General features: G+C 32.5%; 6 protein-coding genes across 14 annotated transcripts in view; 4 read left to right on the forward strand and 2 right to left on the reverse strand.

Moving 5' to 3' along the window:
* The window catches only part of LOC109004098 (50S ribosomal protein L23, chloroplastic-like), a 2,613-nt gene extending 197 nt beyond the window's left edge, over positions 1–2,416 (reverse strand). The window contains 6 exon segments of the mRNA XM_035693841.1: positions 1–15; positions 17–204; positions 207–452; positions 581–678; positions 1,564–1,659; positions 2,340–2,416. The exon segment at positions 1–15 is cut by the window's left edge and continues 26 nt beyond it. Coding sequence (XP_035549734.1) covers positions 1–15; positions 17–204; positions 207–452; positions 581–678; positions 1,564–1,659; positions 2,340–2,416 — 720 coding nt within the window.
* LOC109004096 (CASP-like protein 4A3) overlaps positions 1–8,571 on the forward strand; it is an 8,715-nt gene extending 144 nt beyond the window's left edge. Inside the window, exons 1-10 of one of the 8 annotated variants that reach the window (XM_035694053.1) lie at positions 1–1,069; positions 1,160–1,241; positions 1,357–1,455; positions 1,566–2,371; positions 2,476–2,649; positions 2,745–3,210; positions 3,661–3,729; positions 5,973–6,729; positions 7,418–7,553; positions 8,250–8,571. The exon at positions 1–1,069 is cut by the window's left edge and continues 144 nt beyond it. In XM_035694053.1, coding sequence (XP_035549946.1) covers positions 6,011–6,729; positions 7,418–7,553; positions 8,250–8,444 — 1,050 coding nt within the window. In that variant the 5' untranslated portion in view covers positions 1–1,069; positions 1,160–1,241; positions 1,357–1,455; ... (3 more) ...; positions 3,661–3,729; positions 5,973–6,010 and the 3' untranslated portion in view covers positions 8,445–8,571. Of the gene's footprint in view, positions 1,070–1,159; positions 1,242–1,275; positions 1,456–1,477; positions 2,372–2,475; positions 2,650–2,744; positions 3,730–5,972; positions 6,730–7,417; positions 7,554–8,249 lie in introns of those variants that run through there. The other 7 variants (XM_035694052.1, XM_035694050.1, XM_035694054.1 and 4 more) reach the window with 7 other exon arrangements.
* Positions 8,572–21,627: 13,056 nt separating this feature from the next.
* Positions 21,628–27,198, forward strand: LOC109004095 (serine/threonine/tyrosine-protein kinase HT1-like). The gene is made up of 3 exons (XM_018982515.2): positions 21,628–22,877; positions 23,832–24,287; positions 26,702–27,198. The coding sequence occupies exons 1-3, from the start codon at positions 22,515–22,517 to the stop codon at positions 26,948–26,950; spliced, it is 1,068 nt and encodes a 355-aa protein (XP_018838060.1). The 5' UTR covers positions 21,628–22,514; the 3' UTR covers positions 26,951–27,198.
* Positions 27,199–32,938: 5,740 nt separating this feature from the next.
* LOC109019962 (protein KINESIN LIGHT CHAIN-RELATED 3-like) lies at positions 32,939–36,826 on the forward strand. Its single transcript, XM_019002347.2, has 3 exons — positions 32,939–33,252; positions 33,698–35,862; positions 36,368–36,826. Exons 2-3 carry the CDS (start codon positions 33,845–33,847, stop codon positions 36,576–36,578), a joined length of 2,229 nt encoding a protein of 742 aa, XP_018857892.1. The 5' UTR covers positions 32,939–33,252; positions 33,698–33,844; the 3' UTR covers positions 36,579–36,826.
* A 2,411-nt stretch (positions 36,827–39,237) lies between these two features.
* LOC109019961 (pentatricopeptide repeat-containing protein At2g03380, mitochondrial-like) lies at positions 39,238–42,132 on the reverse strand. Its single transcript, XM_019002346.2, has one exon. The coding sequence runs from the start codon at positions 41,909–41,911 to the stop codon at positions 39,476–39,478; it is 2,436 nt and encodes an 811-aa protein (XP_018857891.1). The 5' UTR covers positions 41,912–42,132; the 3' UTR covers positions 39,238–39,475.
* Positions 42,133–71,980: 29,848 nt separating this feature from the next.
* Positions 71,981–72,089, forward strand: part of LOC108998428 (transcription factor WER-like) — a 1,908-nt gene continuing 1,799 nt past the window's right edge. Inside the window, exon 1 of one of the 2 annotated variants that reach the window (XM_018974980.2) lies at positions 71,981–72,089. This exon is cut by the window's right edge and continues 86 nt beyond it. In XM_018974980.2, the coding sequence (XP_018830525.1) occupies positions 72,058–72,089 (32 nt within the window). In that variant the 5' untranslated portion in view covers positions 71,981–72,057. The other variant, XM_018974982.2, reaches the window with a different exon arrangement.

The raw sequence follows: 72,089 nt of genomic DNA on the forward strand, positions 1-72,089 counted from the left end.
CCTGATCAAAGTGTTTAACTTTCTTGGCCTTAATGTCATACATCTTCTTCACGGCATTTTTTATCTTCTTCTTGTTGGCACGAATGTCAACAATGAAAACCAGGGTATTATTGTCCTCAATCTTCTTCATTGCAGACTTTGTAGTCAATGGATACTTGAGAATCTGATAATGGTCCAACTTATTTCTCAGTGGAGCACTAATGCGGGATATTTGGGGTTCCTCTCCTTCTTCAATGTCTTTGGTCGATGAATTATGACAGTTGTCCTGATCTTCTTAGCTTTCTTCTTAGAAACAGGGCCTGATTTCACAGCCTTGGCAGCCTTAAAGGCTTGAGCCTTTGGATCAGCCTTTTTTGCAACATCAGAACACTGGGAGAGACAAGGATAGCTGCAGCGGCCATGGACTCGTAGAGAAGAATCGACATGAGATTTACGACACGGGCTAAAAAACACTCACACAAGAAAACCCAAAAACCAGAACTACCAAAAGAGGCCCCATGAAACCTGGCCTTGCTAAACCTCTGTGACCTCCATTTTCTGAAGAGTCAGAAACCCAATAATGAAAACTAAGAAAGGAAACCTTTAAAAGATGAAATTGATGATGAAGAAGTTGAGAAGATAGAAGAGGAAGATAGTGAGAATGCAAAATCTGGTACCCCGATAAAGAGATAAAGAGTCCTGTTACAGAAAATGGAACAAAGAGAAAGGGAGCAGCAAATATGCGCAACAGTGAGCATGAACGGCAAGGAGAACAGAGCATGAACGGGGAAGAAGAAGAAGGCGCAGGGGCTAGGGTTCGATGTGGAAGTGAAAGGGAAGGTTAAATAGCGGGTTCCAAATGACAGCCCGACCATTCATCGGGTCTGATAAAGTCGAAACCAACTTTTGATGTCACCCGACTTTTTCGGATTGGGTCTAATCAGGTCGCTCGGGTTGATCGGCCCATCGGGCATTTTGTACAGGCCTAGGGTGGGCCAATCAAAAGACTCAGATGATCCCTTCGGTAGATTAGTACGCATAACTCCTGGTGTGGGCAGATTTGTTGGCAGGAGTTACAGTCCAAGATAAGGTTTTTCTTTCCTTCTTTTTCTTCGTCTTCTTCTTCTCCTTTATTTATTTACATTATTTTTGTTAATATCTTGTCTATTATTTGTTGCAGGCTGTTGGTAAATGCAGCTCTAGGAACTCCATTATTTGAAATTTTTGTGGTCAAAAACACTGATGAGACATATGTCATGCAGGTTACTTATCGATGCTTCTTCTAGATTATTGCTTATTTATAGATGGCCTGAGATGACTAAATTATGTTTTATAGTTTGCTTTGACTTCAATGGTTCGAGTTTTGACCTGGACCAGGTAGTTCAAGTAACATTGCATTGTTTGAATACCGTTAAATGATGAATTATCATATGGAGGAACTATATGTAGCATCTGGACTTCATTCTACCCTTTTCTGTTAGTCTCTTGACGTGGCTTAAGTGGGGATCTTTTCCTTTGGAGAGTCAGGTTCCCCAAGTTTTATTGCAGTTTATATGAATTATTCATGGTATGCTGTCTATTTACAGGTTGTATACTTGCAAAGAGCCAAAAGGAAATTCAACAGATTCCAGTTCACCATCTAAGTTCACAAAAAAACCACCCTTCTTTTGTGCTGCATTCCTGTGAGAACAGAGAAGCTTAGATCATGATACTGGAGAAAGTAGCTTGTGTAGAGTCAAAGTGGCAGCTCTTGCAGCTCAAAGTGTCTCTGAGCTTATGCCTCCTGATATTGCCAAGGCCTTTGGAGTGCTGACAATGTTTCTTTAAAGGGGAAATTAGATTTAAACTATTGCATTTGAGATGTGGGCAGTATATATACTTTATCACTCTTCTTCTTTTTTTACTTATCAAAAAATAATTTCCTGTTTTGCTACTCATAAATATGGGATAGACTCATTTTGATGCTTTCTCATTTTACTTAAACTTCCCCCCATGGTCATAATTGAGGTTTTGAAATCCAAAGTAAATAGTGGAACTCCATTAATTTAATTGAAATTGCTACTCAAAACATTTAATTTAATACGAATTGCTGATTTTTCTTTTTAGAGTTTTGATATTATATGTCAGTTTTTAATATTTAGAGCTGAATAATTTTTTTCCAGTATTTAAATTTTGGATTGCATCACCCTTTCTTGTTTGTTTCTCTCCATTAATTTTAGTTGCAACAATATGCCTTTTTTTGACAAAGAAATATGTTCCAACTCAATTCTTAGGTTTCCAGAAACATGCGTGAAATTGTCGAGGTTGCTGCTAGTCCAGCACAGCAGATTATTTGAGTATACAACTTTTAGTCGGATTACCACTTCCAGAGGAGATTTAGATCCTTTTTCAGGTGAGCTTGCTTGTATATCCATTTCCTTTTGTTATTAGTACTCATCCCTTAAAATCCAATGTAAGCATGTTGTTTTGATGGTGTAACCTGCTGTTGAAACATAGGCCTGTATGTTGGCATATTTGGTCCTTAATTATGGCACTAAGGTGGTACAATTGCGGCATAAGTGTGGTGACTGGAATGCTGGGGATGGTGAGAAAAGTCTTCTTATATGGAGTTTTTTTAATATGTAGAGACAGTCAAGCTGATTGGGGGATCTAAACGTTCCTGCTGGCCAGGTTTTTTTTTTTTTTTGGGTTTTTAAATTTTTTTATGGTTATGCTGGTTTACACTACTTGCATCACTTAGGTTATTATAACACTAAATCGTGTAGTTTCGTGCTAAAATTGGGAGATGAAATCGCTTGTCCAGCCATGCAACGTACCCAAATGAATTAGGAGTGGTAATTGTGTTTGAAATTCCTCTCTCTCTCTCTCTCTCTCTCTCTCTCTGTCAAAGCCTCAACCATGTATTTGGTTATTTGGAACAAGTAGGTCGGAGTAAATCTGTTTCACAACTATTACCCATACCACTGTTAATCTGCTTGTAAGAAATCTGTGGCATGCATCATTGCTCATACCCTAATTATCGCTACCTCAAATTTGGTCAACTTGGAACTTTTCAGACATTATTTTCTCCATACCTTAACCATTCATTCTGGAATGTCTTCTCTCTACAAGCCTGTTTACTAATTACGTCTCAAATTATTAAGCCGTACTTTTCTTCATGGTTTTTTTGTGGGCAGGGAATCGGTCTGTATGTCAAAGGCACAGAAGATCTTGGTTTGAGCAAAGAAGACGGTTTTACCTTTTCTTGCATTCCTTTTTTTTGTTTTTGGAAAATTTTCTCATTAAGACTTCTTTTGTTTTTGGCTTCTCTTTTGAGCTGTATATTAATTTTGCTGACCAACCAATTGGTTCTAGTGGAAGATTTCTTCAGAATGCTAAAAGTTGTGTGAGCATTTGCCTATTGTTAGCTATGGAAATCCCTTTTCTTTCATTATAATTATCATTAAGTGGTCCAGCCAAAATAGTATAAATTGATCTTTTGTTGTGTAGCACATAATTACTTTAGTCACAAATTCACAGCTGTGGTTGCAAGTCTATATGGAAAAGTAGATTATGGGATATCATGTTAGTCCTTAAAAGTAAAGAGAAAAGTGTGTGTGGGGGGTTTTCTTTTTGGTAATTGAAACATAAAGGCATTTCAGAGTTTTGTAGAGGAAGTGATGCTTTACTTGTTCCTTTCAGGTATATCCTGGTGAGATCTATACTATAGCGAGCTAGCATTGTTGAAAGTAGTGTCTTTGTGGGCAAAAGGTAAAGTCCATTATTTTATTTTCTTTTTTTTCAAGGCTTCCTGTGATTGCTCTTCTAGAGTGGTAGGAGGACCTTTGTTTTTCTTTTTTCTTTCCACTATTCTCTTGGCCACTGACACAATTATTGGAAGGTTTCAGACTTTGAACCTATCCTATATGAATTGTTGATCAAAGCTCTGCTTGTCATTTGAACTCTCTCTTGAGATTTATCATGTTTGGTTTGGTATTTTTTTCAAAATTTTTTAAAAAAATTTCAACTTATACCCAAAAACATATTTTCATTAACAGAAAATTTATATTTCAAACTTTTGATCCAATCATTTGTCTAGAGCTCATTGAAAAGGGGAAAAAAAATAAAAAATAAAAAATAAATTATTCAAATTTTCCTATTTACTTTCACAAAACTCAATAAACAATATATCTTTAAAAAAGTTCAAAAAATCCTCACATTCTCAAAGCTTTTCACAACCAAGGATACCTTAGTGGGAGAATCTGTCAATTAGAAGAAGATAAAGGAGAAAGAGATTGGGAAGGAAATTGTACTCTTTAAGGTTTTATTTATTTATTTAGAACACAAAAGAATAGCCCACTCCTAAAGCAACCCAAAAGATGAAAACAACTTTAAATAACTTTTTTGGACATTGTGTCATAACTTCACTAAGAGCTTCAAGTCCAAACAATGCTAACTTTGATACCTCTTTTCTTTTTCTTTCTCCCTCTGTGCATATCTGTTTTTGTACAAATAGATCAATGTTTTGTCCAAAACCCTACTTTATTTTTAATTGTCCGTTGGTGAACTTTCATAATTTTCTTACTTTCATAGGATACTGCAATTCATGTGAGGATGTGGAACTATATAGTCTCATCTCTAGAAAATAAAAATAAAATCGAATAAAGAGTAAATATAAATAGGGAAATTATTACTATTATTTTTATTATTGATAAGTTTATTTGATTTTTAATCACTTTATAAAAATAATGAGAATTATTAAAGTGCATATACTGTGAATATCAAATATTATATATCATAAGATTGCGGATATAATACGTATATTATAAGGGTTTGTTATTAAATCATAATAAGTTTAAAATTTGACTAAAAGTTGAAATTTTTTACTAAAGCCAAAGTCATTGAAGAAACTAGTTTACATTGGACTGTCCATCACAAAGTCAAAATAATAATATAATATTATGTATTTTAATAATAATTTTTTTTAGTAATTTTTTTTATATTTTGAAAATACACTCCATATATGTATTCAAAATTTAATTTTTACTTATAATTATTGTTTCTCAACTATTTTTTTCCTCAACTTAATTATCTAACATAATATAACCTTATTTACAAAAAAACACTTCCTAGAGATAATCTGGACAATATCTGTTCATTGTCAATAATTTCAACTTGTGGATAAAATTTGTGAATAAGAAGGAAAAATATCATTGTTGATTATTTGTGAATAAAATATAAGTTTGATGAGTAAATAGTGATTTTCTAACTTTGAAAATTCCTTTAGAGTTACTATAACTCAAAATCTAAACTAAAGGTTTTAACTAGTCCAATGCAAATTATTTATATAAAATTTAGCTATATTTTAGATTTTACTGACATTTGGCTAGTCCTTATTTATACAAAATTTAACTATATTTTAGATTTTATTGACATTTGAATAGTCCAATACCAGTACTCGGGATCATGATTCTCTAAAATTCTTTGAGTCTTTTAAGTTAAGCAAACTTTAAGTAGTATTTCCAACTAAAATGATTAACCATCATCATTATTTATTGATGCATAAAAGTTTAATTTTTAAATTTGGGAAAAAATAATTAAAATTTGAAAAATAATATATTCTCGAGAATTTTGGAAGTAAGAAAAGAAAGTAAAGTATTTTTGGATTTGTTATATCAATTCCTTCTATCCATTTTTAATTTGAGCAAAAACTAGCACTCAACATTAAAAATTGCAACAAATAAGAGGAATCTTACTCATAATTTTAATTTTTATTATTATTTTATTTTTTATAATATAATATTATATAATTAGATATTATTTATTATATTTTATTTATATCCTAATCATGTAATGTTATATTATAAAAAGATGATAAAAATTGTGATCAATAACAGATTTTTTCTTGCCGAAAACTTTTACGCACAGCATTTAGATATTGTAAGAAAAAATCTATTTTTTATTATGTGGCGGTACTCCATTGGTTGACTGGGTTAGAAGTTTTGCATCTTTAGTTGACACGTGGACTGAGTTCCACACGGAAAACGAGAAAATGGTCCCTACGGCGGAGCATAAAAGTTTGTTACATCTTCCTTTTCCGAGTCACCAAACACAGCTCTTTTTCTGTGTCGTTGAAAACCCGGGAAAGCGAAAGAAAATAAAAATGGAAGCTCATACCCAGAGCCCGCAGCAGCAATACAAAGCAACCATGAAGAAGTCGTCTTCTAGGAACTCCGATTCGTCTTCGAGGAACATGGAGTCGCCCCACTCGCCACTCCGCTTCCACTCACCGCAACTATCCGAGCTCGGTGACCTGCCGGAGACCCCGCCTTACGTGTCACCGGAGAACTTCCCGGATAAACCGACGGAAAAGTCCAAGGCGATGGTTTCCTTTGACAGGTTCACGCAGTACTCGCCGCTACCGTCACCCTTGGGCGGCCAGAAACAGCAACAGCCGGAGAACGAGGGAAAGAACAGAAGTGTGCAGGCGGCGGATTCTCCGTCTCCAGTGATGGTGTTCAACCGAGCGATGAGGGAGGAGCCACCGCCGTCGGTTTCGAGGTTGGGACCGGGCAGTGGGGGGCATGGTAGGAGATCGGGGACGGTAGCGTCGATACCGCAGACGTCGAAGAGGGAGGAGATACAGGAGAGGGCTGCGCTAGTATTTCGGGTGAGCGAGATTGTGCTCTGCTTGATTTCCTTTTCGGTTATGGCGGCCGATAAAACCCAGGGTTGGAGCGGGGACTCCTTTGACCGCTACAAGGAATACAGGTCTCTTTCTCTCAACTTTCTCAACGTTTTTGTGTTATTTATATTTACATACAGTTCCTCTTTATGTTATTTTTTCTGTGAATTTGATGATAAATTATACTGAATAAGCACTGTTTATAGGTTTCTCTTAATGTTACTTCTTTAAATTTGAAGACTTTGATCTAATGAGTATAATTAGCAATCTCAGCATATATGATAGATTTCATCAAGTTACTTTTTTTTTCAATTTTCAGGGTTAGTTTACTCTCTCTCTCTCCTCTCTCTCTCTATTTGTGAAGGAGTCTCAAAAGCATCCTTAGAATCGGTTGGTCTGTTCATCGGCTTTAGCATCCTCCTTCACTTCCTCTGACCATGTGAAATCCTTTTCATTTGGTTTGTGTTGTAGTAAACATTCCCTTAGCTTAAGGAGTTAACTACATGATGTTCTTAACTTATCTTCAATCAGTTATGTGTGTATGCGCGCGCGCGCGCGCGCGTGCAGTTGACTGATTAGCGAGACATAACTCCTCTGTATTATTTTACTCTGCGTAGACATTGCTTGATTTTTTCTACTTTTTCTTTTCTTTTTTAATCTATATAGAAAATATTGACAATATTTGCAGTGTTTTTTTTCCTTTTCCGCCGATTCCTCTTCTTATTTTCTTCTTTTGAGGTATTTGATGTGATGCTAAAGTTCATTCATTGGCAGGTATTGTTTATCTGTGAATGTCATTGCATGTGTATATTCCGGGTTTCAAGCATCTGATTTAACCTACCATATGTTCACTGGGAAACATGCGATCCGCCACCACTTACGCCGCCACTTTGATTTCTTCATGGATCAGGTAAGTTGTGCAGCTTCCGAATCCATTCTTCATCTTACTTTTATCATACTGAAATTGCTGATGATTTTCATCTCAGTTCTGCATGTTTTATGCATAATGGAAACCCCTCAAGTATTTGGATTTAGTTTAAACTGTTCAATCCACTTCACTGGCATATATATTATTTAGATTTTCATCTCAGTTCTGCATGTTTTATACATACTTCACTTCACATCTTCCAGCTCAATCCACTTCACTGTGTAAAAGCATGTCACACTGGACTATAGGTTAGCATGTTATTCCATAAATCTACTTTATTTTATATGGGTTAGACAATATGATTGATTTGTTGGAGGTTGTTTGCTGTTAGCCATGCATGTAACGTTTTAGCTTGTCTAAGAAGGCATTTTCATGAGTTATAAGTTGGTGTAGATAGTTGGTGAGAGTGAATATTAAATCAACGTTTGAAACCATTAGGAAATACTACAGGTGTTCAAACAGATAATAGTGTGAATTTGGTGGATATATGGCTCTCTCTTTCTCAGAAATACAACTTAGCTAGGGGCCTCTCTTTGTTAATTTCCAAATGTTCCCATCTTTTGGGCATGCCAGTAATGATTAATCTTTAGGGCCTTAATCGATCAGTGTTATTATCTTGACAACCTTTTATGTTGTTGTGCACTAAAAGCTACCATTTGCTTTGTTAATAATAAGCAGATACTGGCATATCTTCTCATATCATCATCCTCGTCGGCAGCCACCCGGGTTGATGATTGGCAATCAAACTGGGGTAAAGATGAATTCACAGAGATGGCTAGCGCGTCTGTCGGGATGGCCTTCCTGGCTTTTGCTGCCTTTGCCTTTAGTTCCCTCATATCTGGTTACAGCCTTTGCACCCGTCAATTTACATGATCTTGGGAACCATTCTCATGTTTCTTAATTTCATCTCTATGTTGTGGATGATTGAAGAGTATATTTTCATGTTGTACAGAGAGATAATAGAGTCAATAAAAATAAATAAATAATTATAAAAAATTTATTGATTTTTGTAATAATTATGACTCAGCCAGCCACTTGACTCCAGCACCCTGTTTCTTTATGAGAAAAGAAAGGAAGGATTCACAAAGGGAAACCAAACACCGGAAATTTCAAGGCCCAGTCCTCTAATTTGCTTGTTAATTTTCAACTTGTGACTAACAGAATGGGCCTAGTCCAAGAGCTTTAGTGAAACATGGATGAGCTTACTGTTTATAAAATAACTCCTTAATTTTTATTTTTTGGTATGTTATTGCAAATGGTGTGGTAATTTGCATTACTCATTTGGGAGGGTTGTGTATTTTCTCTAAAAAAATACATGCTCAAAAATAGAAACATGAAAACTAAATAGAGGCCCACTTCAAGTCCATTTAATTACAAGTAACAACTATGATGTTCATCGGAACTAGATTTATGGTTGGTTTGATGCCACAACATGCTATCACAAACCTAATGAATAATCAATAGAAAAAATATCTTCCGTTTAAACCAAGACTCAAAAAATAGGTTAAATTCAGTCGATTCAAATTGGATCGGTAAGAAATCAAATCGATTTTAATCATCATTGAATCAGTCCTTATCCGATTTTGAACTCGATTTTGACTTTTCAAGCCTTCGTTTGGATATTAAGATGAGATGATATAAGAAATTTATGAATAAAGTGAAATAGTTTGTGAATAGTAGTGAAATTGTAAGTTAAGATGTTTTATAGAATTTTGAAAAAAAAAAAGTTGGTTAAAAATATTATAAAGTTAAAATATTGTTATAATATAATTTTTATTTTGGGATTTGAAAAAGTTAAATTACTTTTTATGTTTTGTTTGGAAGTTTGATAAAGTTGTAATGATTAAATAAAAAAATTAAATATTTGAAATTAAAAAGTATTTGTATTTTTTATATTTAGATGTTGAGATGAGATACAAGAAGATAAAACAATCTTACAACCCAAACGGGGCATTAATTATATTCTTTTCCTATGAACAGGCTATTATTCATTATCTATCATCTGCTTCACTTTCGTGTCTCTCTCTCTCATTTTAAGCTCTAAAATTCGGTCTAGAACTCTAAAAATTCAAATCCCTATACTTTAATTCAATGCTCGATATTTTAGTCTGTTAACTCTCCATCAATATTATCACTAGCTAACTTTAATATAATTACATATAGAAACACTCTTATTATTAAGATAATGAGATAAGATGAGATGATTTAAGATGAAAGTTAAAAATTAAATAAAATATTGTTAAATTATTATTTTTTAATATTATTATTATTTTAGAATTTGAAAAAGTTGAATTGTTTATTATATTTTGTGAAAAATTTTAAAAAAAAAAATTGTAATAATGAGTGAAATGAGATGAAAAACTTTCACTATTCAAATGGAGTCTAAGGCTGCGTTTGGATTATAAAATACTTTCAACTCATCTCAACTCATTATTATAATTTTTTCAAATTCCAACACAAAATATAATAAACAATTCAATTTTTTCAAATCTCAAAATAATAATAATATTAAAAAATAATATTCTAACAATATTTTATCATCTCAACTCAACTTAACTCAACTCACTTCAACGTCTAAACTCACCCTAAATCAGGTGGGTTTGGATACACAAAACATCTCATCTCATCTCATCTTATTATTATAATTTTTTTAAATTTTTATATAAAAATATAATAAATAATTAGACTTTTTCAAATTTTAAAATAAAAATTATATTTTAACGATATTTTATCTCATATAATTTGTAGCGTCTATCCAAATCCACACTTAAATTGGAGGATTGACAAGGACTGTGATCCATCTTGATGTACAATGTTTTTATTTTACAGAATCTCTTTTTGATTTGTTTTTTTGGTCCTACTTTCCACTAATTAATGTCAAGATTGAAATGATATAATTAAATATATGGGGGTGCATGATATGGATGTAGATTCCAGCTTTATTTCTTTTCAAAATATTATTTCATTATTTCTTCTTTTTCTTCTTCCATTTTCTTCATGGTTGTACCAAGAACTTAATCAAAATCATCTGAAAAAGACATCCATTTTTATACCAATAAACAAAAATAAAAAAAGGTTCACGTGGGCGTCCTCCATTACCCATGTTCATGTGTATAAACGTGGACTACCTGACAAATATTCTCAATCAGATCAGATCATATGCATCTTTTTATGGTTGGTTTAATTACACGAAATTATTATAATTTTTTTAAATTTTTATATAAAATATAAATTTAATAAATAATTAAATTTTTTAAAATATTAAAAATAAAAATAATATTAAAAATTTATATTTTATCTCATATAAACTGTGTAATCAAAGGAGACCGCCAACGAACATTAATTTTTAATCTTTTTGCTTTTACCTTTTTTTTCCTCCTCGCTTTCTATTACTAATTAGAGAAATGTTTTAGCCGTTTGATTTAAATAAAACATATTTTTCCAAACCGTTTGATCTACTTCATGATTATCCATCCCCCTAAAAAAGTTAACATATTAATATCTTACTTTTTTTCTCCTAATAAGAATATTGAAATTTTATTTTATTTTTATTTTTATTTTTTTACAAAAACCTAGGTATTTAGTAATATGAATAAACATAGAAATAATAAAAAATATTTATAAAGTGCAAATACTATTTGAAAGTGCTTATCAAGACACTTCACCATCTAAATAGTTGTTATTAGCACATTGCTTTGCAACTAAACAAAAGCTATTTTGTTTTAAGCATAAAGTATTCACCAACCAATATTATTAGGTACGGTTGAGTGATGATTTATGCTTCTCTACTAAAAGTTTAGGCTAAATTATTGAGCCTTAGATCACGACATAAAGACGTCGTACGTATTTTTTCATAAGATTACGTACACTTGCATATGTGCATGGCTCCCAAATATTTTTTGCTTTTCTTTTTTTTTTTCCTTTTTTGCTTTTTGGGATTTTATAAAAGGATAATGCTAGAACCACCGCTTGGGACTCCCGCTAGAGCAATATGTAGCATGTATTTTTTCATGTGTCTTTTTTTAAAGTATTTTTTACATAGATTTTTTTAACACTTTTAAATATTTTTAAAAAATAACATAAATTTAGAACATCATTAAAAAAAATACTTTCTTAATCAGAAAGTAAAAATATATATATTAAAAAATACTTCATTAATCACGAAGTAAAATAAAAAATATTTTTTTTATGATTTTTTTATACTTCGTGATTAAGAAAATATTTTTTAATGATGTGAATTTTTTATTTTTTAAAAATATTTAAAATTGTAAAAAAAATCTATATAAAAGAAGAATTAAAAAAACACATAAAAAAATACATACTAGACCCCAGCGGGAGCCCCCAACGGTGACTCTAGCATTATTCTTTATAAAATCAGAAGAATAACTTTATTCATTATTTCTACAAGTATTAGCTAGGTATATGGATGATGAGCACAATAATTCAATTAGTTTAATAAGAATAAAATAAAATAAATAATTAAAACAAGTGTTGTGTGTAGTGTAAGCGGCTGCAGTGGCAAACCTATTAAGGGGCAGGGGCCATGGCCCCCCCAAAGTTTGAAAAATATATATATATTAATTTTTTTTATTTAATAGGATTATATTAATTTCATATTGTGTTGGCTTTCTCTCTAAAAAATTATCTTGATCGGTTGATCCCTTCTACAAAATTATTTTGATCTTATAGATTATTTTGACTCAGAAATAAAATAAAAAATATTTTATTATAGTTTTAGTTTTGCTCGGCCCCCTACAACAAATTCTTGGTTCCACCACTGGGCGGCTGGGTAGCAGTCTTCGAATAAGAAGAACCGAAATTCATTTCGGCATTTTTTTTATTTTTTTTTTTTTGATAATTTCATTGCTTGACGTGTTAATTAGTGTTGATAATTTATAGCGTTACATAATTAAGATAATTTGAAAGTGCAAAATCATGTAAATTGTAAGATACTATATATGATGCAATGATATATGCCGTCGAGTGACCAACGACGGATTTAAGAATTTATTTTTGGAAGAGTGGATTAGTATTAAGGTGTCTCAAAAAAAATATATATATATTTTTAATAATATGTCTTGTGCCTAATATAATATAAAGGTGTTATAAAAAGGAATTGATATACAATTGTTTTTTTATTATACTTATCGATTATAGGATATTTAATTATAATAACCAAAGATAGATCATAAGAGTCTTCCTTCTTCAACAAATAAATTAGAGAATTGTTACAATTATAAAGAGATTCCACACAAAAAATAAATCTACAAACTGACATGACTTCTTCATATAATATATTAGATCTACTTAAGGGTGTAATTGATTCGGTCCAAGAGAGGTCACCGACTGAAAATTTCAGTCCATCATTTTAGCGGAACTGAACCATTAGCTATCGGTCCAATCAGTCCACTTGATTCGATTCGGTCTATGAACATTTTTTTCTTATTTTTTTTTTTTTTTTGACAAAGAAATTAATACAAGAAATTAATTAAATTAGGAAAATTAAAATTAAGATATATCTTTAATATTTTATACATGGTTAATGAATATTAAATAATTTTATTGTATATATGATCATTGGTGATCCTTTGGATGAAAATTATATAATTAATTTATACAATTACTATATAAAATAATATATTATATATAAAAAAATATTTAATATATATTCGGTCGGTCTCGGTCCTGTAAAAAAAAAAAACACACCCACCCCGACCAATAAAACTATTGGTCTGGCTTAGTCGGTTTTTCCGATCCGGACTGATAGTCTTACGCCCTAGATCTACTTTACCGTATAAGTAGATTTACAATCTAAGGTACCACATCAATTTATGAATTTATTCTTATAAAATATTTTTGTGACTAAAGTATTTCTCAAAAAAACTTATTTGGTCACATGTATACTTATACAAAGAAAGATGTTAAAAGAAGATTTAGAAAAAATTGAAAAAAAGTCATGCATAGAAAAGATAAAAACATAGAAACGAAAAATATATAGTAAAGAGGACTACGAGAAGAATACAACGAGATTACACTATGAGTTTTAAATTTTTAATAAAGATTCAATATTTTTGTTGCATTTGGGATTGGATTGTAACAAATACCTAAATGTATATACTATATATTTTTAACATTTTTCTCAAATATAAGTTATTTTAAATGGATAATAAGGGAGTTAGGCCTCGTTTGTTTTCGGAGATGAGATGAGATTAAAGTTAAAAAGTTGAATAAAATATTGTTAGAGTATATTTTTTAATATTATTTTTGTTTTGAGATTTGAAAAAGTTGAATTGTTTATTTTATTTTGTATTGGAAGTTGGGAAAGTTGTAATGATTAAATTAGATGAGATGAGATGAGATGTTTTTTCAAAACAAACGAGACCTTAAAGTTTATGATGGAAAATTTTTTTTTTTTTTCATTTTTTAAAAAATTCAAATAATTTTACAGTCCCACGATAGGGAGTTGTCACCGAATTAGATATTCTAATTTCTAAGTCATTTGTAAATGATTATTTTAGCAAACAATAGAAGAATTAAAATTACAACTCAAATACAACTTTCATTTAAAAAACTATTTTTTATTTTACAATTCTATTTTAATCGGTTTCGAGAAAATAAAACTCAAAATGTTATTTAGATAGATTTATTTTTTAAAATCTTTTTATGTATCTTATAATTAATTAATAAAATATAAAAAGACTAGATTTTCTATATATATATATATATATGAGCCATGCATATATGCTCTCAATTATTATTATATTTTTTCAAAATTGGTTGAATAAGGTTAAAATTGAGAAAACTACTTTACTTACATAGCAATACTACACAACCTCTCCAACCTCTACACACCACATTTTTTTTAATTTTTTTTTAATTTTTTAATATTTTTTTTGAATTAATTTTTTTTTAACTAATTCAATTCTTCTATTCATTATTCATATATTAAATATTTAATAAAATAAAAAAAATAAAATTAAAAAAAGTATAGTGTATGAAAATTATGTAAATAGTAAGAAGTTATGTATATTTCTTCTTACACAAATAGCACGTGGACCCTACGTCCACAGAAAATTCGATATCAAACACTTCAATTTTTTTTTTTTTTTTATTTTCATCATTTTTAAAAACTATTTACATACTTTTAAAAATAAATATATATATATTTAAAAATATTTACTTAATCACTAAATAAATAAATAAATAAATCAGTGGCCACCATCGGTGACCACTTTATATGAAAAAAGCATTTCCCTATAGCATGTAGTTAATTAATTATAACGTGAATGAGTGAGTAAGCAAGCATGTACGGAGGACATTAAGAAATGACAAAATGGTGTACCTTTCCTCAAAGTGGTTGGGGTACAAAGAGGGACACTATACCTTTTGGCACATCTGTTGTCTGTGTCATTCCAGCCTGTTTTTGGGTTAATAATTAATAATGTTTTTTTTTTTGTGCTCCCAGTCAAACTCAACAAGTTTGAAGTGACCACTTTTTAATTAGAAATTTATTAAGGATACACAATAATTTGGGATAATAGTTAAAATAATAAAAATATTTTAAATACAAAAAAAAAATACTTAAAAATTAATTTCATAAATTGAATATCTTTGATTATTTGTCAGATTATAAATTTATTTTTATTATAAAATATTTTTAATAAATTATATAAAATTACATCAATTTATAAAATTATTTTTATTTAATATTTTTATAATTGTAGCAGCTCAATTTTTATACCAGCCTATTCATTCATACATATTAACCTGTTAAAGAGTCATGAAAGGTTTGACATCAACATTTAAAGCTCTGATACCGGATGATGCCCATTAAGAAATTTATCAACAAATGGTATTATGAGTCTGTTATCAAATGTCATATCTTATTGAAGATAAGATATAAAGTATATAGAAAGCTAAGTGACAATTTTAATAATCTAAAGATTAAACAGACAGTTTAAGAGAATTATGTATAATGTTCTCTAATTTTCTTTTATAGTAACTTATCACATAATCTAATAAATTAAGAACATCTTCACCCCTTTCATACCACCTAGGCCTACTCCCGCCCTATACAAGCAGATAGCAGCCCTTCCCGTACCTTGCCCCCCGCATGGGCGGGGGGCCATATCATGTCTCTGCCTCCTTGTTTGGTCCGTTCGTCTTTGTTGATTGGGTGAGCGAATTATTTTATCCGTGTTATAATTCTGAGAATTAAAAATTTAATCAAATCAGTATCTAACAGTCGTAGAACTTTTGGATCAATGATTGAATTTTTTAATAATTGGTTTCAGAGTAGGATCATATCACGGGGTCCTTTCGAGATTCACAAGAGCTATTGCATAGCACATGACAATCCCCTCCGCCTGTAGATCTGGCCAAGATATCTCCTTCGCTTGTAAATCTGGCCAAATCAACACCAAAGCAAATATCTAACTAAATTCTACACACCCCTAATACCATCAAGAAATACTAGATGAATATACTAATTTCTTATATTAATTATTATGTATACTATAAATATATAGTCTATCAACAAACAATTCTTTCATATACCATCGCGGAGGAATCGGCTACCATGTCAGCTAATATATTATTAAAAAAAAAAAGATGAAAGGACATCAGAGAACATGATGAAGAAGACAGAAACCGTTGAAATCCTCAAGAGATCGCTTTGCAGATGGGAAAAAGTTCAGAAAATTTTCTTGCACTTTACCTCGCTTCAGTATAGAAATCAAATCATCAAGATAATTATCAATAAGATATTCCTTAAAAAAATCTGTAATAAATAAAAGAACTAGCCCTTGGCCACAAGGTTATCCTTAAGCAGTGGCTGGAACACAGTCTCTGGTGGAAGACTAGATAGCTTATGGAGAAAGCAAATGCAATGAAAATTGCCAGCTTCTTCGTCTTATTCTCCTTAAAAAACTCCAAGGACTGCAGGAATCATCGCTTGAAATTTTCAAGGATTTTTTTATGAGAAATGGCCTTCGCCTTAAAATTTTCTGTATATAGATTATAGAAGGTAAATAGCTTCATGTTTAGTATCACAGTTTATTTTAAGAAGATTTTCTCTTTTAGTTTTTTACTCTTTCTATCTGTCTGACAAAAATAAATCTCAACCGCAAAACTAGAAACTCGTTTCATGTTGTTGCCACTCAGCACAGCATGTTCCCCTTTCCCTTTCCCTCTCTCTCTCTGTTTTTTAATTTTGGATTTGCGAAATTCAAAATTGGAATCGAAGGCGCTCTTGCCGAGTCTTCGAAACTGCTTTCTTTTAGGATTTGAGATATTTCTCGATTTGATTCTTTGAAATTTGTATTTTTTTTAGAGCTTTGGAAGGTAGATTTTTTACGATACTTGGGGAAGATGACGGAACTTCTATACTTGGGGAGCATTTTTGTTTGAAAGTTAGAAATGAGAAGACTAAAGATGCTAGAAGAAGATGAAGGAGTGTTGAACCGTTTTGGAAAAAAAAATGAAACAGTACCGTTTTATTTAGTGCCACAAGGAACGCGGTTACCCAACGGTTTCGCCGGCCGGTTACATCCAACATTTTTCTAAAATTAATGTCCTAAGCTTAGGGTTGCAACTAATTTGGTATGGACTAGCAAAACCGACCGGACCGACCTTTTTGGTCCTGACCAGACAAGACCGAATTATGGACCGGTCGGTCTCGGTCCCAAAATATGTGGACTGATGACATTCGTTCCGGTCCAGTGGTCTACAAATTTTGGATCAAACTAGACTAAATTGGACCGAACCCCTTTATATATTTTTTAAAAATATTTTTAATAATTTAATATATTATTTTTATATAGTAATTATATAAGTTAGTGATGTAATTTTCATTTAATTTATTATCATTTACCATATAAAATATAAAATAATATATGCTATCAATTAATAATAAATAATAAATCATGTGATAATTTATGTCATTATATGTAAATAGTTAATACATTACACATTCATACATATTCTACTATTTACACTTAATTAAAATAATTAGATAATTTTTTTTAAATACTTAAGTTGCAAACAAACATGAATAATTTATATACAAAACAATTATTTGATAGTCATTAACATTGGCTCGAGCTGGGTGTCGAGCGTGACTCAAGTGAACACTGAGATTTGTGTCTCACTTGAGCCCACTGTCGCCCGAGACTCGAGCGAACTCATGGGTTGAGTTCTGCTAAAGCCCACTGTTGAGTGCACCTCAAGTGAACATTGAGCTTTGTGTCTTGCTCGAGCCCATTGTCTCGCGAGACTCGAGCGAGCTCACAGGTTGAGCATTACTCGCTCGAGCGCACCTCAAGTGAACTCACGGTTAAAGATTTTCTCGAGCGCTAGGTTGAACGACAGTCAAGCAAACTCACTGTTTCTCGATTTTTCAGCTCCAAAATTGTCTCCACACTAACAATTAATAATTATGCATACTAAAGAGTAAAATATAAGTTAGTAAATAGTAACTATCAACATTATAAATATGATTATAGTAAAATATTTTTTTAAAGAGTTAGTTACATAATTTTCATTAATAATTTACTTAATTTTAATTTAGTAATTTAAATATTTTTTTATTACTTTGTTTGAAAAAAATGAAAAAATAATAAAATAATTAAACCTGACCGACTAGATAGGATCGATAGCTACCAGTCCGGTCCGGTCTGAAAAAAAATGATGGATCAAAAATTTTGATCACTGGACCGATTTACAACTCTACCTAAGCTAATGTGGTTTGTTGTGATTAATTTAGGTTATCAAATTAATTTTATAGAAAAGAAATTTAATATACTATATTTAGCTGCATTGATTTATAAAAGATATTTTAAGCAACCTTTTTATAAAATTAAAATTTATATATAAAGAGAAACATATGAATAAGTTATTCGTTGAAGCCAAGAAGGTAAGTAGATTGACTTCATACTAAATAAATAATAGTTTTTAGAAGAATAATCTTAGATATAATTTTAAAATGTACACATCTCACTCATTTTCTTTAAAAAAGAATAAGATCTAGTTTGGTTACGCAGTTCAGATGAGATGAGATGAGATGAGATGTTTTGTTGAAAATTAAATAAAATATTATTATAATATAATTTTTAATATAATTTTGTTTCGAGATTTGAAAAAATTAAATTTTTTATTATATTTTATGTGAGAGTTTGTAAAACTTGTAATGATTATATGAGATGAGATAATCCAGGTTTACCGTTAACAAAAATGATATTATCATACGTATCTCAGATATTCTCATTTGTTTGAAAAAGAATGCACATTCGATGAGGTTTGGATAGTGAGTAGATATGAGATAAAATAAAATAAAAGTTAAAAGTTGAATAAAATATTATTTTTTAATATTATTTTTGTTTTGAGATTTGAAAAAGTTGAATTGTTTATTTTATTTTTTGTGTAGGTTTGAAAAATTTATAATGATTAGATGAGTTGAGTTGAAATTAATTGAAAGACTCTCTTAATCCAAACAACTACTCTAATACTTAGGGGTGTGAAAAAAACTGGAGAACCGGTAAACCAGACTGAATCGGTGGATTTGGTCCGGTACCGTATCGGTTTTATTTTTTTCAAACTGATCAAAATCGTTCTGATTTTTCTTTTTCTAAAACCTGATCGGACTGAACAAGAACGATTGATATATATATATTATAATTTTTTTATATATAAAATAGTTTTGTATTATATGATAAATTATTAATTAATATTTTAAAATCTTATATCACTATAGTCTATTATATTAATAGTTATATTAATATTATATTACTATATGTTATAATATGCTACAATATATTATCATTGTAGTATTATATATTATAATATACTATTATATATCTTATATAATATAGTATATAGTATATTAAAATAAAAAATAGAACCGAATTAGAACGGAATCAATAAAATAGAAAGTATCAGTTTAGGGGGTAACTGGTCTGAAATTGATTTTTAAAAATGTAAAATCAATACATATTGATTCGGTCCTAAATTTTATCTAAAATCGAATGAAACGGAATCAATTACACCTTTACAAATACTATAAATATTATTTTTCTTTTCGAAATTACTTTTTGTTTTCCGGAAACAAAGTGAAAATAAAAATAATAATAAAAAAATTTGGAAAGCAGCGTATGGGAAATATAAAATGAGTCTGAGCTCATCGGAAACAGTAAAAAAGAAAGATCGGAGAGAGAGAGAGAGAGGGGAATCAAAGTTGGAAGGGAGTGACCGTATACGGAAGAGGACCATGCCATACGGCTTGTCCGACATGGCCGTTTTACACTCCCCCTCTCACTCTCTGCTCGTGGGCCCCACCTGACGTCTGTTCTCTGACCGCCACGGTTACCAACCACAAAACAACGTTGCAACGATAAAATAGCCTTTGACCAAACTACCCCTCCCCCACTCACTTTATACTCTATAGTCTATACGACAATCGTTTGCGACGGGTCTTACCAAACTAGCAGCAGAAAGGAAAATAATAGACATATAATTATTTATATAATTATATTTTAAATAATAATATTTTATAATAATTTATAAAAATAACATCATTATATATATATTATTTTAAAACATATTTTTAAAACATATTACAAGGGGTGGGCAGCGAGGGCCCGCCCCATTTGCCCCGCATGCACCTCGCTCCGCATCTTCTCAAATTTATAATAAAAAATATTATTTTTTATATTTATATAAATAATTTATATAAATATATATAATTTGTTAAAAACTTGAATTCAATTTAATGGTTGTTAAGTCTTACATTGCTTAAAAATAACTATTATATTATCATGACCTTCTATATAAAAGTTGGCTTGAGAGATTAAGACAATTTAAAATATAATTCTAATAAGTTTATATTTTTTTGAAAAAAATTTATAATTATATTATATTATATTATAATTTGAGTCTAAAAAAAATTAAACTAAAAAAAAATTATAGACTCAATGAATCACTGGGTTGAGCGGGAGGCGGGACGAGGTTGAAACCCTCACCCCTCGCATGGTGCGGGGCGGGGAGCCCCTCCCCTGCACCATGCAGGTAGCACCTCTATATTTTACTTAAAATAATGATATCTTTACACTTTATTTATTATTGTTTTATTATTTAGTTATTTTTTTTATTATTTAAATCTAGATTAAAAATATCATAATATAATATTATTGTATAATTTAAAAGAAAATAAATTTAATCAACCAACGTAATCGTGTAAATTAATTAAAAATAAATTTAATTTAATTTTTAATTAATTTATAATATTACTTTAATGAATGATTCTTTTAAAAAAATTATATAAGAGATCATGTTAATATTTTTAATCTAAATTCAAAGAAAAAAAAGTTAAATAATAAGATAATAGTAAATAAAATATAAGAAAAGTATACATATATCATTAGTCTCGTAGAAATGACCTTTGCTTTTTTGAAATGAAAGGACTTGCCTGCTTGATTTGACCCTATTAACTATCTATATGTAGTCTTTTTTGCTTTGTTGTCACATGCAAACTTGACTCTTGATACTCATCTCACTTATGCATATATCATGTTTATTTTATTTAAATTCTTATTTATTATCTTTATCGTATAATAATTTAAATACTTTTTTTTATTTTTTTATGTAGTTAATTTATAAATTATTTAAAACATATTATGTTATGAAAGTATAACCAAAATTAATAAAAATTGTGATAAAAAATAAAAAAAAAATTATGTATATCTATCACTCTCCCACCTTCTTGGTGCGATGTAAAATACAATTCGAGAATCTCCTATTTTTTAAGCTTTGATTATTTTATTTTATTAAAAATGTTTTACACTATTTTTTCAATAATGATGAAGAATTTTATGCATAAATCAATATTTATTTTTACTTTCTATATTTATATTTTTTTTTGTGAATTTTTTTATAAAATATAAAGATGTTTTTTTATAAGATATAAAAAATCATAGTAGTTGATGAGAAAATTTTCAGTTTGGTAGTGATTTGCTTGCTGAGCAAAGCTCGTAGTTAAAAGTAGGCTGAGGAAGAGCAATTTTGGATAATGGCAATCAACAGAAAGGGCAAACCGGGAAAGAGAAAGGGTCATTATCAAAGGAAGCCCCGGATGTTTTCTCAGAAGAGGATCCTCGCACGTTACAAACGTAGAGTTTGTGTGATCGGTTTTATAGCAAAGCTGAGAGTGTAGAGACAGACAGACAGACAGACGCCTTCTGCTGCATATGCTTTCGCTGCACACCAGAACCCAGGAACGCCAACTTCTACATCTACATCATCCCAAACCTCGCTCTCCGGCCGTTTCTTTCTCTGTTCTTAGTTTTCGTTCCGATTAGCCCTAGCAAAAGCTTTAACCTTTTTGTGTATCTGTGTTTGGGTTTGTGTTCCAGTTATCATTTCATAGCTCTGGCTTCGGAAGATCAGAAACCGTACGTTTTGTTTTGAAGTGATGGTTTCTCCGTTCCATATGTCCTTTTTAGTTTGCTTTAGACTCATTGTCTGAACAGTGAACAAGATCACTTATCCTTTCGGTTAGAAACCAGTACTTGTCGTACTTCTAAATGAAAGTTAAATACTCCTACGTATTTTGACCGTAATTTTTCTTTTTTCGTTTCGTTCTTTCAATTTACGGAAAAGTGAGTGTTTTTTTTTTTCCATTTCTTGTACTTGTTTATTCGAAATAAATTAAGTTTATAGGTTTTCTTAGAGGATGTGATAACTCGAAATCCGTTTATCAGTAACGTTGCAATTTCCGAAATGTAGTGGGATAAGGACCCGTTAAGAATAAAGATAGCAAGTTCGATTTTTTTTCCCATTCTGGGTATTTTTCAAATCAAATATCTATAAGAGCTTTGCTGCGCTTCGGAATGTACATGTAGACGCTAAAGGGAGTGCTGATTTGATGGTTTTGATGAGTTTTGGCTCAGACCCATGAAGAATTTATACTGTTTTAAGCAGATTTCCACTACCAATGGGAAAACTGAGAGGAAGCTTTCCCTCGGAGAGTACAGGCGGGCGGTGTCTTGGTCGAAGTACTTGGTGTCGTCGGGGGCGGAGATAAAGGGGGAGGGAGAGGAGGAATGGAGCGCAGATATGTCACAGTTACTTATTGGGAATAAGTTTGCATCGGGGAGACATAGTAGGATCTATAGGGGAATATATAAGCAAAGGGATGTGGCTATTAAGCTGATTAGCCAGCCGGAGGAGGACGAGAACTTGGCTGCCATGCTTGAAGAGCAGTTCATTTCAGAGGTTGCTTTGCTATTTCGGTTGCGGCATCCGAATATCATCACTGTAAGCTCTGTTTCTGGAATGGGTTTGTATATATACATACTTAACCTGTATTCTAGATTGTATGGAATCAATGAGGCTGTGGTCCTGCACTAATCATGTAAATGTAATATGTGATAGGAACTTTTACTGTTTTTGCTATATATTATGCTTTGTTGCCATTCTGCTTGACCTTCGAATTGAATATTATGTTATAAGCCCGTGAAATATAATGCACGTATTTGTAGTATAGTTGTCATAGTTCCGTTGGACTTCACTTCTAGCTCGAACTAACACCATTGAATTTACACTCTTTTTTGGATTGCAAAAGAAAATATTGAATTTTCATCTAATGGCGTGAACACAAATTTCATTTTAGTGAGGATGTTGGACATGAAAGAGCTTTCTGAAAGAGCAGGTGGGAAGGAGAAGAACACAAATGCAAGCTTAATTCTATACCCACCTGTTTATGCATTCTTCTTTATATGCTCTATCGTTTATATTTTGTCAACTCTTTCCTCAGCAGCAGTGAACCATTTTCTCAAACCACTTCAAACTTATGCCTAAATGGGGAAGGAGGCATTACTATAGCTCATAACAGCAAGTGGCAGCATCATGTAATGTATACTTTTGTCTATATCAGTAACTAAGAGGAAAGTAAACAAGGTGGAATTGCTTGCAGTTGTCATAAGCGAGGGCAAGGATTTGAAATGCTGGTGTTTTGTGAAAGGGTTATTCATTATCTAATGAAATATAATAGTGGACCACGCATGTCTTATTGATTTCTTGGTTCATTTTATTATTGGTGTTGAACCTATTTTTGTCTTTCACCCAGATGGTATAATTGAATAAGACATTTAACTTTATTAGATTCTGCGTTTTTTGATGAGCTATGAGTTGGTCCTTAAATTTAAACAGCTGACATTAGTAGGACTTTATCCCTCTTTCTGACCACTTTGTATCTTTGCCTTCATGCAGTTTGTTGCAGCATGTAAGAAGCCTCCGGTGTTTTGTATCATCACCGAGTATTTGGCTGGGGGCTCCTTGAGGAAGTACCTCCATCACCAGGAACCACATTCTGTTCCACTCAACCTAGTTCTGAAATTAGCCCTTAACATTGCACATGGGATGCAATATCTTCATTCTCGGGGGATACTTCACAGGGATCTAAAATCTGAAAATCTTCTGCTAGGTGAAGATATGTGTGTGAAGGTAGCAGATTTTGGTATTTCATGCTTAGAGTCGCAGTGTGGCAGTGCAAAGGGTTTCACAGGCACCTACCGTTGGATGGCTCCTGAAATGATAAAAGAGAAACACCACACGAAGAAGGTTGATGTTTACAGTTTTGGTATTGTTCTGTGGGAGATTATAACTGCATTGACACCATTTGACAACATGACTCCTGAACAGGCTGCATTTGCAGTCTCCCATAAGGTATGTAAGTGATGAATTCATATAATTATACAAGCCTGATCTTAAATATATCAATGTGGCCTTTCATTTTCTCATATGGAAGACTTTCAAACATCTGTATGCTTGATAAAAACCAAGGTCCTGAAATTTCAGGAAACAACACACGGAGGTTTTTTTTTAATTGAAAAGTAAATGTGGATGCTGTATCTCACACATGCAGCAAAAGAAATTTGGAGAGAGAGGTGGGAGTAAATACCAGCAAGTGAATCCTTTAGCCTGCTCTGCAGTTGACGTCCTATATTGATACCAGTGAGTCAATCTGTGTTGCAGGTTGAGTAAATCACACAGGAATATGTTTTTTTTTACCCTTAGATCATTAATAGCTTGTCGTTTGTACAACTATATCCACTTCAATCAGCATAAGTTAGATGATGATACTTGATCTCTGAAATTGTGTGCTATTCCTGAGGTTACTAGATAAATACCTTATCAATAGATGGACACAGTATACTCTTGAGATTCCATCGTATAGTTTTTTTTTTTTTGTTTACAATATTGTTGGAGTTGATAAAACTAGAATGAATGGCTGGGGGCTGGGGGTTTATGTTACAAATTATTTTAGTGACAACAGAATTATGGCCTGTTGTGTAATTAGTTGAATACCTTAGAAAAAAGTTAGAAATTGACGTCGGGTATGAGAACGAGTGACTTATTGAGAGTTCGGTTGCACTTGGAGTTCTAGTTCTTGTTTACTCAAAGTGTCTGCAAAAAGGAACCATACTTTCAAGCTGAACATAATTAGGATGTTATACTTCCAAATCATTCTAATTATACAATTCTTTTACTCCCTAGAGGTTGGCTCAAGTGGTAAAGGCCTTGGGTTTGATGTATGCTCCCTCCAAATCAACCCTAAGGGGTTGGCCCAAGTGGTGACGGCCTTGGTCTTGGGGTATCACTCCCTTCAAGGTTCAAGGTTTAACACCTCATGGGTGCAAACAATCCTTTGGGGCTACACCTCCTGGTGAAAAGCCAGCAATTTAACCAGTTCTGGAGAAACTTCCGAGGGTGCGGTGCACTGGATCGGAGTTTACTCTGCAGGGGTGGGTCCGAAGGGCCCTGCCTTGGAGAGGTTCCTTGACATAAAAAAAAAAGAAAGAAAATGCTCCCTCCAAATCTAAGGTTTAAATCCTCTTGGGCGCAAACAATTTCTAGGGGCTATCGGACTAGGGGAACTTCCCCTTGAATTACCGAATGTGCACTTGCGGAAAACTCCTTGTCAAGGGCCTGTGCAACCCCGAGATAGTTGAGACTTTATTCTCGGACACCTGGTGCCAATAAAAAAAAAATTATACAATTTTTTTTACTGCACTTAAACAATAAAGGAAAGACCATACTCATGAAGTTCTACATAAAAAACCAGTATGTAAAACAACTTGTAGGTTCATTGTGATGGGTTACATCCTTTGTAAGTTTTTACCTTCAAGAAGCATCCGCAAACCGACATCTTCCTCACATGCATGGTGGGGTGTCATATTCTTTCCTTGAGTTTTGTCCAGTTCATGTGGGGCCGTCTGTTTTGTCCATTCTTATCCATGCAGGACATGTCATCTCCTACTTGTTCTAGGACTAGATAATATAATGGAAAAATATCCACATCCTAGAAGAATCACAAAGCATGATTCTTTCAATTTTAATTATGAAGGTCTGAAGGCATCTATTATCTACTTATTTCAAATTTGATATTGTAAATCTCTCTCTCTCTCTCTCTGTGTGTCACACACACACACACACATCTAGCAGATGGGAAAGATTAAAGTTTATCTTGATACTAACTTGCAATTGGAGGAAATTTCAGCATGTTCTAATTATCTTCTGAATCATAACAGAGACATGATTGTTGGGATTTTCTTACATAGTTAATATCGATTATGACCTCAACAAGCCATAGAAAGTAGAAAAATCTACATTTTGCAGCCAAACCAGCCATATAAATCTGTTGATGGACTATGATTACAACCAGTCTTTCAAAAGCAACGGAGTTTCTGGATCCGCAGCTGCTCCTTGTCTTGGACCATCGGCCTTGTGGTCCAGGGGTATCTGTGCTGTGTCCCATTAGAAAATGTGGTCATGTTTACCTGAGCCATGACTTTTTGGGGGCCATGTATAGCCAAGCCAATGCTGGCCTGGGAATAATTACTGATTACAGGAAAAATTTTCATTATTATCTGAAAAAATCTGGTTCTTTACTGGTTTATACTAAATTTCATAGTTGAGATGGAGATAAATAATTTGTCTAGCACCTTATGAAAGTCGAATATTGTATGCAGTTGGTAATTTTAAAGTTAAATTATAGATATTATGTTTTGACCATGACACTTGTTGGTGTTCAAACTTATTTTGTTTGTAATGCATTGAATATGCTTGGTGTTGTGCAGAATGCAAGACCACCATTGCCACCCTCATGTCCCACAGCATTTACTCATCTCATCAGCAGATGCTGGTCAAGCAATCCAGATAAACGCCCACATTTTGATGAGATAGTTTCAATCTTAGAAAGTTATGGGGAATCACTTGAGCAGGATCCCGAATTTTTCTCATCCTTCAAACCTTCCTCTGATCACACATTTTTCCGGTGCTTTCCAAAATGTATTCCTCGCCATAGATCTGCTTCTTTAAAAGCTTAGAGCATCTTCTTTACCTATGAGCTAAAAGTATACCATATAATTTTCTAGGCTTATATGTTCAGTTATGATGATGAACTTTTTAAAACACCTTTGTTTTCTTCTTTCTTACTTTGTGTTATATATTTTGGAACTTAGAGTTAGAGCGGTTCCTTCCATCAATATTATAGCCCTTTTGTATCCATGCATCACTTCTCACTTTACTCCAAAGATTATGTTGAAAATGTGTAACTTAAACCTAGTTTGTTTTCGCAACACTTCTCAACTTATCTCATCTAATCATTATAATTTTTTTAAATTTTCACAAAAAATAAAATAAATAATTTAATTTTTTCAAATTTTAAACAAAAATAATATTAAAAAAATATTTTATAATAATATTTTTTTTTCAAATTCACAGTAGACTATTATTTTTAATCTCAGTTCATTGATGTGACACATTTTAAATAATTTTATATATTAACCGCCAAAATAATAATACTTAAAACATGCCACTTAACATGTTCGATTAAAAATAATAAAATCTAAAATGAAAACAAGTGTTTGGCATAAAATATTTAAAGAAAAAGAAAAAGATAATATCTCTACATTAACCACGTGCTTATCAAACAAATTTAGAGTGGATTCCTTATCAAGTACCCCTTAGTACAATATCTCTATTAATAATTAATCACCTGATTATAAAACTCTACCAATGCCCTTTGTTGACTATGTATATGTATGTGTGGGTATTGATATTTTATAAGTAAAAAGCAAGTATCAAAGAGGATTTGTGTGACCCAATTGCAAGGATCCTTCTTTATATTTAATTAATTAGGGATAAGTATGCTTTTTGTAAGTATCAATATGATTGGATCCAATCAGTCCAACCTTCCATCTCATTATTCCAATAATTATTCAAAAAAGTTGGGCATCTTTCACTTTCCAAGTCGGCCCTCTACTTTATTTATAAGAGTGGTGCTATTCTGCTGCACGTACGTGCTCACTCTATGTGTCGTTTAGTATAAGTTATATTTTTCTTTTTCTTTTTTGTTTTTTATTTCAAATATTTTTTAAACATGTTTAAAAAATAAAAAAATATAAAGATACTAATAGTCACTTTCTTAACTATTAAAAATAAAGTTTAAAAAAGAAATTAAATACATGAACAATTAAAATAAGAGAACAAATTAAAGAGACATAGTATCATTATTATTCAGTAATTAGACCTTTTATAAGCCACTTTATTAAAGTTTTTGTCCGTATTTCAAAATTGAGAGTAAATTTTATGATATTTATTGAACAAGTAATATTTTACACAAATATAAATCTTATTCACAAATTTGTAATTATTTTTTTAAAAAAAAAATGGCAATTAAGATTGCTTTGCTTTCCCAAATCTCAATTATCATTTTCTTGGTTTATTATTATTTTTTAAAATTAATTTCTTCTTTAATTGTCTAATTGAATTGACAATTAGACATTAATTTATTAAAATGCAGGAAGAGATGATGTAACTTTCAATATCATGCATTTTAAGGCCAATCCCATTTCTTTTATAATATATATATATATATAGATATATCAAAGCAGGCAAAGGAACAAAGGCATGGAATTCCCATTTAATAGATTTGATGTAACATAAAGGAATGGCATATCTACATGTATATACTTAATTGCTTCATGTGCTTTTGTAGTGTACATTGAATGCCTTTTCCCACCGCTCTATATCATGAAAACCAACGGCAACGACTCGTCCATAACACAACTCGGTGATACTCTTGTGACCACAAAGCTTTCACCATTCTATTGGGGAGTACAAAATTCACTTTAAATATTCATTAGGCTTAGTTTGGATAGCAAAGTATTTTCGGGTCATCCCATCTCATCTCAAATCTTCAATTTTTTCATTTAATAATTATCTAATAATTACATAATCATTACAACTTTTTCAAACTTCTAAACTTTTAAACAAAATATAAAAAAAATAATTCAATAGTTTCAAATCTCAAAATAAAAATAATATTAAAAAATAATATTCTAACGATATTTTTATTTTATAATATTTTTATTCAATTTTTTTTTTTATCTTTCAAAATCTCATAAATTAATATTATTTATAAATTATTTTATTATTATTTATAAATTATTTCATTTTATCTCAGAGTCATTTGATTTTGAAAATTGAAATTAGTAGGGGTGTTCAACCGGGCCGGATTTTTTTCCGGTCCGGTCCGAAACCCGGAATCCGGGTGGATCCGGGTGGATCCGGGCGGTTATCCGCCCGAATTAAACCCGGGCGGGTAAAAACAATTTCGTACCCGCCCAGATCCGGTTACGGATCCGGTTGTTAACCCGGTTTCCGTAACCGGTTGCTTCTTTTTAAAAACAATGATTTTGATTTAAAACGGCGTCATTTTTGCTAATGGAAAACTACGCCGTTTAACCTTGAGATTAATCCTCATTTCTTCGCATCGACTTTCCTAAGTTTCATTCATTCTCCGTTCTCGTCTCATACTTCTTTCTAAGTTCGTCGCTGAAACGGTGAAACCCTAGCCCTCATCTCACTGGTTTGCACCCCTCGAGCACCTCTCTACCTCTCATTTTATCTCAACTGAGCTGAAAAGTGAAACCCTAGCTGCTAGCCGTCACTGCGAGCGCCGAGTCTACGAGCCCCATCTGTCTCTCTCAACTCCAAAACCTACGGTATGTTCATCTCTCTTGCTCGGTTTATATAGATATTTTTATGTTGTGTTTAAAGTTAGATGCACTTTAGATTTGAGTAAGTGGGTTTTGATTTGTGTGGGTTGTTGGTTCGTTTTTGGATTGTTGGGTTTGATTTTTGTTTGATCTATGTTTTGTTGTGTTTAAAGTTCTGATTAACATTGTTCTACGTACTTGCGAGAGGGGTTTTGAGTCTCTTCGATTAAGCCCAATATAAAGTAGGAAATGTGAAGGTGGGAGGGGGTTTTCGTTGTTTGAAAATATGGTAGTCCCTTCTTGCTTGGCGTGGGCTGTTTGGTTTGAAAGAAAATGGTCTCATGAAGTACTGAACATTTTTTCCCTTTATTTTAGTGTTATATTATCCCGTCAATGTGATTTTGTTGTCCAAATTTTTTGAGGTGTTTTTATTTTATTCTCTTTAGAAGTATCAAGTGTAATATCCCAAAATCAGAAATGTCTTTTGGTGCAGAAATATTAAAAGCACCACATGTAAGATATAGCAATTACAGTGCAGAAATATTTTACTACTACTGTTTGTATTTACAGCTTCTTTCCAAGTCCATAGATTCATAAATCTTTTTTACCTTTCTAAATTATATTTTTTTTCATACTTTCTGTCTTCAAATCCCTTTGTAGATTTGGCAAATTGAAGTAGGTTGGAGATTTTAGATATGAGTGGAAATCTTTTCATTGGGAGTATTTCTCCATATATTGGGGCACTATCTTCAGCGAAGGCTATATCGTCATCTGACAATGATTTCAATGGAGATTTCCCAACTCAAAGTGAGTGAAAAACAAATTAATCACCCATCTTCAATTAATTCATTAGGATTGAATGCGAGAACAAGTTAAAGATAGGCGCTAATGGTTGCATGATTTAGCTATTTTCATTGGTTTCCATTGGAAAATGTAGCAATTTACCGTTCACTTTTCTGATTTCAATAAGAAGCTTCTGAATTTCTGTGCATGGAACTCTAAGAAGATCCTAGTAATTCAATTCCCTCATTTGTTCTAATAATCCTAACAGTAACTCATATATGCACAGGTTTTTAACAAAGATATAGACAAAGACACAGTTGTCTTGCTTGCAGCCAGAGCAGCAAGGCAGGAAAATCAAGATGCTATTGATGCAGCCATCACTAACATGCTTGCTGATCCAAAGGGAATATGGGTTGCATTTGGTCTATTTTGTAAATTTATTTCTTTTGTTCTTTGTAAATTTATATTTTAGTTTAATTAGTTGTGATGTATTATTTTTTCTTTTGTTTTTTGTAAATTTATGTCTTGCATTGTGATGTAACAACAATATTATTTGTTTTACACTTTTATTTATTTTGCTTTTTTATTTATTTTGTTTGTTAATTTATTATCAGAATTAAAAAAAAAACTAAGTGCTATAAAAATATTTTTTTAAGTTTTAAAGTCTTTTAAAAAAAAAAAAAAAAACCCGGATTAAATCCGGTTATTATCCGGATCCGGATTAAATCCGGATATCCGGTTACAATCCGGATATCTAGATTGAATCCGGTTATCCGCCCGGATTAAATCCGGATTAATCCGGGCGGATAACCGCCCGGATTTTAACATCCAAATCCAGATCCGGTTATGGCCGGATATCCGGATCCGGATCCGGATCCGGATGAACACCCCTAGAAATTAGGAATTGGAAGTAATTTTGTTCCATACCCATAGTAAGTGAGCTTGCAATGTGTTTGAACAAGAGATGAAAAATAACTTAATAATAAAGGTTGTCAGAAGGTAGGTAAGTAACTTCATGAGTTGGACCTTTTGTCCATAAAACCTAACAAGGCCGCCCAAAGTCGGTGTAAAAGTAATCCAAAATTGACAAAGACACCTCAAACCAGATGTCCTTCCTCTAGTCTTATAGATCTTTTATACTAATATTAAATATCTCAAAATATTACTCATCCTTTTCTTTTTTTTGGCACTTTGAAATGTCAAATTACATAGAAATTTCATATATATATATATATAAATTACACCATATCTTATGAAAAATACTCACACACTTTATGAAAAAAAAAATTATAAATATGTGGTGTGAAAGTAAATAATAATTGATACATAGAATTCATCTATGTAAAAAGTAATGCAATAATCTATGACTTGGCTTGGGAACTAGACTAATAAAATATCAACAAGTTCTATCTATAATAAGTTAAAATGAGAGAAATGATATATACAAGTTTCAAATATACAAGTCTCGTTCAAATCTTTTATAAAAAAATATACTTCACTATAGAAAAGTATGAAAAACTTATTTTTTCAAGATGGAGCCCATGTTTTTACAAAACTTTTGTATATTCAAGACTTGTACCTAGTATTACTCTATATAAATAATACTCATGTGACATCACTTTTATAATATTACATATAAAATTTAAATTTTATTAAAAAATGATTTATAAATAGTTTTTTCTCTCTTATAACTTTTTCATAGAGTGTGAGAGTACTTTTTATAAGATGTAAGAAGTATTTTTTATAAGATGTAGAATGTAAGATGATAAATAATGACAATATAAAGAATTTTTTATTATTACAAATTTGTATTAGAAATATTTCGCAAATATTATACGGTTATTCCAACCATGCTTAGTATTTGATTCATACTAAGCATGTATCCCTTGAAAAAAGTGATCACAAAAAGTCAATTAGAGTAAGGTCTCGTTTGTTTTTATAGATAATAAGATAAAATGAAAAATAAAAAATAAAAAATAAAAAATAAATAAAATATTGTTAGAATATATTTTTTTAATATTATTTTTATTTTATAATTTAAAAAATTTATAAAATTTATAATAATTAGATGAGATGAAATGAATTGAAAAATTATGAGAAAACAAATGTGTTTAGATATTGAAATGAGTTGAATTGAGATGATAAAATATTATTAGAATATTATTTTTTAATATTATTATTATTTTGAGATTTTAAAAAGTTGAATTATTTATTATATTTTATATTAAAATTTAAAAAAATTATAATGATAAATTGAGATGAATTTGAAATCGAAACTCACCGTCAATCTAATTATAATATTATACAGTTATTCCACCCATGTTAGATTCATACTTAACATGTTCCCTTGAAAAAAGTGATCACGAAAGGTACAACTATAATGACGAGGGAATGATGAAAATTGGAACGTAGCACGTATTACAATTCCAGCCGGGCAAGTTACAGCGAAAGACGAGGGAAAACAACGGAAATTAAAAGGCAAATGGGGAAGTTGCAGGCTGCAGGCTGTAGGGCAGATAGGGTGGGGGCAGGGGGGGGGGGGAGAAGTGAGAAGTCGCCTTCTGACCTATCCCTTCCCTCTGACATTCCATCTCTGCAAACTTCCCAATTTTCTTTCTCCCCTTTTTTTTAATATTCAAGTCATTTGTTTATTCACAGAGTTACAAAATTTGTCCCTTTCCTTTTCTCAAATTCTCTCCATCCTGTCTCCTTCAACATCCAGGCTGATTATATATAGTCCAACACCAAAAGTGGGTTTTTTACTCACCGTATGTATCTTTGCTTCTGTCTTTACCCAGAAAACGCAGCCCCTCAGCTGTGAAATTTGGTGGTTGGTTTTTAAGGTATGACTTTCCCTTTCCTTTTCATGTGTTTCTTCATTTGTGGTTGAACCCATTTTTTTCCCTTCATATTTTTAGCGTGATCCTGTTTTATGCTTGGCGATTTCTTTTATGGCCTTTGTGTTATCATTTTATTTATTGGGTTTCTATAATTGACATGTTTTAATTATTTATGAGTTGACATTTGGGTATGGGTAACTTGCCGCTGGTTTTTTTTTTTTTTTTTGAGGATCTGATGAGAGAACTTTATTAGAACTCTATAGATGCAAGGAAAGATTGAGTTTTGTTCCACTTACTTGATTTTTGCTTCTTATATGTTACGGTAGACATAGAAGTTTTACAGAGAGTTTATTTAGGACTTGGAAATCTTCGGCGTTATTTTTGTCTTTGTGCCGAGTTCATTTCACTTTTCTAACGTATGCTAAGTGTTAGCTATTGATTTGTGCAGCGAGTACGTAATTGGAAAATTTTATAGCAGTGTTTGTATGAATATGGACAGTCTTATAAATGTATCTGCTTCCTTGGTTGGATCTGCTGGGACAGTTGTTTGATATTTATTGCATATCAGCGTTCTTGTTGATTTTGGCACATAAAGATGCCTGGCATTGTTACTGACGAAGTTAGTGAAGAAGGGGTTGTGAATGAACTGAATAGAAATTCTACCCCTATCAAGGAAAATTTAGTTGCAAATAAGTCGCCAAAGAGTTCTTTGAGTCCACAAAGCCCTCGGAATGCAGGTAATGATCTCCCTGTTAATGTGGTGGTTGAGACCTCGATCGAGCAACTTTATGAAAATATATGTGACATGCAAAGTTCTGATGAGTCACCCTCCAGGCGAAGCTTTGGATCTGATGGTGAAGAGTCGAGGATTGATTCAGAATTGCAATATCTGGTAGGAGCGGAAATGAGGGAGGTGGAGATAATGGAAGAAGAAGTAGTTGATAAGCCAGACTATGATTCGCGTAGCTATTCTTCCTCTAAGAAGGGAAATTTATCCAATGGTAAGAAGTCAGGGACGATGGAGGAGACCCAATCTGCAAGTGTGAATTCTGTTTCTCGAGGGCATTCGAAGCAACCTTCTCGCTTGCAGTGGGACTCTGAAACATCATTAAAATCTAGTCTCAATGGCAAAGGTCCCCCTGAGAAACCTCACACTGACAGGCGGAACAATAAGAGTTTGAAAAAACAAAACAAAGGTGTCACTCTCACGAAGAAGCAGAGAAATTCGCCTATGGGAGTGTCTAAATTGCCGAATGAATCCAAGGGTTCGACTGAATCAGAATTAGCCATTCCGGATCTGGGACCCTTTTTGCTCAAGCAAGCAAGGGATTTGATTTATTCAGGGGATAATCCCCAGAAAGTGCTTGAATTAGCTCTCCGAGCAGCAAAATCATTTGAAATATGTGCAAATGGGAAACCTAGTTTAGAATTGGTCATGTGCTTGCATGTTATAGCGGCAATATACTGCAGCTTAGGCCAGTACAGTGTGGCGATTCCCATTCTTGAGCGTTCCATTGAAATTCCAGCTATTGTGGAAGGTCAAGAGCATGCTCTTGGTAAATTTGCCGGTCACATGCAACTGGGTGATACTTATGCAATGCTTGGCCAGCTGGAGAATTCGATAATGTGTTACAAAACAGGGTTGGAAGTCCAGAGACAAGTTCTGGGAGAAACTGACCCAAGAGTGGGAGAGACTTGTAGGTATTTAGCTGAAGCTCATGTTCAAGCATTGCATTTTGACGAGGCTGAGAGGCTTTGTCAAATGGCACTTGACATTCATAGAGAGAATGGTTCACCTGTTTCTCTTGAAGAAGCAGCAGATAGGAGGCTGATGGGTCTTATATGTGAAACAAAAGGAGATCATGAGGCTGCACTTGAGCACCTGGTTTTAGCCAGCATGGCCATGGTGGCAAATGGCCAGGAGGCGGAAGTGGCTTCGGTTGATTGCAGCATTGGGGATAGCTACTTATCTATGTCTCGGTATGATGAAGCTGTTTTTGCTTATCAGAAAGCACTCACAGTTTTCAAGACCACCAAAGGAGAAAATCATCCTGCTGTTGGTTCAGTCTTTGTCCGTCTAGCTGACTTGTATAACAAGACGGGGAAAATAAAAGAATCAAAATCATACTGTGAAAATGCCCTCCAGATCTATGAAAAGCCCATTATTTTTGGGGTATCTCCAGAGGAGATTGCAAGTGGGCTCACTGATGTTTCTGCGATCTATGAATCGATGGATGAGCTTGAGCAGGCACTCAAATTGTTGCAGAAGGCATTAAACATATATAATGATGCCCCTGGTCAGCAAAGTACAATCGCCAGCATCGAAGCCCAGATGGGGGTCATGTACTACATGTTGGGGAATTATTCTGATTCTTACAACTCCTTCAAGAATGCTATCTCAAAGCTCCGCGCAAGTGGAGAGAAGAAATCTGCCTTCTTTGGAATTCTTCTCAATCAAATGGGCCTTGCTTGTGTGCAGCGTTATGCTATAAATGAGGCTACAAAATTATTTGAAGAAGCCAGGAGTGTTTTGGAACAAGAGTGTGGACTCTATCACCCTGATACACTTGGGGTGTATGGCAACCTTGCTGGCACGTATGATGCAGTTGGCAGGTATGCACTCCCTATCATTCTTGATTCTTCCATTCCATGTAGTCATTTTGCAAGACTTAGGAAGTTTTCTCCTTTTTGTTTCCCTTTTCACCAAGTGCTGATTTAAAATTGAGCTTTTAAGCCACAGTATTTGACTCGGCCATCTTTGGTAGTACCAAAACCAATGCTGGGGTTTGCTTCAATTTCATTATTCAATGCTAAAATTCATTGCAATAGATGTATCAAGGTTTTGAGGGCTTGAGATATGCATTTTTTTCTTTCCTTGATGTTAGAACACAAGTTTTGAGTGTGTTCAAGAGGTGATTATTAGATTTGAAATGTGAATTCTACTGGTCAGAAAAAGCTGAAATCAGGAGTTGAATTGTCTGAGCTAATCATTTTAGTTAAGAACCTCGTGTTTTGTTACAAGAATTATTTATTATGATCTTGACATGGTTTGTAGTCTTCAATGATGAACAGTAGATTATGCATGTTTACCAGTTGTACCTTTCGTTATATTACACAGGTTAGATGATGCAATTGGAACTTTGGAACATGTTGTTGGAACGAGGGAGGTAAAACTTGGGACTGCAAATCCTGATGTAAGTGATGAGAAGAGGAGGTTGGCTGAGTTATTAAAAGAAGCAGGCAGAGCTCGGAACAGAAAGGTCAGATCACTAGAGAACCTCCTTGATGCCAACTCTCATGGTATAAACAACAATGGCATCAAGGTATGATGAAGTTATTTAATGAATATGCATAAAGTATTAAAGGGGGCTTATTTATGTGTTTAAAGAAAATGAAAGAAAAAGGATATGAAAAGAGAAAGGAGGGGTGTCGCGGTTGAATGTAATAATTGATAATTGTACGGTGCTCGGTTGTATCATTGATTCACAGATTATATTGGTAAAACGTAATATTATTTTTGTAATAAACTATTGGAGTAATCATGGGAAATCTCTGTAACAATCAATTCGTTGTATTACTTCATAAATTCTTGATGTTCTTACACTTCTATAGCAAAAGCATTCTTTACAGCCTGTAGTCTGTACCCTTTTGTTTTGTTTTTGCCTTTTGGAAATCTGATTAAACAGCAATTACACAGTTTAAATTATCTCATCTCGAAATTATTATAATTTTTTTAAAGTCTCACATAAAATATAATAAATAATTTAATTTTTATAAATTTTAAAATAAAAATAATATTATATTTAATTTTTAACTTTTATATAACAGAACGACTACCTCGTTTCAGACATTTTATCACTTGTAAAGTTAAAAGGACGAGAGTTTTAATATCAGTGTAGTGTTTCCTTTAATGTTGGATGGTGACTTGTGAGTCGTTCATTATAGGCTTATAGCTACCAAGATTGATCTTTAGGAGGATTTCATGCAGCGTTCTGGCTATTTATAATGATGCAACAATATAATTGGCTCCATTATTGAGAGCCATAAAGGAGCAATCGTACAACAGTGATCCGAATGGTAGTTGGAGATGAATCAATACTAATAATTTCTCTACCCAGCCTTAATTAGATTCAAGCCAATTGATAATGTCTAGAGACTGAGGGCACCATAGATAAGATTAGTTGCATTCCAAGAAAGTTCATCTGAAAGAAGTTTTCTTTTTCGTTTGGATAGCCTCTCTAGATAAGATTCTTACTATAGACAATTTGAAGAAACGTCGTGTAATGGTGTTAGACTGGTGTTGTATGTGTAAGAATAAGGAACTAGTAGATCACGTGCTTTTACATTATGAGGTAGTTGGGACCATGTGAGTTTTTTTTTTCGGGAGTAGGATTATCATGGCCCATGTCTCGTAGATTATGGATTTTCTACCAAGCTGAAGAGAACTCCAAGACAATTCACAAGTGACAACAATATGGAAGGTGATCCCTATATATATGTATTGGTGCATTCAGCTGGAGAGATGATAGAAGTTTCGAAGATTGCAAGAGGATAATAAATGAGCTTAAAGTTCTTTTCTTTTAAACCTTGTTCTTATGGGCAGGAGTCATTGATTTTAATGGACCCATGATTTTTTGTTTTTGGGGATAAACTCTAGTTAGGTACTTCTTATGTGTACATTACATCTTGTATACTTGGGCTATGCATCCTTTTCTTACTATTAAAATTTCTTGATACCTATAAAAAATAATGTCCAGATATTTGAAAACTAAAACCCATTAGGAAAATCTCATCTCATGCCAAATCTAGCTTCCCCTTTTTTGAGGCAACTTTGGATGGTTTTTTAGAAGAGGAAGGAACCCCGTAATTTATTGAAAATCTATCACTTATAGTAGAGAAATACTATTTAGGAATGTGGATTGCGTTAAAATCTTCTGCTCACTATAGGTTTGACCTGATCCAATCTGCCATATACATAATGCAAAGTTAGACCCAAAATAATGAGAATTGTATGTGTATGACACCAATTCCGTAGCTTGTACTTTTATTATTCAATTCAGAACACAACTCAGCATGAGAAGGAAGCCACCAAATGCTTTGAGAAAGCATGCTCACGGCATATGCTTGTGCATTTTTTCCCCTTTATTGATGCTTCAGCTGCTGGGGAACGACCTTAATTCTCTGCATCATAGGCAGCCTTCGTTATATTCTTAACCAGAAACACCATAGCCTTCTCAATTTTCTTAAGCTATTGTAATTTGCACAGTGCTAACTGATGTAAATTAATGCATATCAACTACTGAAACACCAGTGACCAGACAGATAATCAACCAATTCTGGGGTCCATATTTTCCCTGTCACCTCAGTGAAAATGTTTACAAAGATAACTGACCAACGAAGGTGTTGTGACAAAGCATCACTGACCTTCTGAATTAAGAAAACATCATCAAACATCCCAGAGATGATTGGGAGATGACATGGCCATCACACAATAGCAGAAAATCTGAAAGACTTTCCTGATGTCTGTTCAGTAACTTCAGTTAATGCTTGCTGTTTTAGCCATCCCTAAACTGCATTAATAAGCTTAGTTTAAGCTTCTAGCTGAGAAAATCTTCTTCCACCCTACATCCTTGGCCGAATTCCCAACCCTAAATGTGTTCTGAAAACAATCTGGTTTTCTGACCAGACCCACTTCCAAGCCGGGAAAATGGTTCTATCTTTTCTTTTCATTTCTGTTTCAGATTGGAGTTAAAACTAATTACTATTTATATATTGTTAAAAAAGTATTTAACATAAGAGTTTAAATATTTTAATAATTGAGTTAAATATTTAATTCTTTTTTTGTTTTCAATTGGATAATCTATGATCGGTAAAGCCATACGTGATTCTGTTGATGCCTCATGAGTCATGCCCTATTCGCATCATGGTTTCCAAAGTGAAACCAAAGATTACTTGGGATCATGAAAACATGTAAGACAAGGTCATATTTATATATAAGATCCCTTGAAAAAAAGACATATGGTTGACACAGCTCGCATCCATATTGTGGACACAGTTTCTTCTCATTCTTAATTACTAAAGACATGGTCGCTATTCTGCCCTACAAGTAGCTGGAGTGAAGCCTTGCCATTGAGCATCAGTACGGGAAATGCTTGAATTCACCCCATAGTTTTTTGGTAAATACTTGAATTTACACCTTTAGCATTTGATTCATCAATCCAATAAGTTATTGGGTTTTAGGGTTATACCCTGACCTTTTCATCTCTACTGTTAAACTTTCTATTACAGCATATATTTCTTCCGACTGATGGTGTGAGTGATCACTTGCAATAAATGTATGAATCTTGTTTTCAAGTTCAATCCAACTACATCCAGGCTGCTTTTTGAGTCCCAACTCTTTAATATCCGATCTAACTCTAGCAGCTTCATTCTGTTTTCCAAAGCCTTCATATATGTTTGAAAGGAGGACACGGTAGCCAATGCATGCAGAATCAAATTTGAAGATATGGTTAGCCACAAGTTCTGCCAGCTTTTCATTGCCGTGAGTTTTGCATGACCCAAGTAATGAACCCCATATACGATCATCTGGGACACAAGGCATGGACATAATCAGATCATAAGCTTGCTTTAGATGACCAGCTCGACCCAGAAGATCAACCATGCAAGTATAGTGTTCAACTTGAGGCTCAAGTTTGTGATCTTCAACCATGCCTTTGAAATAGCTCCATCCCATGTCAACCCTCCCAGCATGGCTGCATGCAGAAAGAAGTGCAGTAAAAGTTGCATGGTCAGGCATCATGCCTGTTTCTTTCATCTTTTCAAATAAAAGAAACATTTCGTCGGTCCAGCCATGCATTCCATACCCTAAAATAATTGAATTCCATGATACTATATTTCTTTCTAGCATACTCTCAAATACAGCCCTTGAACTAAATATGTCCCCACACTTTGCATAGGTTGCAATTAGAGAATTGCTCACAAGACTATTAGACTCATACCCTCGGCGTACTAGGTAACTGTGTAACTCCTTACACAGGATCGCTACAGACAAATAAGCACATACAGAGAGAATACATGCAGCTGTTACACTATTGGGTGCAATTTGTTCAGATTGCATAACATGAAAAGCCTTCAAAGCTTCATCTGCACACTCATTCTGGGCATAACCAGCTATTAAGGAATTCCATATGACTAAATCCCTTATTGGTAATCGATGGAAAACCTTTTCGGCAGATTCAATATCTCTGCATTTTGCATACATATCAACAAGGGCACCACCAACAAAAACATTGTCATCAAACCCCGTCTTTATAGTCAATCCATGGATTTCTGCGCCTCTTGGCTTCAAAGTCAAGGATGAACATGCTCGCAACGCAGCCAGAAGTATGATAGAATCAGCAAAACCAAGCTCTGACATGAAGGTATGGAACAATTCTAATGCCTCAGCAGAACTACCATTCTGAGCACAATTTGAGATTACTGCACCCCACATGATCAAATTATGATTTTGAGACCTCATGAATAATTTCAAACCAGTTTCAGGATCACCACATTTGAAGTACATGTCTATGAGAGCTGTTTCAACTCTTACATCGCAATCAAACCCAAAGCTGTAAATGAATTTATGGATTTGCTTTCCTACAGCTAAATCTGACAACTGGGAGCACAAAACTAAAACAGCCACCAGAGTAGAAGAATCTGGTATTATCTCAATTGCCAACATCTCAAGAAACATGTCCAATGCCCGCAACAAAAATCCATTAGAGACATAACCCAAAGTCATCACATTCCATATCACTGTATTTCCTCCGCTGGACTCGTTATCAAGATTTCCCTTGAAAACATATTCTGCAGTTCTTATATCCCCACATTTCATGTACATTTCAATCAGTCCGCTGACTATAAAATCATCAACGATCAACCCACTTTTCACAACAAAGCAATGAATTTCCCGCCCATGAATCAAAGACTCAATCGAAGAACATGCAGATAAAGCCGAAAGGCAAGCTACCCGATTAGGGTACAAACCATATTCCGAAATCATCCTGCTTAATGTAATCAATGATCCCGTGTAATCCCCTGATTGGCAAAACCCAGAGATCATTGCATTCCATGAAACGGAGTCCCTCTCACACATTTTCTCAAACAATTGGACTGCAGCTTTGACTGCACGGCATTTCCAATACGAACTCAAAAGTGAATTTCCAACAAAAACGTCGTTTAAAACTCCCAACTTCAACACGTGCCCATGAACTTGTTTAACCTTGTCTACATCAGAAAGCATACCAAATGCCTTAATTAAAGATGGAAAGAATCTGAATTGCTCAGCTGGAAAACCACCTTCAATCATTCCAAGATAAACCTTTATTGCATTTTCAAATAATCCATCATCTACGAACTCCCTAATCAAAGTACCAGCCGATGGCACACTATCTGAAGGTTGATCTTCTACAGATCCAGATTTGATAATCGATTTCTGAGATTGGCTTTCCTGGAACCGTACCAAAGTTTTCCGAGTTTGAAACTTGGAACTGTAACATAGTGAAGAAGCTCTATACAAGGTATGTCTAAAAGAGTAGCGGGATACCTTCAATGGTCTAGAAAGGTGGTACTGGTCCACCCAGTAACCGTTAGCTGAGCCCAGTGGTCTCACAATCGCCATTCTTGCTGAGCCTGAGTTTTGTTTTGATATCACAAAAACCAATTTAAGTTTTGGTTCGTCAATTGCCTAAAGAACACTTTCCGGAGAAACAAACCAAGCAACCAGAAGAAGACCTTGCATATACTGCAAAATCCCCTTAACTACATCAATAACATACACAACATTCTCATTATCCATGGCTACATTGCACTGCCTATGGAAGAAGACATTTTTGAACAGGCCCTCAGTTGATCTAAACCATATCAAAATAACAAGGAAAGCTTCTTTGCCCACTTAGTTTGACCGCTGGTCAATTTTTTTTTTTTAATAATTAAGAAAATAATTTTAAATGTATTGATATATAACCAAGACAAAAAGATATAAGCTGATCACGCCTTTGCCTTCGGTGGCATCTTTCCTATTCTGAAGCTCAAGATCTTCTACAACTCGTCCTCTTTCTTACGAGTAATGATATATTTCTTACGAGTAATTATAGATACACTGATGTATTGTGTAAGGATCTTTTTTTTATATATATATATATATATATATATTTTTAAAAATGAGATTTATTATTAAAAAATTAAATTTTTGATATGAATACTATATTTATTTAATTTTTTTCAAAATGAGTGCATGTTCTTTTTGCACTTCATTACTCTCTCTTATAGATACTATGTAGTCTACTTTATATCTTTGTTTGCGAGGATTATTTTAGCGCAAGGAGACATACCACCAATCGAGTTTGAGTAGATGAGAGCCGCTTTATTAGTTTGGTGAAAAATAGTTGTAGGTGCTGCAAAGTGCTACCATTCCAACATATGAGCGAGCAATACTGTATAAAAAGCTTAATAGATACATCAGGATGCAAGGTTATAAAGTATTTTTCACCTTATGGTAGGCGAGCTAGAAAAGCCGCCCAACGCGCTTAAGTGAGAACGAGGGGTTGAAGAGGATCATAGTTTTGGAAAAAATACGTCATTCATACGAAGGCGAGCAACGGTCAAGGACAAGATCTTTCCAGACGTATGAGGTTAATACTCAGATGATGGCAGTAGCATACCCAGAAATCCACACTCCATATGAAGAGTCATATCCATAGTGTGTCTGCAAAAAAAATTACGACTCGATAGATCATTTTGTTTGAACCAAGATGTATGGTCCAATGCCACCAATGGATGTTTATGTGATGAATATTAATGTGATAAATGTGAATATCTATGTAATGAATATGATAAGTTTTATGTGTTGGAGAAGATGGTGATTCCTCGCATCGGCGATATGTATATGTGTATATATATATATATATATATATAAATATTAAGTTTTGCATAGAGGGTAACTCCTCAGAGGATGATTCCTCGCCATACTTAGGGGTGAGCACCGACTTCGGAGTTCAAATCCAGACTCCGACTCCGACTCCGACTTGTGTAGACTTCGATTTGACTCTGACTTGTCAGAACAGAGTCAGATTTTGACTTTTAGGTTTGGGCCTTTTTTTTAACTTCATATTTAGCCCATTTTAAAAAGGAATGTTTTGTGGGCTTTCAAATTTTAAATTTTCTAAAAAATTAAAAACTAAAACAAAATCATTCATTACTAATTTACTTCTATACTAATATCTAACTTATTTTTATACTAGACTTATACTATAGTGTCTAATTACATGTTATTATACTATAATATTATATGTTATTATATTATACTAGTCTCCAACTTATTTATACCTTATTTCTACACTAGACTTATTTCTAGTGTCTAATTATAAGTTATTACACTTTATTAAATTAGTATTATATGTTATTAACTTATTATAATAGACTTATTAGTGATTTTTATACTAGTGTCTAATTTATTTCTTTACAAGACTTATACTATAGTGTCTAATTACATGTTATTATAATAATGTCTAACTTATTTTTAACTTAATTATATACTAGACTTTCTAGAGTCTAATTACATATTATTATATTTTAGTAAATTAGTATATGTGTTATTAACTTATTATACTATGAATATTTAAATACTAGTGTCTAACTTATTTTTATACTTGTTTATGTATGGTAGTAATACTATAATGTTTACATATACTAAACTATCATTAGTCTACTTATATTATAGTCTAAGTATATTATTTTATAATAATTAGCTCATACTAGCATATTATTGAATTGGATCGTGCTACACCCATCGAGGGTGTAGCCCGAGAGATTCTTCTGATAAGGCCATTTGGCCTTTTTTTTTTTCACACATTTTTTTTTATATCCTTTAACATTTTATTTTTTTAAAAAATTCATAATATCATTAAAAATACTTCATTAATCACTAAGTAGGAAATTCTAACTCGAGGAGGATGTAGGCTTGTTTCTATTGTAGGACACTTTCACTTTTAGGAGTCGTATTTATATTTGGTCAGGCGACCACACGTGTTTGGTAGGCCTTATTTTTGGTGTATAGTTATTTAAGGAATAAAATGACTTGTTGATATTGTAAGAACATGTATATATAATTTTTAGATTGTTGATACTATAATGTTTAGTCTTTAGACTAAATCTTTACTTTTTTGTTGCAAAACTAGATATCTATTTCCTTACAAGTACACATCCTAATAAACATTGCACGCATAACCCGATTTGAACATTGGGTGTTGCCGATCGGCTGACACTGTCACTCTATTAATCCAAACCCTAATATTAGAATAAGATTTTTAAGGTATTTGAGTCTACTTTAGCTCTACTTCATTATTACCTTCTCTTGAAATGGGCTTAGGGCCAGTTGTAGGACTGGACATAAAACTAGTTCATGTTTCGTGGGCTATACTCCTTGAAGACACTTTCCTACTTATGCTATCTTGGATTGCAGGTTAATGCTACCTCTCCATCTACAGTCATCATTGTTTCTAGAGAAAAAATTGGAGTCGGATGGGTTTAAAAGTGATTTTTGCATCAGTCAATGATAGTGTGTCACGTAGGCACTTCAGGAAAAAAATTGATGAAGCCGCATCCACCCGATCCCTTATCTTTTCTCCAATTCTCTCTCCCTCCCCTGCCTCAGTTTACTGCACGCATGCCTCAGTTCACTACATGCAAGCCTCATTTCTGGAAAAATCCACTTTCTCTCCATCTCCCTCCTGCCCGATCTTGCTCCTGCCATGACGACGAAAAGAGGGACGACATCGACCACGACTCATGCTGGCCACCGAAAAGCTGAGGTATTTTTTTATTTGCATTTTCTTCTCTACATTCAAAAGAGATATATCATATTTTTACTAACTTGAAGTTTTTGGAAGGATAAACAATCGGGTTACTGCATAGAAGCCCACTCATAATGTTCCATGGTGCAGGTCAAAATCCTTCAATTGTTTACTCAATGGTTCTTATATTTTCACTTTTCATAAGAGAATTAATTATTGGACAACCAACTTATATTTTTCGTAGACATGATATTTTGGGCAGCCATTATACTTTTCAGAAGAGAATCAATATTTTTTGTAGACATGATATTTTGTAGCCATTATACTTTTGTCAGCTGTAATGGGGTTGTATGTTGGCTGTAATGCAGAATTAGCATTTGAGTGAAGAAATGGCTATATATATTTGAATGAAGAAATGATACATTCCTTAGTTCTTTTAATCTTTTCATACAGCCCTGTTCCATCAGGAAAAATTTCTCATTGTATTGTAAGTTATGCAGTTTCTCTGCAACTCCTACATGCATTTGTAAGTTATTACAAAAAATGATTAGAAAATAGTCTATTAATTTGCATGGTGATCTCACCATTTCAATAACACACATTCACTGATCCCATAAAATAGTCTTTTATAAAAACTGTTCTAAAAAATAAATACAACTTCTCTCAATAAATACTATATTTTCATTTCTTCGGTGTGTTAATTCTAAGGTTCGTTTACAACAATCCGGTTGTTCCATTACAAGATCAACCTATTCGAAAAAGCCACAATATTTTTTATCCTTATAATTTGGACAATTGAAAAATTGTCGACCAAAATTTTTTGGGTTGCTCGACGTCCGCATTTCGGAGGGAATGCTGCAATAACATATTGGTCTTTGTCCTAATATCACATCCTCCCCTGCCCTCATAAACCGTAAATTATATATGGTGTCTCCTCTACTACTTTTCATATTGCTACAGAGAGAGAGAGAGAGAGAGAGAGAGAGAGAGAGAGAGAGAGAGAGAGAGAGAGAGAGAGAGAGAGAGAGATAAAACCACTCCATCAACTTATGGTTGCATCCTGAGGCACTAAAATTCCATTGAAAAGGAGTTCCCCATTGACAAGGATATGGAACTCGTATCCTGCAAACCAAATTCCAAACACTTCTCTTTCACCCATGTCCGGATTACAAAAATACCACATGCATGCCAGATTATAGTTCACTGCAATAGCTTTTGTACAAAGCAATAAAAGTTAAAGATGATAACACAACTAAAACTACTCCATACCAATGGCTTGGGTTGTAGGAATCCTTGTAAACTAACCAGGGTTGGCAACTTAAAAGCAAAAATTGCTCAAAGCAATTCTGGCCCCATCAAACGAGTGACCTCTCATCGACACAAACTATAGTAATACATTCAAATGAGTGACCCCATCAAACGAGTAATTCTCATGAGTAGCAATACATTTGAACTGATGAGGCAATCATTTTGGACAACTCAAGTGCAAACTCAAATATCCCCTCCCCACCCCCTGGCCAGCCAAAACAAATATTTTTGAAAAATAAAAAAATAAAGAATTTCTCCTTATAGTGCTCCATGTTAAAATGCCTGAACTTTAGCTTCGGTTCACTAATCAAAGAACCATTAAGTACCTCAACCCACATATCCTACAGCACCTTTAAACTGGAAAGTAAACAACTGACTTCACAAATTGAAGGATTTCGTCCTGCACCATGGAACTTTATGAGTGGGCTTCCATGCAGTAACCCAATTGTTTATCCTTCCAAAAACTTCAAGTTAGTAAAAATATGATATATCTCTTCCGGATGCAGAGAAGAAAATGCAGATAAAAAAATACCTCGACCTTCCGGTGGCTAGCGTGAGTCATGGTCGGTGTTGTCCCTCTTTTCATCATCGTGGTGGGAGCTGGATCAGGCAGGAGGGAGATGGAGAGAAAGTGGGTTTTTTCAAAAATGAGGCTTACGTGTAGTGAACTGAGGTATGCGTGCAGTGAACTGAGGCAGGGGAGGGAGAGAGAATCGGAGAAAAGATGCGGGATCGGGTGGACGCGGCTCCATCAATTTTTTTCCTAAAGTGCCTACGTGGCACACTATTATTGGCTGGTGCGAAAATCACTTTTAAACCCATCCGGTCCCAATTTTTTCTCTTATGGTGGAGAAATTATTGATTCAGAATTTAAAGTTATATTGTCAACACTATACATTTATGATTCCAACCTCCATATCTATATATGAAAAATGATTAGTACAGTTGTTGGATATGCAAACTTGGCGTATTTTCTCTAAAAATTATTAAATTCGGAATCCACACAAAGAACCTCACCTTTTAATGGTGAGTCCCAGTATTTTTTAAAGGAAGTGCAATGACTTGCACACCTATATCCAATAGGAAAATTATAGTTGAACCGAGAAAGCTTACAGAAAAAATCGATTGATTGTGTATTTTTTGTTACTTAATGATTAATGAAGTGATTATTAGTGAATTTATATATTTTTTTTAATTTTTTAAAAACATTTAAAGATGTATAAAAAATTATTAAAAAAAACAAAAATAAAAAAATACATTTACACTTGCCTGTACAAATCATTGGTTGGAACTGTAGGTTCAGTAGCAGTGTCCTATCTAATATTACCCTTCAAGACAGAATTGCGATTCTCTAATTAATTTATGAATTAGATAATTGAATTATTAGAAATAGATATATTATGCTATCTCTAAGAGATAATTGAATTATCTCTCGAAGTGGGGAGTTACAAGGTATCAAGAGAAATGATACTTGCAGTCGTGAGTGTGCAAGTACTGTGCAGTCGTTTTGAAAAAAGTAAATAAATATGAGACCTACATAAAAATAAATTAATTTTTAATAGTGAACCCCCACTCTTTTTCAAAGTGACTGCACGACGTTTGCGCATTCTACGACTGTTAAAATATGATAAATTTTTTAAACTGTTTTGCTTAGTAAGAGATTAAGGGCTTGTTAAGACGCATATTTCAGAATATTTGTAAATAATAGTAGAATAGTTTAAGTTAAAATGTTTTATGGAATTTTGAAAAATAAGAGAGAAAAAATTGAATAAAATATTATTAAGTTATTTTTTAATAATACTTTTGTTTTGAAATTTAAAAAAAAAAATTATATTATTTTTTATGTTTTATTTGAGAATTTGGAAATTTTGTATTGAGTTAATTTGTGTTTAGATAATAATTAGACAATTATTAGATGAAAAAATTAAAAATTGAAGATCGAATAAAGTTTCATGTTTGAGTGAAGTTTTGCCTCATTTGGTTACACAGTTCAGATGAGATGAGATGAGATATTTTATTGAAAGTTGAATAAAATATTATTATAATATTATTTTTATTTAAAAATTTTGAATTGTTTATTATATTTTGTATAAAAAATTAAAAAAATAAGAATAATTATATAAAATGAGATGAGATGAGATAGTTTAATTTTTTAGAACCAGTCCTTTATAATCCTAAAAAAAGAACGTTGTTATGAGAAAGAGTATTAAAGTGGTAAAGAGACAAATAATTCTTAAAATATAGCTGAACAAATGAATAGTTGAAAATACAATTAAATTCATAAAAACAACAAAATAATTAATCAAATAATTGCTAAAAAAATAAAGATATGAAAACTCACTCAAGGGGTGTAACCGGTTCGGTCCAGTCCAGTTTTAGACAAAATCTAGAACCGAATCGGTATGTACCAGTTTTACATTTTCCAAAACCGATTACGCAGCGGTTACCCCCCTAAACTGGTACTTCCAGTTTTATCGATTTTTGGTCCAATTGTTTAGTTTTTTTAAAATGTAAGTTTGACAGTTTGTCATTAAAAATCTGTTTACTAAAAAAAAACTGATTTAAAAAAAATATGTTTTATACTTTTATTAAAAAAAATATGCTTTACTGAAAACTATTTAAATAAAAAATCTGTTTTACTAAAAAAAAATCTGATTTACTAAAAACTGCTTTCCAAAAAGCTGATTTACTAAAAAAAATCTTCTACAAGCTTATAAATATAACTACTACAAAAATTGAAAAAAAAAATCTACAATAAAAAGAAAAATCTGTTCTGAGCCTATGGAATAAAATAAGTTCAAAAGTCTAAATTAGAAGTTCAAAAGTTCAACAAATTACAAGTCCAAAAATCTAAATTACAAGTCCAAAAGTCCAAAAAATTACAAGTCCAAACACTAAGGCTTCGTTTGGAACCAAAAATTCTCTCAACTCATCATTACAACTTTTTCAAATCCCAATACAAAATATAATAAACAATTCAACTTTTTCAAATCCCAAAATAATATTCTAACAATATTTTATTATCTCAACTCAACTCAACTCAACTCACTTCAACATCTAAACGCAACCTAAAAGTCTAAATTACAAGTCTAAAAGTCCAACAAAGTTTTTTTCTAAGTGGAGATCACTTCTTACATATTTTTTCTAAGTGCCCCAACATATTTTTTGTGCCATTTGTATTAGAATCACAAGCATAAGTCATCCCACAAAAGTTACATGTAGTCCTAGGTTTCGACTTATCTTCAGTATTAATCTTTGTAAAATAATCCCAAGCTACAACAGATCTTATCCTACCACTCCCAGGACCAGTAGATGGCTTCCTTACATTAAATTTGGGAGAAAGCGGATCATTAATCGTTGTTGATTCCATGGTCCTTTAACTTATTTCTATTGAAGGTTGAACATCGCCGTGTGTTTCATTTGAATGATCCATCTGTAGTAACAAAAATAAAATTAATAAAAGTAACTATAACTATATATATACATATATATATGGGGTAAGCACTTGATCAGTTAAAGGATTGAGTTGCCATTGCCAATCAGTATTTCGTAATTAAGCAAGATAATGATGAATTATGGGTTGTTTTATTAATGATCACATTGGCCACCATTCCAAAACCAAACCTTTAATATTTTTGTTCTTGGAGAAGCAGAAAATGTGAGGTTCTTGGAGAAGCAGAAAATGTGAGGCAAACCAAATTGCAAAATGCAATTATCTCATTTTCTTAAAGTTATAAACTCAATCATAAAACCTTAATAACACAAACTCAATCACAAAACTCTAATAATACAAACACAATCACAAAAATCCTAAATTTTGGATTAAAAAATCCTAATAAAACAAATGCCATCTACTAGATTTGAGATTTCAAAGTAATTTAAAAAAATAAAAATAAATTACCTTGAGGAATCGAAGACAGAGAGAGTGAGATGAGGCCGATGGTCTGTGCGTGGAAGCACTAGTAGGCTACGGCTAAGTTATGTGCAACAGAGAGTGAGGTTGAGGGAGGAGAGAGTGAGGCTAAGGAAGAGAGACGAGAGTAAGACAGATTGCAGAGAGACAGAGATGAGAGAATGAGGCGGCAGAGACGTTTGCTATTGGAGACTTCAAGACTTTATAGTTTATTCGAGAGGAAACAGAGCGTTGTAGACTTGAGAGGAAACGACACCATTTTCCCAATGTGGTTCTGTTTTTCTTTTTTAAATGATAATTAAAAAAAAATTTGATGGTTTGGGAAATTGATAATTATAATTTATATATATTTGTAATACATTTAATAGACTATAGTGATTTTTGTTTTATGGAAATAGATTTTATTTCATTCAATGAAACTGAAGTTACAACTGTGGCTTATCTATATAGGAAAAACCCAGCTTATAAGCCAAACTATGCATCTGCTTTGGGGCACCCACACACACAAATATTTTTGAGATGGATATTGTCTTAACTTTTATAAACTCTCTCTTAATATTGAAGAGCGCTCCGTAAAAACAGAACTAAATGATCTATCTTCCAAAAGAAGAGAAGTACTATCAACCTTCATCCTCCCAAATAGGAGTATTCTATCTCTCTGACTCCTCCCAAAGGAGGAACGAGACTCTGCTGCTATGGACAACAAGTCCAATAGCCTATTTCTTTTATTAAACAACACAAACATAGAAACAAATTACAAACACTAAGGAAACACTACAGAACAGGAGAAAAACACTGAACAAAGAGGCTACGGGAGCGCGTGCATGACACGCGCCAGTTGAGGAAGAAGCTGGGTAGACGATTGCGGAGGTGCCGAAGGCGTTGGATCCAACGATGCCGCTCGTGGCACCAGAAAAAGAAACTACACGGAGGAGCGTGGCGGCCCCGCTTGGACTTCAATCGGCGCGTGTAGGAGACGCGTTGCTCCTTTGGACACCGCGTTCAGTAGGCTGATAGATTGGCATCCTTTGAATCCCCCTGTGGGGCACGTAGTGTCCGACCACCAAAGGTCTCCAACCGGCACTCCTCCCTTATTTGGCCTGAAAAAACTAAAAAAACAATAGAAAACAAGAAAAATACTGGGCAGAGAGGGCTGAGGGGATGAGAAGGGAGGGGGATGGGGAGGAGCCGAAGCTCAGAGGTGTTTTGGTTTTTTTTGTTGTTGTGAGTTTTCTAGAGAGAGACCAGTTTCTCTCCCTGCTGAAATGGGAAGTAGGTTTTCACTTTTTTTTACTATAGTGATTTAGTTATAGTGATTAGTATTAGTATAAGTATAACCATAATCTATATTAGACTATTAGTATTAGTTATAAACTTATATATTAGTATTAGTTATAAATTTATATATTACTATATTAGTATAGCTATATAATATATTAGACTATATATAATATAATTTAATATATATTTTTATGTTTAAAGCATATGATAAACTAAATTTTTATATTTAAGATTGAACTTTTATTTTATAAATTATATAACATTATCTTATATATAATTATAATTTATATTAATAACATATGATCAAATAAATTACAAATATTCATATTTAATATTAACATTTAATATTATAATTTATAAATTATAATATGAAATTATTTCATCTATGATATATAGTTATATATATCATATATACAATTTTCACATATAATTATATATTATATATAGAATTTATATATAAAAAATATTTTGTATAATATATTAATTTTATATAAAATTTATATATAAAATATTAATTTATATTTTTTTTCAACTGGTCTGATCCGATCCAAGAAATCGTAGAATTAGAATCGGATATTTTCAAAATTGGACTAATCAATCTAATCTAATCCGATTTTTCGATTTAAATTTACATTCCATTGAAAACGAATATTTAAATAAAATAGAAAAATAGAGATTACTTTGAAAAGGCAAAATAGCTAAAGTAGATCAACTCAATTCCTTAGCTACAGATTACCTGTGGCTTCATTTACATAATTTCTGCTGTATTTAGATGTTAAATTAAAATAATAAAATATTATTTTTTAATATTATTATTATTTTAAAATGAAAAAAATTAAATTATTTATTATATTTTATTTTAAAAATTTTAAAAAATTATAATAATAAATTAAAAGAAATTGAGATAATTTTAAATTACAAACGTACTCATACAAAAGAAATCGAAACTTCAACTCCCACTAACATAAAATAAAATAAAATAAAATAATAATAGATAAATGCTCCAAAAAAATAGGTTGTCGCATTTTGGTGTGCTTTGGAATTTGGATTCAGCTCAGCTGAAACGTGTATTTATTGGCCAGCACCATTAAAGAGAGTCATTAAAGCTGTAAGCTGTAAAGTAAGACTTTGTTGACACTTTTCACTTTCCTGGGGTCATGTCATTTCTGTCATAGTTGTACGGATGATAACTTCATAATTAATACATATGTTCAGGAGTTCAACCAAATTTTAAAATTTTTTTATCTTATTATTATTTTTTTAAAATTTTTGTATAAAATAAAATAAATAATTTATATTTTTCAAATTTTAAAATAAAATAATATTAAAAAATATATTTTAATAATATTTTACTTAATTTTTAATTTTAATTTCAATTTATTTTATCTTATCTTTAAAAAAACATAAAATCTTAATGAATCCATAAATTCACGATTTTTTACGATGAAATAAGATGATAAATAGTTTATAGTTATGAAAATGCAATAAAAATGGAGAATGAATTTCTTGTGATTTAATTGTCTGTATTGAAATGATTTTAAAAAAAAAGAAAGAATAACTTTGATTTTTAAATTCAATACTTGATGATTTATTTATTGAAAAGAGCGTAAATTATATTCAATAAAGCGTATCACGCATGGAAGCATTACATAGGACTTACATGTACTGTTTCACACGAACAATGTGTGTAAACAATAAATAACACATGGTTTACACACCGCCTCGCGTGAACAATATATTTGTAAAAAGTCAGGCCTCGTTTAAGTTATGTAATATATAGATGAGATAAGATGAAATAAAATATTATATTAAAAAATAAATAAAATATTATTATAATATAATTTTTTAATATAATTTTTATTTTAAAATTTAGAAAAATTGAATTATTTATTATATTTTATGTAGGAGTTTAAAAAAATTATAATGATTATATGAGATGAGATGAGATTATGTTGGGATCAAATCAGCCTCTAGATAATGTCGAAAATCAAGTTAAGAGATAAAACCATAAAGAAATAGGATAAGTTGACTCAGACTCTTAAGAAGAGAGATACACAGACTCCTAAAGGAAAGTGATTCAGACTACTAAAAGGAAAAGACTTCACAAGGCAATCACTCTAAAGAAATAGACCTCTATATATGAGGAGATCCCCCACAAAACGGATGAACTCTCGACAAACTCTTTATACCAATGTTTTGAATATCATACCGGACATCGTACCGTTTCGAGATAGTCCATATATGAATAAAGTATATATATAAACATATATAAATTATATTCTAAAATAATAGTCTATATATGAATAAATTATATATAAATATATATAAATTATAAATAGTTTAGTCTAAATTGAGAGTCAAAAAATGAGTTTGTAATTTGAAAAAATTAAAAAAAAAATTAAAGGCAGAAATACAAGGCCGAAATATAGGACAATATTTGGGCCGGTACAAAATATATGTAATACCTGTACCGGTTTCATACTGGCCCAGTGGCTGGTACGATATATTTCGACTGTACTGACCGGTACGGTATGATATTTAAAACAGTGCTCTATACACAAGATCTCTCAACAGAAGCTGCTTACGCCAAACTTTACTATAACTCCAAAGGATCTTCTCTAAATTTTCTTGTTATATTGTGAGATACATGAGGTCATGAGATATTATAAAAGTACTTATTATAGTGGATTTCACCCCCAAATAATCTGTAGACGTAGGCATTATATCGAATCATGTAAATTTATATGTCTCTCTTTATTTATTTTTATTTACTTATTTATTATTTATCATATGGATGAACGTAAGAAGTATCGTATCGGAGTCCAAATCATCGTCGTGAGTTGTGGATGATTCTTTTATCTCTTTTGGTTTATTGTACAATAATAAGATAATTTAATTTTGTGTAACGAAATCAATCCTCATTTATGTTATATTGTGAGTAATTCCTCATGTCTTTATCATTTATGTTCAAGAAAATACTATTCATATTAGACTTATATTTTAAAAAATAAATTAGTATTATATATGTTTTATATACTTTTATAACTATTAATGTGAGACTCGATTCACCATGCATGCGGGGTATTTCGGTCATGTCACGATATGGCAGGTTTGGGGGTAAAATGAGATAAAATTTTTATCTCATTTTATTTTATCATTACATTTTTTTAAATTTCTATACAAAATATAATAAATAATTCAACTTTTTCAAATCTCAATTCAACTTTTTCAAATCTCAACACAATAATAATATTAAAACGTAATATTTTAAACTTTCAAATAAAATACAAAATTCTCATCTCATCCTCTAAATTTGCCGATCAGTCATTTTCAAGAAAATTCATCAGGACAGTACTAAAAGCATTGGCATTGGATTGACATCTTATTTTTCAAATTTTGACTAATATCTAAGTTTTTCACTTTTAGCTAATCATTCAAAACTTAAAGTCTACATTAAATTGGCTATCACACTCTCTATAATAATAAAATATTATTATTTATTATTTATTTATTATTTTTTAATTATTATTTTTTCATAATCTCCTATAATCTTCAACAATCATATTCATTTTCATTTTCACAATTCAATAAACAAAATTTCATCATACAATATCAATATCCAAAAACAATAAACAAAGTTTCATCCAATAAACAATTTATACCATATCAATATCCAAATATAAAAGTTTCATCACTTCCTACAGTACAACATTCATATATAGTTGCTACCTATATTCTCAAACACCCATATTTGTGATCCAAAATAACAAAAAATCACAAAATAACATAGGCTGCGGCCTCGTAACAAATACAACCATAACAACTATGTTGTATATCCAAAACAGCTATATTGATGGGTCTTATCTCAAAACAAGGACTAAGAATCTAGGCTCATATGTTGATGGGGTTTATCAGTATAAAATTACTAACATTTAAATAGATACTACGTATTGATTCAATTCATATTACCAAGTGGATGTCTGCATCTTTGACTAGTAGCAACACCATAAAATGCATCTTTGACTAGTAGCAAACCATAAAATGCAAGTAATTGCAGTATTCAATCAGAGTGTTGAAACTCATTACATAGTGATCAACATAGCAAGTAATTGCAGTATTCAGTTAGAGTTGATAATCTTGCTTTATTTGGGATGGGGCTCCTGCCAGTTTAATGGAATTGATAGGTAGGGATGATGGTGCTAATTGTGAGGAAATTTGTTTTTGTTTTTGTTTTTAGAGTGTACACTCAAAAAGTTGCAAACCATACACTCAGAAATACAAAACCCTTTGAGGCATTTCTTCGAGCATTTGTTGTGCATTTCTTTTCTTCATTACCATGGGATATTGCTTTCTAAAAAACAACCTGCTTTCTTCATTACAAAGCCCTTTGAGGCATTTCTCGAAAACAAATATTACAGCCACAAAACTAGAAACAGAGCCAATCAACAAAATCAAGAGTAAAAACAATGTCTAAATCAAAACTGCAAATTGAAAAAAAAATGAAAAAAAAATCAAACTCAAACAACATCAACAAAATCAAGAGTAAAATCAAGGCTAGGGTTTCGGATTTTACCGTATTTTTTCTTGTCATGTTGGAGAGAAGCTATCGCGGTGCCATGCTAGAGAGAATAGCTATAGGAAAGAAAGAGGGAAGCTTTTTGAGCCATGGTGTCGTGCTAGAAAAAAGGAAGTGAAAAGGGAGGAATAAAAGAAAGAGGGAAGAAGAAGAAGAGAAAGAAGAGGAAAAAAAAATAAAAGAAGAGAAAAAAGGAAGAGACGCTGGAGAGGGAAGAAGAAGATAAAGATAAAGAAGAGAAAAAAAATCAGAAGAAGAGAAAGAAGGAAGAAACACGGGAGAGGGAAGAAGAATAGAAAAGAATAGAAAGAAATACTAAAAGAAGAGAAAGAAGGGAGAGACGCAGAAGAGAAAAGGGAAGAAGAAGAGAAAGAAGAGTCGCGGGAAAGAAGAAGAAAAGGAGCCGTGGGAGAGAGAATGAGCCGAAATATAATAAACAATGGATTTAGACTTGCTATAGGACTTTTCATCTTTGAAAAGAAAAATGAAATTACTGTAACTCATATTTGAGATGAAAAGTCTTTGGCTAATTCAATGTAGGCCAGTTATTGTTAAAATTAGTCAAATATAAAGATGAAAAGGCATTTGGCCAACCCAATGCCAATGCTCTAAATCGTTGGTGACACGGCCTTGTTATATAGAAGAGTTGGCCTATTCTGCCGCTTAGTTAGTTACTTTAATAATTTTTTTTAATATTTTTTAATATATTTAAATATTTTTAAAAGTAAAAAAATACATTAACATATTTAAAATTATTTTCTTAATTATTAAGTGGAATTTTTTTTTTCAATCGGTCAAACAGAACGATAAAAATTGATAGACAGAGTAATTTTTACCAATTAAAAAGGACTCCTGTAGAAGTAGGACGTACGAGTCCTATCTCCGGGAAGTGGAAGAAGACTGTCATAAACAAGCTGGGCACAATGGCGCAAAAGAAACATATTCTTGAATTGTCTTTATCATTAAGTTCCAACTTTATCATTAAGTGAAAAAAAATATCCAATTTTATAATTAGGTTGCGTTTAGATATTGAACTGAGTTGAGTTGAGATGATAAAATATTATTAGAATATTATTTTTTAATATTATTATTATTTTAAATTTTAAAAAAATTGAATTGTTTATTATATTTTGTATTGAAATTTTAAAAAATTGTAATAATAAATTGAGATGAGTTGAAATAGATTTAGGAACCAAACGAAAGAGTCTACACCTACTCAAGAGGGTACGTACGTCAGTAAACACAAAAAAGAATAAAAAAAAAAGAGGCAAGGTTTATGACTTCTGAGAGGATCAATCCCATGCAGTTACAATTAATATTGCACCAAAATAGATCAAGAGATCAACTTCAAATGATGGTTATGGCTTTCAACGTCTCATTCCTCTCAGAGAATGAATATTAGTTGGAGGATGCATCTTGGCAATCCCTACACTTCATTATAAGAAAAAAAAAAGAGAATATTTTGTGAAGAGTTATTTAATTACGATGAAAATGATTATTTATTATTAAAATAAATTTATTTTAATAAAAAAGAATTATTTCAACAGATGATATATCAAAATTAACCTATCTTTAAGGGCTTTTCCAAATGTTGGTCCATTTTTGTCTCATGCCTATTAATTAGTTCACAAGTGTCTGCCTCCCGGACAAAGTCTGCAGTCTGCAGGCAAAGTCCTTTCCTTTTTAGGGTAAGGTGTAGTCCTTTCTTTTTTTGGGTGAGGCGGTGGAGGAAGTTTACTAGAATCTCAGAGAGGAAGATGAGTGTTGCACACAGTGAAGGAATGGCAGAGGAATTAAAAAAGCTTTGGGAAGGATTTAAACTCACAAATATTGAGAAAGAAGAGATGGAAATCACAGCAGAAGAAACCAAACAAGCTGATGTTAGAGCTCAGAATTGCCTGCTTCTACTAATTTTGATGGACAAAAGCTTTAACAAAGAGGCCTTTAAAGCAACTCTGACTAAAGTATGGAACCTTGAGGGATCAATCAGCTTCAGTGAAGTTAGACATCACATGTTCTTGGTTGAATTTCAAAGAAGGATAGATATTGAACGTGTCATTAAAGGAAGACTTTGGACTTTTGATAAACACTTAATTTGTATCCAAACAATTGACAGAAGCACTCCCCCTACTGAGGTGAATTTCTATCAAGAACCATTTTGGGTTCAATTACATGGGTTACCTTCAGTAGCAATGACCTATAAAGGATGAGAGAAAATTGGATCCAAGATGGGGGAAGTAATAACTGTAGACGTGGATGGGGAAGGAATGGAGAAAATTTCTCAGGATTAGGGTTAACATGGATATGACTAAACCTATCCCTCGAGGAACAATAGTTAATATTGAAGGCAAGCAGATTTGGATGGAATTCAAATATGAAAGGTTGCCTCTATTCTGTTTTACTTGTGGGGTTATCAAACATGGTTGTAGAGTTTGTGGAGGGGGGAAATCTAAAGTTTACAACTCAGGATTTGAACAATCTCAATATGGTCAATGGTTAAGGGTCACTGCTTTTAACTTATTTGACAATGGAAACAAGAAACAAAGGGGGAGAGGAACCAAGACTTAGATAAGTAATCAAGGCCATGAGGAGGATCCTAGCATAAGAGAATAACTTAATATCTAGGGTACCTTTGCAAACCAGGAAGAGGATCCATCAGAAGATAATCAAAAGCAGCAGCTTGGTAATAATAAGGTATCTGGAGGAGATTTTGATAAAGGAAAACAAATAGTTGAATGAGATGATCATAGTGAAAAACAGATAGATAAATCTTCAATAGAGGAAATTCAAAACATTAAGGCCCATGAAGAGAAATAGTAATACTAACCTTAGTCTCTCTGAAACTCAGAATGTAGCTAATACAATTCATATCCAGTTAGAGGAAGATGTATTAGATACATTATCAGTGCAGATTATGGAGGTGATATAGAAGCCAATGGGATGGAAAAGAAGGGCGAGAGCATAAAATCACCAATGACAATTGACATGGAAGGAGAAATTACCCATAGAGTTGAAACAAGAGGAAGGAAAAGAGACAAGGAATTGATATGGAGGGATAAACATAAAATATCTTACAAAAAAATGAAAGAAGGGCTCAATCCTACAAGAAGCAAAAATCAGGAATCAAAGGTGGAGGCTGCTGAGCAGCCCCACCAATCTCAATGAAATGTATAGCATGGAATTGTCGAGGGCTTGGAAACCTTCGAACAGTTTGAGAGCTTCATTTCTTAGTGAAGCAATGCCTAGAAATTCTCTTCCTCATGGAAACAAAGTGCTCGAGAGAGATGATTGAAAAAATCAGAAATGGAATTGGTTATGATAGGAGTTTTACAGTTAATGCCAAAGGGAGTAGTGGAGGGTTGACAATGATGTGAAAATTAGACAGTGACATAGAAGTTGAAACCTATACTATTTTTCACATCTCTGTTAAAGTGGTTGATGGTAAAACTGGGAAGACTTGGACTCTAACAAGTTATTATGGCAATCCAGTTACAACAAAAAGAGATTAGGGCAGCTGACAATTACTCAGAATTTTGCAACCTTTCAAATCACAAGCCTTGGTTATGTTTGGGAGATTTCAATGAGATACTCCACCAAAATGAAAAATGGGAAGGTTCACAAAGACCTTTTAATCAAATGCAAGGCTTCAGACAAGTTCTACAGGATACTAATTTGAGTGATATGGGGTATAGTGGCCTAAAATATACTTAGTTTAATAGAAGAGCAGGTCAAGATTTCATCAAGGAAAGATTAGACAGAGTTTGTGCTAACATAGTATGCATGAATATGTTTCAAGATATTTCAGTCAATGTACTAGCAACATGCTCCTCAGATCATAATCCTATCCTAACTACAATGAGTAATCAACAACAACCTATAAGATGAAGAGAAAGATTATTCAAATATGAATATAGTTGGAGCCTAAACAATGAACGTAAAGAATTGATTCTAACTAAATGAAATGGTCAGGACATAAATAATATTTCAGTAGCTGGTTTCTCTAACAAATTGAAAGTCTGCAAAGCACAGTTAAAAGAATGATTACAAGAAGCAAAATGAAGAAACAAATGGAGCAATTACAAGAATGATGGAACAAGTATCACAGTTACAAGACAGGAACTAAGGTTCAAATCAACATCTTATCAATCAGCTTCAGAGGCAAATCAATTTTACTAGGGAACAAGAGAAAGTGAGATTGAAGCAAAGATGGCTTAAGGGGGACATAAATACAAGTTATTTTCACAAATGTGCTAATTAGAGGTGTAAGACAAACACAATTCACATAATTAGTGATGAAGAAGGTCATATTCTTACCTCACCAGAAGAAATAAAGCAAACTTTTCAGAGGTTCTTTACAGATTTGTATGCTGCTTTTAATCCATTGGGACAATCTCACTGTCTTGAATCTATGCCAAAGTTTGTCACAGAGGAAATGAATCATAATTTGATCAGAAAGTTTGAATACACGGAAATACAAGAGGCTGTCTTGAGCATGCATCCTATGAGTTCCCCAGGACTAGATGGATTTTCAGCTGGCTTCTTTCAACAACATTAGGAAACATTAGGGAAAGATTTATGTGAAACAGTCATGAATGCTCTGAATACCAATAGTTGGGACAACTCCATCAATGAAACTCACATAGTCTTAATCCCAAAGGTAAAAAATCCCTTAAAAATTTCTGAATTCAGACCAATAAGCTTGTGCAATGTGATGTATAAGGTGATGGCAAAGGTCTTAGCTAACGGATTGAAGAAAACACTGCCAACCATCATCTCACCAAATCAAAATACTTTTGTACAATGAAGACTTATAGCAGATAATGTGATTGTTGCATTTGAAGCATTGTACTCAATGAAATGTAGAATGAAGGGTCTAAAGGTTATATGGCTCTCAAGATGGATATGAGTAAGGCATATGACATATTGGAATGGCCTTTTATAAAAAGTACAAAGGAAAAGATGGGTTTCAACAGAAGATGGATTGAGTTTATCATCAAGTGTGTATCCACAGTATCATACTCACTGTTAATTAATGGAACCCCACAACCAACTTTCATACCATTGAGAGGAATTAGACAAGGTGATCATCTATTACCTTCTCTATTCATCATGCTTAGAGGCATTAACTCAAATGCTCAACAAAGCTGAAAGAACAAAGCATCTTAATAGTCTTCCAATAGGCAGAAGGAAACTACATATCAGTCATTTATTTTTTGCAGATAATTGTTTAATTTTCTGCCAAGCTACAGACAATGAATAAAGGAGAATGATGGATCTTATAGGTCTTTATGAGGCGGCATCTGGCCAGAAATTGAACATAGACAAATCTGCTATATTTTTTAGTCAAAACACCAACTCAGCAATGAGGGATAGCATAACAAGCATAGTAGGGGTCAGAGCAACATATTCTTGTGAGAAATACCCGAGACTTCTAGCATGGATAGGGAGATCGAGGAATAAAGAGTTTAGATCAATTCTTGAAAAAATCAGTGGAAAAATGGGAAACTGAAAACAAAAATTTCTATCACAAGTAGGGAGAGAAATTATGTTGAAAGTTATTATTCAAGCCATTCCCTCGTATGCTATGAGAGTGTTTAAATTTCCTAAAGATTTGTTGAGACAAATGAATAAGATGATGAGAGGATATTGGTGGAGACAAGCAAACCAAGAAAAGAAAATGAATTGGTTAAGTTGGGATCAAATGGGGAAATCTAAAGGTAAATGAGGGCTTGGCTTTAGAGAATTTGAAAACTTCAATATTGCTTTGCTAGCTAAGCAAGGCTAGAGGATACTAACATACCCAAATTCTCTTAATTCTCGAGTTCTATAGTTCAAATACTTTCCTAGATCTTAATTCATAGCTGCAAAGATGAGAAGTAATCCATCATTCATATGGAGAAGTATACTAGCTGCTAGAGATTTACTTAAAGAAGAGATCAATTGGAGAAAAGACAATGAGAAATCAATAAGAATCTGGCAAGACTCATGGTTGCATCAACCTTCATCCTACAAACCTCAAACTGGCAGAAGTATATTGGGGACTAAGGCCAAGGTGGAGTTAGACAAATTCCAAGGAATGAAATAATCCTTTAATTTAAGCAGTGTTCAACAAAGAGGAAGTAGAGCTCATTAGACAAATTCCAATCAGTCAAACCAATCAACAAGATAGAATGATATGGAGAGGTAATGCAGATGGAAATTTCACAGTAAGAAGTGCATATCATTTATTAGGGGGAGGTGCAAGACAGAGCTAAATGACAAAACTCCAACAACATTGAACACAAAGAAGGTTGGACCAAAATATGGGAAGTTAACATACCTCCAGTAGCAAAAACTTTTCTTTGGAGAGCATGTAGAAACATTTTGCCCATCAAATTCAACTTGCACAAAAGAAAGATCCTAAATGATCCCAACTGCTCTATGTGTTTCAGGGAGCCAGAAACTATAGAACATATCCTTTGGGAATGTATATCGGCTAATAATGTATTGAGCCAATGTTCCAGAAAAATTCAGAAAAGCATGTGCTGCTACAAGAATGTGAATGAGCTGGTGAAAGATATGTTCAACAAATTCGAAATGGAAGAAATGCAGAAATTGTCATTAATTCTCTAGAATATATGGTGGAGAAGGAATGAGCTTGTGTTCAAGAATATTGTCATAGACCCTAAGTCAGTGCTTTTCAGAATAAATCAGATGAGGTTGGATATATATTCTATACAAATGACACAAAATCATAACAATGTAGCAGACAATAGAAGGTCAGTAACATGGCAGTCTCCTCCTTAAGGTTTTTGTAAAATCAACTGGGATGTAGTAGTTGATAAAAGACAATGTATAATAGGAATAAGTGTTGCTGTGAAAGATGAAGAAGGAAATTTTTTGCCAACCTTGAGGAAAAAACAGACATCAATACCTGACCCTCTATTAGCAGAAGCAATTGCAGCCTATACAACAATCAGTTTTGGACTCGAACTAGGTATGAGGAAATTGATCCTATAAAGGGACTCAAAGATAGTTGTTGATGATCTCAAATTGAACAAGAAGAAAATGGTCTTACTTTGGGATGATTATTTCTGATACTCAAGACAAAATGAGCAACTTTGAAGCATGCACAGTTTGTCATGTTAATCAAGAATATAATTCTATAGCTTATGATCTAGGAAAAAATGCATTAATGTATCTGACTGTATTGTAGAATTGGAAGAAACTCCAATTTTTTCACAAACCATGTATTATGAAATGTAATCAATGAAGGAAGCTGTTTATAAAAAAAAGTCTATAGTCTGCATACAAACTAATTAATTTTGGCCTAATTATGGACCTAGCTGTTTATTTTTTTGAACTCTTAACTTTTGATTTTCATTTCATCAAACTGTATGTTGGCCATAAGCCATTACAAGAGACAAAACGTTTGGGATCACATAATCAATATCAAGCATTTCCCAATCCAATGAGACTGCTTCTTGAGCCAAATAATGAGCCACCTTATTTTGCTTCTGTTTTGACATGTTGAATTTCCTATTTTGTTTTCTTCAAGAGTATCCAAAAGTCAACAACTTAACATATTTCATACATCTAAACAATTCAAATTTCAATGAGACCCACAAACTCACTCTAATATCTACTCATAATTATTCACAAATATTCTCAATATTTCTCAAATATTCTCACTATCCAAACGTAGAAGATGGTCACGTTCGGTGACAAAAATTCATTAGTAAAAATAACATTTTCTGACTTTTCTTTTTCGCCAACAATAATTTTGGTAGATTAAACACTAGAATAAAAATTAAAAAATTGGTTGAGATGGTTTGTGAATAGTAAAATAAAAATTGAATTATTTATTATATTTTATGTAAAAATTTAAGAAAATTATTTTGAAATTTAAAAAAGTTAAATTGTTTATTATATTTTGTGTAAAAATTTAAAAAAATTATAATGATGAGTTGAGATGAATTTTAAATCTAAACGAGATTGTAATCTTATTAGATTTTACGATGATAAAAAATCGCCCGCAAATAGTTTTGAAGATTAAAAAATTCGCTTTTTCCCCCCCCCTAGTTCTTTCTTCCCCGCCCGATTCTCTCTCTCTGTTCATTCTCTCGAGGTTTGTGCTGGCCGTGCCGTCTCCACTGAGGGAATCCGGTGTGTGTGTGTGTGTCTCTCTCTCTCTCTCTCTCTCTCTCTCTCAATCACATCTCAACTAATCTTACCCACGGCGTGAAGGTCCAAGGCTCGAAGGCCATGGTGATGGGTCTCGATGATATTGGAAGGCCATATCTACAATGCCATGGCAAATCACAATGCCGGTGGGTCTCAAAACTCCAAGGCCAGAGACCAAAGGTTCTCGAAAGCCATGGTCGTGGATCTTGAGGCTTTAACCCAGTGTTAGATGATTTAATGAAGCTTTAGACATCATGGCCGTGAAACAAGACCCGCGACCAGCCGTTCCTCTCATTTCAGCTCCAATCTCGTCTATCGCCGGCAACGTGGGTTTCCAGTTGCGGACCCAGCCATGGCTCTTGAACTTTTATTGTTTTACAATTTTTTTGTAAATAAATGTAATTCTTTTGGTTTTCCTTTCTATAGGAGTAATGGAGTTGAGGGAAAGGGTGGGCATTAATGGGTCAAAATCTCTCCGTGGTTTCTCTTAAAGAATAAAAAAAATTTCTTTCTTGAGATGAGATATGACTGAGAGACAGATGTGGAGTGTTAGGTTGAAACCCATAAGCTAAAATGGTCAAGAACGAGCTTTCTAGCACTATGGAAATTCTTTAATTTCCTTTATAGATAGTTCATGCAATCCTGTCTTTGAAAATTTTGGCTAAACTGTATTAAGATTTGATCTGTGCATGCTTAAATTTCTATGGGAATTGATTGATTTTTGAAACGATACCTTGTGTGTGTGAGAAAGAGGGATTCCTCTTTTCCTTTTCCTAGAGTGGGATATGGCATACGAATTGGATTGTGATGCTAAGATTGATTTTTATCTATGTTTGATTCAAATAAGTTTGCTTATTTTTAGGCATTCCTGCTTCCTTTTGCGCTGAAAATGGGTTTGCTTAGCACCTCACCTCCTGTAAGTCCTTTTCTAGCTTATTTTGGTTTTTCTTTATAATGTAATTGCTGGTTCTAAGTGCTTGGTTTTGCTCAAGTTGGTAGAACTTGAAGTGGGTTGCTGATAATTAATCCTTACAGTAAAGCTTAATTTTTTTGTGGGGTTTATTAATCCAATGGAAGGGTTATTTGTGGGGAGAAGTGGAGGAATCAGAAGCTCCCAATGTAAGTACCGTAAAAAGAGAGAAGTGTTCCTCATAGAAAGGATGTGTAGTTCATCCTATAATGCCTACGATTCTAAGAACCTATCTTGCTTTGGTTGGAATATGTTATTTAATGTGGCGCTTCTTGTTAAAGTCTGGGTGTTTCTTGTTGTATCAACTATATGCGTATATATAGTTGATACAATGTGAATGCTCATTATCAATTTATAGAAACCTTATAGCAGAATGCTGCTAGCGTGTAAGAACACTAACAACTAGGAAAAGTATAATATGTTTACCTCATGACAAGTCGGCTGCTTTAGCACTCTTCATTAAGTAGTTTTTTGTTTGTGCAAGCAAGCATGCTCTGCTCTGCATATATAGGTGATGTGCGGGCATTGGTGATGATGTTGGCATGCTAAGCCCCTTTACATCTAACACCTCTGTGAATTATAACAGTAGTTATAAGGGACTGCTGTTTCTAGGAAAAAGAAAGAAATTGCCAGTAGCCCACCAAGTGTTCAGGTAGTAAATTCAACAGATATATATATATATATATATATATCTCTCTCATGTCTGCATTTTTTTTTGCAAGAGCAATTTTAAGTTTCTGCCTACTACTGATTTGGCTTATTATTTTAAAAGGTTTGGGCTAGTCTATTGCTGCACTGATGGTCCTTGATATCCTCCTGGATTCTGTAGACAACCTATTAAGCAATTTTATAAGTGGTTGTTATTTATTTTGATGTATTGGTTACGATGTGTAGTTACATTGTTTTTGGTTGGATTAACTTTATGAATGAAGAATCATGGTTATGGAATGTTAAATGGATTCTTAGAATTGTGAGATTGTTGTTTTATGCACATGGAGTCCTTTGGCTCCCTCAAATGTTAAACTTTGCAGAGTACTTTATTGTTAACTTCTATGATCTTGCTCAACTCTATTTTTCCCTTTCAACAAGTCTAGGATTAGTGTTGGTGCAGTTCTTAGTGTAGTTTATTCATGTTTTAATACGAGTATACTTGTGTTCTTTTATCTCCACAAACTATGTACCCTAACTACAAAAAGAAGTCACCTTGGTCCCTTCACAAGATTTTGAATATACACGATGTTCCCTAGAATTGATAAAAAAAAAAAACTACACTAAGCCCTTAATTTCTTGTGAAGGGACCAAGGTGACTTCTTTTTGTAGTTAAGGTAGATCTTATATACTTTTTATTTTATTTTTTATAATTCATTCAATTTAAAAGCTGATTTTCCAGTTATTCTCTCTTTAACCTGGAATATTTTTTTGTTGACTTGCATATAAATTGCTTACCTTGCTTTATTTCAATATCTTTCTTTGTTCGCAACTGCATCCCCTGTTTATTCTTTTATGGTGTCGGCGTTGCATTTGGAGGTATGGTTATTCCCCTTCTTTCACAAGCTTTAAAGTGGATTGATTAAATAAGTAGTTTTAGTTCTTTTCACTTTAAGTTGCTTATAAGAAGACCAAGCTGAAATTGATTCCCTACGTTGTTCTATTACAAAGATATAATGGGTTTGATGGAGCCATTATTGGCAGGGGCTTCTATATTATATAAGCTAGAATTTTGGTAATATTTTGATGGTTATTACGATGTACATAGCAACCAGATGGTTTCATGCAAGTGGCAGGCGAAGCATGGGCAAGAATTGGTATATGAATCTCTTCTCCTATAGATATACATTGTATGTTTGCGTTATAGAACCATCTTATACGTACTTGCTGCTTTTGACATACAATATGTGATGTAATGCCGGATATTTGCAATGCATGTAGTGGTTGAGTGGCAAGGGATTTGACATGGTTAAATAAGAGAAGTCTGGACATGTCTCTTCACCAACTAGAAACTATTGGCATACAACAACAGTCAACAACAATCCTTGGCATACATTATTTTTCGGTAAGCAAAATATCTCCTTATTACTTATTAGTCAATGGCATATTGTTGTAGTTAAACATGGCAAAATCACTCCCGTTTGGATACATAAATACTCTTAACTTATCTTATTTCATCATTATAATTTTTTTTAAATTTTTATACAAAATATAATAAATAATTCAATTTTTTTAAATCTCAAAATAATAATAATGTTAAAAAATAATATTATAATCATATTTTATTCAACTCATCTAAAACTATCTTATCTCATCTTACTATCCAAATCAGCCATTGTTGAGGAAAGGTTGTGGGTGATGTATGACTTCACTAACAAAGTAAGTGTTTGTTAATGAAGTTGATTTTAAAAACAATTATGTAATTATAAAGTGAGAAAGTCTAAAGGTTCAATTGATGTTAGATCCTCTGGTATATGAAGGACATGAGGTAGAGTGATAAAGTGAAAATTATGGGTTTATAAGGTTGTTCTTTTTGCAGATAGTTATCACCATAGGGATGTCTGTCTACTTGTAAGATATTATATATATATATATATATATATATATATAGAGTCTTGCTACAGCCCCCGCTCCCTCTCCCGCTCTCGGTCCCACTCAGTGTAAAATGTAATGTTTTTTTATTTTACTTTTTTATACATGTATTTTTTAATACTATATAATATTTAAAAAAAAAATGAAAAAATTATAATATCATTAAAAAACACTTACTTAATCATTAAGTAAAAAAAAAAAAAAAATTAAAAAAATAATTTCACACTGAGCGGGATCAAGAGCGGGATCGGGAGTGGTGAGAGTAGCATTATTCATATATATATATATATACAGTGAAAAGCATATACATGCTATGTTGAAGATCCTGGATCTGGAATGACAAGTTATTTTTTTTTTTTAGAATAAGGATCACATTTTAGTCATGATAGTGAACATACAAATATGACTTAAAAAGTCAATTACAAACGTTAATAGCTCTCCAGTACACTTTCGTGACTGACATGGTTTAGTTCAGACGACAGATCTCTAAAGACCTAAGTCTAAGAGATCCGTCGTGTACATCTTTATCCTCGACAGAGTAACAGTAACCAGGTGACAAAACTCATACCCCACCCGCGTAGAGTAGGGTGCAAACAACTACATACACCGTCTAAAACGGAGATCAGGGGAGAACACACCGATTGGATCAAGGTCCGACGGGACAAATTTTTTTTTTCTTTTAGATTTTAATTATAATAAAAGAAGAAGAAGATACGAAATAAAATACAAAGAAAAACTGCTACAATCACGGACACCACGGACACAGAAACTGCCAAAGTTTCTGTACTCCCAACATCCACTAAAGTATGTGTCCTTGATGATGCCAAAGTTTTGGAATTTTTTTGTTTTTAATAAAATATTTAACTAATAACACTGTGAGTACGGTTCTTATTTTTTAAAAGAAAAATTTTAGATATAACTTCTATGTTCCTGTTTATTATTTAAAAATATATAATTTTATTTTTTTATTTTTATATTTAAAAAATATGAAATATGAAACATGATGATAAAAAAATAGAATTATATATTTTTAAATAGTTTATAAGAGTGAGGTTTTTATGTAACACGTCCCTTTAACTACAGTACTGTCAATATTTTCATCATGCAGATGACCCAAATGACGGAGTAAATTACTGTCCTAAAAACTCAGTTAATTTCATCTTTCATCGTTCTTTCTCTTTTCGCTTAAAAGCGTACGTACTTGATTTAGAACCATATATACAACTTTTGGTTAAAAAATTCACAAGTAAGTGCATGAATGTAAGTGCATGACTGTCGGTGAAGGGTTAAAAGATTCACATGCATGCAGTAAATATGTAATGCTTTATTTATTTTAAAAATACTCCTCTTATCGAGAGTTGGGTGGGTTATGATAATTTCATTTTTATTTTTTTATTTTAATAATAATTTTTAATGATATTATAAATTTTTTTTTATTTTAAAAAATTTTAAAATTATAAAAAAATAAATGATTTTTTTTTTTTTAACTCTTATCGGATCCCGTCTGGTGTGGTTACTGTAGCACTGCCATTAAGTTTTCACTGACTCATCTACCTACTGATCATGATCAGTACCAGCAGGCTTGAAATTTACTCACAAACTTCCAAACTCCGATTTGATCTTTTTTACAATTTCAGCTACTGCAAGAGTCCAAAGGCACTCACATTCATTGGCTTACTTTGAGATTTGTGCATAACACTCACATGCATGCACAGAACGTAGCTATAGGGCAGTAAGCAACCGCATTAAGTCCCATGTATGGAGCGAGCTAGCTAGGGCAACTATTGCTGTACCTTTCAAAGGAAAACAACAGTATATAGTCACTAGCGTAATAATCGGGGGGATCGAAACAATGCACGTATGAGACTGTATGCATGCAGCATGCAGAATTTACACAAAAGGAATTTCATGTTTACCATTGTCTGCAACATTCGTTAGTGCAACTTCCATGCACGTCTCCTCTCTCTCTCTCTCTTTCTCTCTCTCTCAAAATTTTCTTAATTTTTGGCATAGTAGGAAAAGGAAGTGAAAATACCAAATTTCACTAAACACCTAATTAAATGAAGAAAGACTTCTGCCCTTTTATAAAACTTGAGGCATTTTTAAGGTTAATATTTAGTTTAATCCCTACATTCATTAATCAAATATGCACAAGAAATAATTAAGAATGTTTTTTTTCCCACGTAACGTTTCACTCAAAACATGAAGCGACGCAGTCTAACCTTGACCTTTCTCTCCCTTGGCCTCAAATTATATCCTCTCACAAAGATAGCCGCTAATTCGACCATCATCCATGTCTCGTTGTTTGTGTTTTGTTTTTATATATATCTTGCTAGCTAGCCAACCAGCTTCCGGTCCTTGACTCGATCAGAAGCATGTGGATGTCATGCATGCCGTGTCACATTGCATGATGGGTCATTCATGTCCTTTGATTACGTATGTGCGGCCATCTAGCTACTAGCTAGGAGTTACATACGTACCTCCATTAATAATGTATATATTCTTCCCAATCCAACGCTCATTACAAGATAAATGGCTTTTGTGGCCATTTAATTACGGCGAAAACGTTATTTGTGATCAAAACAGTCTCATTTTAACTGTAAATAGTCATTTCGCTGGAATTAAATAGTCACAAATAAACAGTTTTCTTGTAGTGACTTGGGGAGAATATATCCTAATTTTATATTTAGTTCAAACTCGGCTCAAATTTGAACAAGACTTGTATATCCTAATTCGAACTCGGCTAGCTAACTATTAATATTGTTTAAACTCGGTTTGATCAGTTCAATTAAAAATAAATGAATGTGTCGAGCTCAAACTTTATTTTTTTCTTGAAAATTTTGATTCTTATCTTTTCATTAAAATATATATTTTAATTTTTACTATAAATTCTAACTATTTAAATATTCAACCAAATAGTTTTGATTAAAAAATTCTTATGATAGAAATTTTTATAAAATAAATCAACTTATAGTTATAAATTAAAAAGTAATATATAAGCTTAAGATAAATGCAATAAATTGAACCAATTAAAACTATATTAATTGAGTTATGAGTTATGAATATATTATAGCATACGTTGCAAGATATTATATCTATGTGTATTACAAGTATATGATATAAGTATATAATTATAATATATAAGTTATTGTACATATATTACACTACAAAATATAATAATATACAACTATAAGTCATGAGTAATAGTTATAAATTACAATGTTTTATTATTTGCGATCTAGTATAATGAAAACTATATTGCGAATAAGGTTATTGATATGATTCCATAATTAAAAAAAATCCTATCAACTTACGTTTATTTATTTTTATATGAATTATAGTACTTAATCAGTTAAAATGAATTTGTAACTATTTCAAGCAAATGTGTATTCACTCTTTCATTTATAACTATATTAATAGACTAATCTATATAATAATTAGAAAATCGATATATAACACTAATGCTATATCCTGTATAACAAACATAAAATAGCTTGATATGTTATATAACTTGTAATAAAATACACAACTATATATAGATAACTAATTACATAAAATAAACTTTAGAAAAGAAATTATACAAAATATCCCTACACACTTTGAGAATATAATAAACATATTAATTATGGTAAACTATAAATAAAGTAATAGTATGTTTTAATTAAGTATATGAAATACAATTAACATGTAATAAATATAATACATATATATATATATATATATATATAACACATATTAATTACGAGCTAAGTCGAGTTTATATAAATTTTGTTCACAAACCTAAATCGAGTTGAGTCGAGCTTATATGACTTTTACTCGTTTAATATTTATACTAATATTAATGTTTACAAATTGGAACCGAGTATATACTAGCTGAATTTATCCACGAGCTACTCTATTCATTGCATTCCCATGTACGTGGGTATATATATACATATATATACATGCATGTATGTATATACACATGTTTGAAATTTATGAATGATAAGTAATTGTCCCACCAACCATTGTTGATAAAGGAGCCATTCACACACGTGCTCTTCGAACCCCACAGTATCACTATAACTATATTTTATATACACACACTCTACGATAGGTGAGTGGATTTTCCAAAGACCCAATTCCAACTGTAGAACTCTCTCTCTCTCTCTCTCCCCCAAATTTCTTCTTCTCTGCAACAAGAATGGAAGGTAGGAATGAATACAAAAAAGGGTT

Source organism: Juglans regia, chromosome 9 (assembly GCF_001411555.2).
Source record: "Juglans regia cultivar Chandler chromosome 9, Walnut 2.0, whole genome shotgun sequence".
Taxonomy (NCBI): domain Eukaryota; kingdom Viridiplantae; phylum Streptophyta; class Magnoliopsida; order Fagales; family Juglandaceae; genus Juglans; species Juglans regia.

Coding starts and splice junctions, on each gene's coding strand:
- LOC109004095 (XM_018982515.2), top strand. CDS start 22,515: ATGAAGAATTTATACTGTTTTAAGCAGATTTCCACTACCAATGGGAAA. Junction 22,878..23,831: donor GGCATCCGAATATCATCACT/GTAAGCTCTGTT, acceptor GCCTTCATGCAG/TTTGTTGCAGCATGTAAGAA. Junction 24,288..26,701: donor CATTTGCAGTCTCCCATAAG/GTATGTAAGTGA, acceptor GGTGTTGTGCAG/AATGCAAGACCACCATTGCC.
- LOC109019962 (XM_019002347.2), top strand. CDS start 33,845: ATGCCTGGCATTGTTACTGACGAAGTTAGTGAAGAAGGGGTTGTGAAT. Junction 35,863..36,367: donor ACGTATGATGCAGTTGGCAG/GTATGCACTCCC, acceptor TATATTACACAG/GTTAGATGATGCAATTGGAA.
- LOC109019961 (XM_019002346.2), bottom strand. CDS start 41,911: ATGGCGATTGTGAGACCACTGGGCTCAGCTAACGGTTACTGGGTGGAC.